General features: G+C 42.8%; 1 protein-coding gene across 2 annotated transcripts; it reads right to left on the reverse strand.

Annotated features, from left to right (window-relative positions):
• Nucleotides 1–29,152: 29,152 nt before the first annotated feature.
• On the reverse strand, nucleotides 29,153–46,416 carry DIO2 (iodothyronine deiodinase 2). 2 transcript variants are annotated; one of them, XM_073349329.1, is made up of 2 exons: nucleotides 45,658–46,416; nucleotides 29,153–35,001 (listed from the first exon to the last, which is right to left on the reverse strand). In XM_073349329.1, the coding sequence occupies exons 1-2, from the start codon at nucleotides 45,877–45,879 to the stop codon at nucleotides 34,417–34,419; spliced, it is 807 nt and encodes a 268-aa protein (XP_073205430.1). In that variant the 5' UTR covers nucleotides 45,880–46,416; the 3' UTR covers nucleotides 29,153–34,416. The 2 variants fall into 2 exon arrangements, with proteins under 2 accessions (XP_073205430.1, XP_073205431.1); XM_073349330.1 differs by having other exon boundaries at nucleotides 34,429–35,001.
• Nucleotides 46,417–72,089: the final 25,673 nt, after the last annotated feature.

The following is a 72,089-nucleotide window of genomic DNA, read 5'->3' on the forward strand; positions in this document are numbered from 1 at the left end:
GGACAATAACAGAAAATGTGGAAATGGCAGAAGTGCTAAATGACTTTTTTGTTTCAGTTTTCACCAAAAAGGTTAGTAGTGACTGGATGTCAAACATAGTGAATGCCAGTGAAAATGAGGTAAGATCAGAGGCTAAAATAGGGAAAGAACAAGTTAAAAATTACTTAGGTGAGTTAGAGGTCTTCAGATCACCAGGGCGTGATGAAATACATCTTAGAATACTCAAGGAACTGACTGAGCAGATATTTGAGACATTAGCAATTATATTTGAAAAGCCATGGCAGACAGGAGAGATTCCAGAAGACTGGAAAAGGGCAAATATAGAGCTCATCTATAAAAAGGGAAATAAGGACAACCCCGTCAATTACAGAGCAGTCAGCTTAGCTTCTGTACCCAGAAAGATAATGGAGCAAATCATTAAGCAATTAATCAATTTGCAAACACCTAGATGGGGGGGGGAGTGGTAGATGTGGTATATCTTGACTTTAGTAAGGCTTTTGATACTTCTCACATGACCTTCTCACAAACAAACTAGGGAAATACAACCTAGATGGAGCTACTATAAGGTGGGTGCACAACTGGTTGGAAAACCATTTCCAGAGAGTAGTTATCAGTCAAGCTGGAAGGGCATATTAAGTGGGGTTCTGCAGTGATCAGTTCTGGGTCCAGTTCTATTCAATATCTTCATCAATGATTTAGATAATGGCATAGAGAGCACACTTATAAAGTTTGCAGATGATACCAAGCTGGGGGAGGGAGGTTGCAAGTGCTTTGGCAGATAGGATTAAAATTCAAAATGATCTTGACAAACTAGAGAAATGGTCTGAAGTAAATAGGATGAAATTTGATAAAGAGAAATGCAAAGTACTCTACTTAGGAGTACTCTGCACAAATACAAAATGGGAAATGACTGCCTAGGAAGGAGTACTGTGGAAAGAGATCTGGGGGTCAGAGTGGATCACAAGCTAAATATGAGTCAACAGTGTAACACTGTTGCAAAAAAAGCAAACATCATTCTGGGCTGTATTAGCAGCAGCATTGTAAGCAAGACAAGTAGTAATTCTTCTGCTCTACTACATGCCGATTAGGCCTCAACTGGAGTATTGTGCCCAGTTCTGGGTGCCACATTTCAGGAAAGAGGTGGAGAAGTTGGAGAAAGGCCAGAGAAGAGCAACATAAATGATTAAAGGTCTAGAAAACATGTCCTATGAAAGAGGATTGAAAAAATTGGGTTTGTTTAGTCTGGAGAAGAGAAGACTGAGGGGGGGCATAATAATAGTTTTCAAGTACATAAAGGGTTGTTTCAAGGAGCAGGGAGAAAAATTGTTCTCCTTAACTCTGAGGATAGGACAAGAAGCAATGGGCTTACCATGCAGCAAGGGAGGTTTAGGTTGGACATTAGTTAAAACTTCCTAACTGTCAGGATCTGTGTTCCCTCTAAGCTGCGCGGTTGGGCGGCCACCCAGGAGTGATTCAAGTGCTGCGCATTTGATTAGCAGAGCCGCGCACATCTGGCAGCATGTGTTCAGGTGCCCCTTCCCCTGCTGCTTTACAGCCGAGTTGCTCCTGACCTCGGCCTTGGAGCCCCTGGCCAACTGTTCCCAGGACCCTTCTGTTGGCTGTGAAGAGCAGGGGAGGGCAGACAGGGCTCAGGAGCAGGAGAGCTGCTGTGGTCTGAGGTCTGAACGAGCCTTCTGGGTAGTGAGTGAGTGCCTTGAAGAGACAGCACACAGTCTCTCAGAGACTTTCCTAGCAGCCAGCACATGCCCAGTTGAGGCTATGTACCTTCCTTATAGAGCTCTTTGAAACCTAAGTGAGAAAGGGCTGGTCGTTCTATATTACGGTCATATGGCCATTTTGAGTCTGTCATAGTGCTTCCACTGCCAAGTGTCTCATCACATTGCACTAAGCTTTGATCTTTGAGTCCTTCCAATAGGAATGGGATAAGAAAATGGCAAAAGTCATTGCTGCTGTAAATGCCCAGGAAAAGCATTCATCCAAAGCAGAACAAATAGAAAAGTTTGCATTTTGTCTGATTAGCGTTTTTCCTCAAATCACATCCAGATTCCCAGGATATTAGCCTGAACTGAACTTCTGCCCAGGTAGTAAAGATCTTAACAGACACTTATACAAACTATGAAGCAGGAGAGGAAATCATGCTACTGTTGGGAAGGAACAGCTCACCTTCATCATAGGCCCACTAAAACAGTATCTGCTATGGGTCTTGGAAACCACTTGCTTTTCCCTGATAGGAGTTCACCTTTCCAGCTGCAGGCAGAGGGGCCAGCTTTACACATGGCTGGAACTCCTTGCTTTGTTTGAGTACACTAGAGTTTATTGACCGGGAATGTTACAAAGAAATCCAAGCACATTCAACCAGAATACTGGGAGATGGGGGAGGAGAGCTGATCTAAGCCAAGGTCTGGAATTGTCAATGGTGCAGTGGCCAAAGGGAATGTCCTTATCACATAAGGGTTAATCAATGCAATCAATGCATCAGCAGGACTTTGAAAAAAAAATCACTGTCTTCAAAACTGAACAATGTCTTTATGAAGATTTTATATAGTGCCCTTAATATGCAGTGAAGCAAATCTTGTGGCTATTGTAGCCAATGGAGCTTGGTCATTGACTTCAGGAGGATCAGGATCTTGCCCTGCATCACCACTCTTCACAGAGAGTGGGTTATCATAAACAAAAGAGAAAAGGGAAGTTATGATAGGAGATTTAATGTGATGATGATGAAGGTGATTATGATAGAGACACCTATGATTACAGGTACAGAGATAATAGGAGAGGAATAGGTGAATGTAAGGTCAGAGAGGAATAGGAAAGAAAGCCTATGGGGAAAATTTGAAAACCTACAGGGAGGCTTTCACTTTCATTGATGGATGGGAAGTCAGTGAAAGTGGCCAAGGATGCAGTGAGGGAGCAGTCAGGCCATAGCTAAATTCTGGATCTCCTGACCTTACATGTGTAGGAGTATGGGAAAAATCAAAAATGGGAGAATTGTAATAGACGCACTAGGAAATGATTATGATGATTTAAGTGGAGGGAAAGAGAAGGCAAGGTGGTGTTGGGACTGGATGACAGGGGAATTGATCACTTGATAATTGCTCTGTTTTATTCATTCCCTTTGAAGCCTCTGGCTTTGACCACAGTTGGAAGACAGGATACAGAGCTAGCTGGACCATTGGTCTGACCCAGTATGGCCAGTCTGGAGAGGGGAAATCTGGACAAATTTAGAGGCATATAGGTGCTGCAAAATTGATTAGAAGAGATGTCAGAGGATAAAGGAAATCTGAAGTCCATATTCTGGAAGCAAAGGTAAAGAGCATGATAGTGGAGTCAAGAGACCTGAGCACAGGTAAAGGAGGACATCAGTCTTTGAAGCAGCAGCAGGAAGTTCAGATGGAGAATAAGCAGCGGGCACAAACCAGCTCTTAGAGAGAAATAGCCTGTTTTCATGCAAATATTCCTACTAACAAAAAAATGGAAAGAAATAAACCCCATGTTTCAAGTTTTGTGGGAGGCATCAGTGGATCTTAAAATAAGAAAAAATTAACACCACATTTCCCTCAATTGGGCCTGCAGACCACAAAGATTTTACTGCCGTCTCTGGTTTTCTTTGAGTTTTTTGGTTTTTCCCACATCAAAGACAATGAAAGGAAAATTTTTATTTTGTGTGTTTGTGTGTGTGTGAGAAAGAGAATATGGATACACATGAGAAAGAGAAGACACATATGTGGAAGGGGGCAGAATGGGTGCTGGGAAGAAAGAAAATCCAGTCCACAATGAGACTGGGCAGTGAGAAACAGGTTATGAAATAGGATTACAACAAGATGAGGTTATTTTTGTGACAAACGGGAAGAGGGCCTAAAACATAGGACACATTGTAAATGCTACCATTGTATGGGACCGTAAAGATGTTGGTGGAGGGAACTCAAATAAATAGTGTGGTAATGAGTAGCGTCTGAGCCGGTTTCTGTGGTACGAAACACAGGAGTGGTGCCTGCCCTGTTACAGTCCTCCATTCAAACAGAACTACCCTTGGACAAAAAGAGTTAACTACCACCCAAAAGAACCATGCTGCCCAGCTGGACTGGTAACTTAGTGACCACCTGATGGGGTACTTTGATCACCTGATGAGGCTACTCAGGAGGTCACCTGACAAATGGGACTGGAGGTTATAACAGAAAGGGTCTCCCCTGGGCCATTTCAGACAGATGGAGAAGAGGCCAGAAGCAGAAGGCTGGCTGCAGCAGTGAGAGGAGACGCCGTGTTCAGGAGGAGAAGCCTTGTGCAGGAGAGCAGGGGGAGAGGACGCATCTTGGATGCCTTACAGAACTCTGGCCTAAGTGCAAAGAACACTCCAGAGTGGTGAGGAAGCAGAAGCAGAGAAATGTGTACCAGTGTGTTTGTGTTATTGTTTTGTCTAGATCTAGAGGTTTCTTGTGAAGTCTAAAGTAAAGGGTAATTATTAGAAACCTGTACAAAGCCTGTGTGTTATGGGCTTCAACTATCTTGTGTTTCATGGAAAGTCAACAGTAAACCCAGAGTGCCCACAAGATTGGAGCTCTGGGAAAAAATATGTGAAAGCACCTGTGGTGCTTTGGGAAGAGGGGTGAGCCCTTGTCCTGAGGGGCCTAAGGCAGTTGGATCATAAGGTCCCGCTTCTGTGAAGGGGTAACTGACACTCTGTGCCTAGGAAGGGGGCCAGAGAGGCCAAAGAAAGAGACAAGTACCAGAGCCTGTGCAGATCAAAAGTATAATGGTGCAGCATGTGGGGCCCAAATACAGTAGTCTGGGGGGTATCCCAGACAAGACGTTAGGGAAACCAGCAGCTTATTACAGCATTGCCATAATCTGGAATTACAAACTGTGACTCACCAGTACATATAATTTACCTGCTTTAAAAACCTCTCAATAACTCTCATTTCCTTTTCTTAACTAATAAACCTTTAGTTAGTTTACTATACAATTGGCTACCAGCGTTGTCTTTGGTGTAAGCTCTAGAGTACTAGTTGATCTGGGGTAAGTGACTTGTCTCTTGGGCCTGAGAGCAACCTGCTCTGGTGTAATTTTAGGTTTGGGTGACCTTTGATCACAAAGTCCCGTTTGTCTGGTTGGTAAGATAGACTGGAGAGTCTAATGGGACTGTCTGTGACTCCATGGTAAGACTGGTACAGTGCTCCAGGAGTTCACATTTATCAGTTAGGGTTGCCAACTTTCTACTCGCACAAAACTGAACACCCTTGCCCTGCCCCTCCTCTGAGGCCCACCCCTTCTCTGAGGTCCTGCCCCTGCTCATTTCATCCTCCCCTCCCTCTGTTGCTTGCTCTCCCCACCCTCACTCACTTGCTCATTTTCACCAGCTGGCTCGGGGCTGGGAGGGGTGAGGGCTCTGTTGGGGGTGGGGCCAGAAATGAGGAGTTCAGGGTGTGGGAGGGAGCTCCGGGCTAAGGCAGTGCATTGGGATGCAGGAGGGAGTGAGGGCTCTGGCTGGAGGTGCGGGCTCTGGAATGGGGCTGGGGATGAGGGGTTGGGGTGCAGGCGGGGGCTCTGGGCTGGGGGGTGGAGCCGAGGAGTTTGGAATATGGGAGGGGGGTCTGGGCTGAGGCAGAGGGTTGGGGTGCAGGAGGGGGATGCAGGCTCTGGGCAGGGGGTGAGGGTTCCAGGGTAGGGCCAGAAATGAGGGATTCAGGGTGCAGGAGGGGACTCTGGGCTGGGGCAGGGTTGGGGTGTTTGCGGGGGTGATGGCTCCAGCTGGGGGTGTGGGCTCTGGTGTGGGGTTGAGGGATTTGGGATGCAGGAGGATGCTCTGGGCTGGGACAGAGGGGTTCAGACAGCAGGATGGGGATCAGGGCTGGGGTGCAGGCTCCGGGAGGCACTTACCTCACACAGCTCCTGGAAGCAGCAGCATGTCCCCACTCTGGGTCCTACGTGGAAGTGTGGCCAGGCAGCTCTGGCGCTGCCCCGTCTGCAGGCGCCACCCCCACAGCTCCAATTGGCCATGGATCCCAATCAACAGGAGCTGGTATTTGGGGCGGGGCAGTGTGCAGAGCCCCCTAGTTGCCCCACATGTAGGAGCTGGAGGGAGGACATGCCACTGCTTCCGGGAGCCGCAGGGAGCCAGGACAGGTAGGGAGCCTGCCTTAGCCCTGGCCCCCATGGCACCGCTGACTGGACTTTTAACGGCCCGGTCAGCAGTGCCGACCAGAATCGCCAGGTCCCTTTTCGACAGGGTGTTCCAGTTGAAAACCAGACACCTGGCAACATTATTATCACTGGCTTGGAGCAATCTATTTATAGAACACACCACCAATTTGGGGTATCTGCCCAGTTTTCTAACAGTCTGCCCTGAGGTAGGCACTCACCATTCTGAGTCATTCCAGACAGCGTGACACTAGTATTCATTTAGTCCTTGGTCTTTCTCCTTAGACTACCTAGCAAGGACCATTTAGTGGCATTTGTGCTCTCAGTATTGGTGATATGAGCACCAGTTCAACTTAGAACTGGGGTGAGATCCACCAGCCCATTTCACACATCATACGCAATTGACCTGTGGTAATAACCTTCACTTGCCACAAATGTGCTATATCACTTAGAGATGAAGCCTTCAGTTATCCTACTTCCTGTCCCCTGAGTCATCCAGTTCCCCTCTTCTTACCACATAATTAATTTGTGAACCCAAAATAAATACACAAAAGTAGCATGTTGGAAAAAAATGATTTTCCATAAAAAAAGCTCTTGAACAGAGATGGGCCTGAGTCTCAAAAGCTTGTACCTGAATTTCCTCCCAAGTTCTAGAATCTTTGTTTGGGCTCATTTCTAATTTTAAGCTGCAGGATTCCTTACCATCAAAAGAGCTTCACAAAGTCATTTTGGGAAATGTGTCTAATGTCCTTTTCAACACATGCAGCCTGCTGATTCCAGGAACCTTGTCACCTAGGATTTACTCGATGTGCTGCTAGCAAATAACAATATGGAAGGGAGTAAATATAATATATATTCTTGATAATGGCCAAGCCCTGCCTGCCAGCTTTAATAACAGAAAAATGATTACACAAGTCTAGGAAATCTGCTGGCACTCAACAGCTGGAATGGACCCAGATTTACCTTCTGTCCTATGTTTGAAGCCAGAACTTTGAAGAAGACAACCAAAAATATCCCAGTGTTGATATTAACTGAGACCTCCTGAAATTCTATTACCCCCATTAGACTAAATACATAAAATCCAAACCTCCATCATTATAAAAGAGACAGCTGGATAAGTAGCCACACAGGAACACAAGGTGGGATGCTGGGCTTTGTAAATGCCTAATGACATACCAGGAACTTAACAACATGGCAGAGTAAGAAGTGGTGATGCCCCCTTGCTCCTTAGTCATACACAACTGAGACACAGGACCCTCAGACTGTAGCATAGGCACCGCTGGGTCTGACTGGCTCTCAGGCTACAAAGAAACATTGACTGAGGGAGAGAAGGGAGGATTTTAGGAAGGATTTATCCGTAGGGAACTAACCTGTGCTGATGGAATTCACCCATTATAGATTTGAGAAAGAAAGAGAACTGTCCATATAATGAACTACTGGCCTGCTTGCGGAATCATAGAATTTATATATGGAAATGACCTTTCCGGTCAGACAAGGCATCTTCCTATAATTCAGGATTGATCCCTAGAGTACCTGCAGATACGACAATGACAGAAATACCAGAGAGAGAGAAGAATAGATGGAGGATAGACAGACAGATACTACATTTCTAGCATCTTCTTCAATCTAATTTTGAATGTTCTAAGCAATGAGGATTACACCACTACACTTGAAATTTTATGAATATATCTTACTGTCAGGATAACTTCCTGACATTGTCTGAATTTTCATTTACTCATATTTACACCCCATCCACCACCCCAAATAATTCTGCCACTTAAGTATTTTCAAGTATTTGCTGACTGTTGTTCTTCCATTTGGGGATCTGTTAGATTTAGCTCCCTTAATCTTCCACCATAAATCACACCTAAGGTATCTGAACTCTCGTCTCTCCTTAAAGGTAAGTTCCCTAAAAGTGGTCTTGTCACAGAGCTGGTTTTGGGTGCGTGTGAAAAGCCTGCAGCCCTAGGTCCCCTTGGAATTGGGGGAACTACAGTTGTAAGGAACAATTTCAATTTATTTTTTAAAATAAGATCCTAGCCTTTTTTCTTGAGAAGATAGCCTTGAAAATATGACAAAACAAACTGGTCCTGAGCAACTCTGAAAAATCAGTCCTTTCATTTAAGTGCCTAAATAGAATTCACAAGGCCTAACTTTGGACGCTGACATTTGAAAGTAATGGCCTTAACTTCTCTGCCTTTGTTTCATAGAATCATGGACTCAAAGGGTTACAAGAGACCACAAGGGTCATCCAATCTAACACCCTGACAAGATGCAGGATGCGTAGTGTCTAAAGCATCCAAGACAGATGGCTACCCAGCCTCCTTTTGAAAACCTCCAGTGAAGGAGCTTCCACAACCTCCTTAGACTGTCTGTTCCATTGTCGTATTGCTCTTACAATTAGGAAGTTTTTCTTCAGATTTAATCTAAATCTGTTGTGCTGTAGGTTGAACCCATTTCCTCTTGTCCTGCCCTCTGTGGACAAAGAGAACAACTTTTCTCCATCTTTTTTCTGGCAGGCTTTCAAGACGGCTATCATGTCCCCCCCCTTAATCTCCTCTTTTCCAAATTAAACATACCAGTTCCTTCAGCGTGTCCTCACCTGGCCTGCATTCCATCCCTTTGATCATCTTTGTCTCTTGCCTCTGGATCCTTTCAAACTTCTCTACATACTTTCTATACATTGGTGACCAAAACTGGACACAGTACTCCCGCTGAGGCCTAAGAAGCGCCAAGTAGAGCAGTGTTATCACCTCCCGTGACTTGCACGCTATGCCTCTGTTAATGCAACCTAAATGGCATTTGGGTTTTTTGCAACAGCATCACATTGCTGACTCATGTTGAGGTTGTGATCCACTGCAACTCTCAGATTGTTAGTAGTGCTGCTGCCAAGCCAGTTATCCCCCATTCTGTTTTTGTGCATTTGGCTTTTCTTCCCTAAGTGTAGCACCTTACATTTGTCTTTGTTGAATTTCATTTTGTTGTCTGTAGTTCTCCAATTTATCAAGATTCCTTTGAATTTTATCTCTATCCTCCAAAGTGTTGGCAACCCCCAACTCTGCAAATTTGATCAGTATGCTCTCTATTCCTACATCCAAGTTATTAAGAAAGATGTTAAACACCAGACACAAAACAGATCCCTGTGGAACCCCATTTGAGACCTCCCTCCAATCTGACATCATTCCACTAATAGTTACTCTTTGTTTCCGGTTGTTTAACCAGTTATTTATCCAGTTAATAGTAGTTCTGCCAAGCCCTCATTTCTCCAGCTCACTTATCAGAATGTCATGGGGGATTGTTTCTCTATCTGTAGAATGGAAATAATAATTTTACTTCTCTGTTGCAAAGGGATGATGTGGTGATTAATTAGTTTCTGCTCAGCTCTTTATAAACATGAGTACTGGACCACAAGGGGAAGCCTGGACGTTCTAACCTGCTGTAACATTTATCAGGAGGAACATGTGGGCTCTCAAGAGTTAAGAAATCAAGTGGCATGTAGCAAATGCATCCTAATTTTTTGCATATCACAAATTTTTCTATTGAAGAGCATACTGGGAAGAGACACCAGGTGCTCCAGGCCTCTTCTGTTCCACAATTAGTAGCAAACCATGCATAGAGAACAATTACTTTGTCCCAGAGTGATTTGGCTCTCCAGGCTAAAGAGCCGGTAGACTGCCTGAGAACAGCTCCAATAATCAAACACACAGCTGGCTGTTCAGAGCTTGAAGGACTTGACTCCAGCCAAGAAACAGCATGTCCAGCCTTGAGCATGCAGAAGGACTTGGAGGAAAGTACTGGGGAAAGAGAGAAAAGGTGGGTATTATGTTACATGGCCATCTGCTCCAATTAGTTGAAATAATCAGCTCTAATAATTACTGTAAAGAGGCAGCTTTCTCTAGTGGTTCCAGAACTAGAAGTCAGGAGTCCTGACTTCAATTCCTAGCTCTGCCACTAATTCACTATTTAATCCTGGGTGGAGGGACCTAGCTACACTGTGCCTAGTTATTCCCATTTTGCAAAATGGGATTACTGTGCAATTTATCTGTTCTTTGTCACACTGATCTCCAGCTATCTGAAGACCTCTGAAAGTCTCTAAAGCCAAAAGATGAGCTATCTCCCAGAGTAAGCAGCTTATCATTTGGGATACTTATTGTCAGAGGTTATGGCAAAACCGTTTTGGTGTAATTGTGCTCACATTAGTGCTCCTACTCTATTCTCCTAGTAAGGACTTCCAAAGCTTTGTGTGCCAGTTACCAGGAAAGCTGTATCCCACCCTAAGAGTCTCACCGTTGCTATTGGCCGTGCCATTGTTCCTATGTGGCACAGTTGTCAATAATCCTAGTTATAGAGACAGGCATTCTCTGAGGTATCCCACATGCAGTCAACTTAAGACTGGGCCTGGGATCAAGAACCTTGAATATGAGTTTGAAGAGAGCTAACATAGGGTTTGGAGCATGGGAGGACCTTATCTGTGAGGACCTTTGTTGCTAAGTAGGGGAGTTCCTGCAGTAATAAACAGCTACAGTTCTTTCCAAGGCTGTCATGTTCACGCACATTGATGGGCCACTGGAGATAGTCAAGCCTGAAGACTCCACCATCCATTGATCACCGAGGCCAGATCAACAGTTTACAGCCTGCAATGGAAGTCTATAGGGAAGAAACGAGTCATGAAGCTTCTCCTTCCTATCTCTTTATAAATTCAGATTTGAAGTTCCTGCTCTTTTTAGTTTTCTTGATCTCATCAGGCAAGTTTGTGTTTATACGATCTGCCTTGTGTGACGTGTGATACCTAGTCATGCTGTGCCAGGAGCCTCAAGAGAAGGAACCATGCCTCAGGGATTCAGTTCGTTCCCTGCTGCCCTCTTGCAATGTTCTCCTGGTCCTTACCCACAACAAATCACCACTCTTCCTGCTTTCTCAGCAACACCAGCTAATGCTGCCGGAAGGGGAGCCAAAGCTCTGGCTACTCCCCACCCACTGGGTCAGGTACAAGTAGCAAGTGCACAGCACCAGTTTCTTCTTCTGCATCCAGACCTATGGTCCTAGGATAACATTCAGGAGTATGGATAATTCTTACTTCTCCTTATGCTTCTGTGTGGGCTGGCCCACAATCCAACCCATAGTTACTGAATAGCTGCCCATGACCTCAGGTAGGCTCACTATCACTAGAGTGATCACTTTAATCCCGATGCCAGGGTCTATGCTATCAGAAGCAGATGTAGACTCAGGTGCCTGATTCAGATCTCATGCAGCTTCAAATCAGGAGTAATTCCAGTGAAGTCAAGGGAGTTATCCTAATGCAAAGCCAGTGTAACCAAGAGGCAAACTGGACCCTGTGTGAATTTAGCATTTCATCTTCACGCTCTCTCTTTCCTTGCACAGACCAGGATGAGGTAGAATCCAAGCTGTGGAGATTGTGTGTGTTTTTGTGTTTTATTTTATTTTGTTCCTAGCTTACAGAGCAGAATGTTTCAGTCTTGTCCTGTTAGGATTTTCCTGGACACCTTTTGATTAGCAGCATTGTTGAGATTTTGCTGAACAAATCCCCATTATTTCTGAGACTTTCTGCCTGCCTCTAAAAAAGAATAATAGTCAGTCCAGTCACTAACAACATCCAGCCACCAATAATTCCTCCCTGCCTGAGTGTAAAGCAGACAATGTACAGTGTGCTGTTCCTCTGTGGCAAACAGCCCAATGTAATAAAACATAACCTTAAAGCACTGGGACTTGGGGATGAGTCATACAATCAAAGTAATACACATTGCTCTCTTTTACTTATTAAAACCATCAGAAGATGAAGGCAGATCAGATCCTGGTTATTAGAGGAGATTTCTCTCTGTTGAATAAATGTGAGTCACATCCTCCCCTCAGTAAAATCTAACCTCAAGGCAAGTGTCTCTGTCCTGAACAAGGCAATTAGAAATGAGTGAGGGCTCAACAGGAGGGGCATTTACTAAATAATGACCTCCCAGGAGAGGCAAAGTCTTAGCACGTTTGATAAGATCCCCATATATTCTGAGCTGCAGCTCTGGAAGTAATGAAGAGAGGGTTGGGAATATATTACATGTGAAAGGGCCAGATCCAAAGTCCATTGAGCTAAATGGGCTTTGGAGCAAGCTCAAAGAGAGGCAAGATACCCATGCCCACGTCACTGCACTTGCACAGGACTCTTGGGCAGGGTGGCCAGGGAAACCAAACACACACCAAACACCAATCCAGAGCCAGGAAGAGGCATTGTGGATGGAGGGCCCTGCTTGCATGCTGTGGTGACAGCCAGTGTAACACTCAGACCCTGGTTGTTGGTAGGCGGGATCGAGCCTGGGGCCTCTGGAGCTAAATACATGAGCCTCTACTGCATGAGCTAAAAGCCATGTGGCTGTTAACTAAGGCTGCAGAGAAGACTCATTAAACTCTCTCTAAGTGGTCTCAGGGCCCCCAGATGGGACAGAGCACCACACCCAGGAGGTGTGCGGGTTACACCAGCAAGGGGGAACTGGTCCAGCCATGCTGGATAGGAGCTGCTACAGCGTGAATGCAGGTGGACTTGCTCTCCAACACCACACCATGGGGCCTCCTACCAAAGTGTCCCCCCAGGAGCTCCCAACCAAAGGGTGGGGGGGCAAGGGGAGAGCAAGTTCCCATAGTGCACAGGGCCCCAAAATTCTTTAATCCAGCACGGGATCAGATCTAGCTTGCATATGTCTCCTCAAGCTGAAATTTACACCTCCAGGTCAGTGTAGGAGCACCCAGAAAGACTAAAGGATTTGCCCACGGTCACGTTAAGTCTGCGGCAGAGCAGGGAGTTGAACCCAGGCTTAGTTCCCATCTAGCACTTCCTTCCTTTCTGTAGTATTGTTGTTGTATCTAGAGCCAGGTGGAATGTTTCAGCTGAAACATTTTTCCACAAAAAAGAATATTTGTATCCACTAAAACATTTTGCAAATTTGTGTCAATTTCAGTGAATTGTTCTGGTTGAAACAAAAAAGAAAAAGACAATTCTGAAATGTCAGTGAAGGGTTTGGGGGCTAAATTTACAAGGCTAGTAAGGTGCCAAGCACAAAATCAAGCAAGAGGTGGTGCTCCTTTTTGTACCCAGTAGTTAGGGTACTTACCTAGAAGGGAGACAACTCAGGTTCAAATCCCCACTCTTGTGCAGAGACTTGAATGCCGTCTCCTTTCAAGTGATTGCCTTAACCACCAGGCTAGCAGATATTCTGAGTTAGGGACAGTTCTCAATCTCTCCTTTTAAAGCTGTTCCATGTTGTGTGAAATCCAAGGGTCTCCCCTCCCAGGTGTATACCCTATCCCCCATGCTCTAGAGTCATTCTTACATGCTCTTTCTGGAGTAAAGACATTTTTCTAACTTTTTCAATTTGCCAAAAACTCCAAAGAAATTTGGTGTCAGTTTGACCCAATTTTTCCACAACTACCAGTGAACAGAACAATCAGTTATTTGCCCTGCTGTAGTTGTATCTCAGTTCGGCCGGGGTCCCTTTTATCTTTGTCCCCAAAGTTTGGATGCAATCAGTGTTTGTGATTTTTGCCTCAATCTCTGTTTCATACAACAACAGGCGAAACTAAGAGTCGTCGTGATTTAGCAAAGATCTGCAGCAGCAGAAATACTGGGCGGGCAGAGGGACTTCAGGACGAAGGGTCTCTGATTTTTAAAAGCGCAAAACTTATATTTTGTTAAAACTTTGCCTTAACTTTGAGCTTCCTGCCTTGTATAACAGGACTTCACTGACATGAGGAGGGAGCGGGAATTGGGGACTATTAGTTCCCATGGAAATATGAGTTTTTCCCACACAAATATCACAGGATTTACTGCTGATGACATTGAATTGAGAACTCCCAGCTAGGCACATATAATGGAATTACACCAAGTTCTGGCCCTGCCACCTAGGAGTCCCAATATTTCATGTAAAAGTCCATGAAAGGAGAACAGGTTCAATGATACAGACTTCTGGAGCTCACCGAACACTAAAATACAGCTATCTCTGGGGTAGAACATGTCAGGTGTTTAGCAGCCCACATCAACACTACACAATGGTTTAGGATGGGCATAAAGAGCAATAGTATGTCCAAATGAAAATGCAGGTGGAATTTTGGGAGGCAGAGTGTAGCTATCCATAAGAATTTAGTAGGACCTCTACTCATGTGGATAGATGAAAGTGGTTCTCTAGTGACCACAAATCATCAGAGCCTCAGTTTTACAGCTGATCTGAAAGATGGTACCTCCTAGCACTAAGCTGGAGTATTAGTTCAATGGTAAGGGTATGACTTTACCGGAAAAAAAAATAAAAACAAAGGTGTTCTTAACTCAGTGAGAGCTAACTCAGATTAAAATAGCAATGAAGACACAGCAATTTTGTAATGCGAGTTAATGGTTTGAGTTAAAGTATATAAGGGTGCCTGGGTTTGCTCATAAGCTGCTAAGCTGAATTAAAAGCTGAGCTGCCATGTCTTCACTGCTGCTTTAACCCAAGTTAATGTGAGTAAAGAACACTTTTGTGTGTGTGTGTGTGTGTGTGCACGCGTGCATGTGTGCACAGTGAAGACATGCTCTAACTCAGTTCCATCTGGGATCACTGACGCCACTACTTAACGCAGGGGTCTGGGTTTTCTGGAGGTCTCCCGAACAAATACCAACTAGGTTTGATGCTGCTTAGCTAATGAAGACTGTCTTTGCTCAGTATAGTACAAGTGGTGGATTCTTTAGAACGCAAATGCAGATTTTACTAACAAAAATGATGAAGGGCACTTTGTGATGGGCTCCCCCCAGGGTGCCACCTGGAACTGGGGAGAGAGTTAGGCACCCTGGAATGGGATTCACAGAAGCCAGCAAGCTGAGCAATAAACCACGTAAGCTAGCGAAGAGGAAATACCGAAGCACTGCCCCTCAAAGGGAGTTAGGTGCCTAAGTCTGGACTGGAGGGAGGCACCCATCTCTGTTTGGCATTCCCAGCCATAAACCCTCTCCTGGAGTTAGGCACCTAAACCAGGGCAGCCCTTTCTCTCTCAAAAAACAAACAAAGAAAGAGGTGGGGGTGTTGTCCCTGTAGCCAAGGGGTTAGAGCATTTACCTCGGATGTAGGAAATCCAGGCTCAAATAACTCTTCTGTCAGGTGTCAGTCCCAGCTCAGACAGCCACATGCTAATACTGCTCAAGCGACCACACTATAAATAACAGGAAGGCTGGAGCAGCACAGCACCTGAGCACACACCCAGGGAACTAGGCAGGCTTGTATTCAGGTGGCTCGCTTGTGCTGCTGCCCTTGTAGCCATGGCCACCCTGCTACTTCTAGCACAGAAGCTCAAACAGAGCTCGCACATGTCTGTACAGCTGAGCTGGGAATTACACCACCCAGCAGCTGTGCCGACATACTTCTCTCTTCTGTCTAAGCAATGTTGCTTTGTATAAAATACTTAACTATTCATTACAGTAGGTCTCCCAGGGGAGTACCCTCACCACTGAGCTAGAGGCATTCGCACGCTCTCTCTCGCTGGCCCAATCACTATTTAAGTATGTCATGCAACGTGTAACAGCTTCAACAGAGATTGAGACCTTCAGAATACCATGGAGTCCAGTGGCTAGGGTACTCACTTAGGAGGTGGGAAAGCCTGGTTCATGTCCCTGCTCCACAGCAGGCAAGATGTGAACCTGTGGCTCCCACCCCCCTAACCACTGGGCCCAAAGCAGTGATACAAGGGGAACACCTCCGCTATTTTGTGCAGGGCCCAAAGCAGTGGGCACCCTCTGAAAATGTTTGCTGGATTGGGCCCCATAGTGAGACGGGTGGAGGAATGCCTCGCTTGAGGATTCAGGTGCTTACAAGCTTGGTGGCATCAAGACTTGGGCAGGTGTCCACACACCACAGGCAGAAATGTAAATGCTTGGGGACTTTACCTGTAGAAACAGGCACCAAGGGACCTTAGATGACTGCAGGGTTGGGTGGCAGTTGAGTGGGAGGTTTGAAGATCTAAATTTTGGCAGTAGGTACCTAAAGTGGCAGTTAGGCACTTAACTGTGCCTTTGTGGAACTAGCCCTTAAAGTGCATTTGCTGTACAATATCCCAAACACAATCACACTCCTCTTCTCTGGTTATACACCATGTCAGCTTTAACATTATCCTTTTTCATACAATTTAAACAAAAGATGGCCTCAAATCAAAATGCTAGATCCAATTCCCTCATTTAGGGATTTCCAAAACCCAAATCTGGATCCGAATTTAGCAAGTGGCTCCTGTCTTTATAAAGGGCCAAATCAAAACCCTAGATATGGACCCTCCTATATCTGGGGTGTTCAAAGCTATATTGTATTTTGTGTATTTATCCCATCACTCCTCTAACCCTTATGAGTTGTTAACTACACATGAAAGACTTTTTAATAGAAACAGGCAGTGTGGTCTAAGGCTTATAGAAAAGGGCTGGGAAACAGGAAGGTAATGAGGATTATGAGATTGGATGATGGCCTGGATAAATATGCGTGGGTTTGTTTGACTGTTTTTAAATTAATACCAAGGGAGTTCACATGGCTCAGAAAACTGGTAATGGGTGAAATAGAACCCTTTTTTTTCTTTTTTTTCCTGTTTTGGGGGTAGTTTTTTAAGACCTTAATTTGGCGGGACCTGACTATAATCTGAGACTAAACTAAACTCTCAAGGAAGTGGTGAAAGTCCTGTCACTTAAAATTGGACTGGAAAAAACCCTAGAGAATATACTGTAGAGAACAATCCCGCATCGGCCCACAGAGAGATGGACTAGAAGAGTTGATGGGGCCTTTCCCTCTATGATCATAGGAATACAGTATAAGAATTGCCTTGGACAAGAACTGATCAGTGATCTATTGAGTGTGGTTATCCTCCCTCGCTGATACAAAGCAATGCTTCCGAAGATTGTGAAAAATGCCTATGGTGCCTGGAAAGTTATCCAAAACTATCCTATGTCTGATACTATTTTTTCCTGAGCCCACCCTGCTGTTTAAGCCCCAAGGCCTGATAGCTCATGTAATTGTTTTCCTAGCTAGTGCACGTGCAGGAGCTATTCGTCTTCATAGAAGGGTCTAATGCATATTAACCACTTTTTTAAGAAGGCTTGAGAGGTGACCCAAGAGGTTAATTAAAGGCAATGAATTAAAAAAATAAGAGACACACCAAAAATCCAGTGCAGGACTCAGACAACATAAATAAGATGTAGGGAATGAGACATCCAATTATTTGTGATAGAGAAAGGGCTGCTGTGGTAGATACCTAGACGTCTCTGCTGAAACCGTCTCTCCACTTTCATCCTCTCTCAGGCTCAGTTCGCCTACGAAATATAAAACAACAAAACCCTGGAGAAGCCACTTTCAAGGAGACGACTAAGGTAATGACTGGGCACTGCAGATGGCATGCGGGCACTTTCTACCCTGAACAAGGCTCAGTAGTCTCAAAATCTCAGTCCCATTTAAAAATCCTCATACTGGTTTCCCAGAAAATAAAATCAGCACTAAAAGTTTTATCATTCACATAATAAAGCATTTAACGAATGTGAGCCAGTGTGCCTGACAGATCTTTTGTCATCACTCATATATCCCATGTTGCTCGTTGAGGTTGGATCATCAGGTTACATAGCTTGCCATATTTATAACCTTGGGAGCGAGGACATTAGGAAGTTATTGTGTCCTGCTTGTGAAACTTTCCTTTCAAATGAATAATAATCATTTAGGCTTTTTACAGTCCTTTCCATCTGAGGATCTCATCTCAACCCAACCTGCTTTACAAACATTAATGAATTCACAATACCCCTGTATAGGAGGTAAATATAATATTCTTTTTTTGGCCAAGAGTGGAATTTGCCCTGGTCTCTAGAGCTAATACCTTGAATCTTGCGGAAAATGCAAAGGGATTTTTAATTGTTCTAAGTGGTCAGGACCTCCATTTTATGTTGTGTGTAAAAGATAGCAACTTCTGCAGGACAGTGACCCTTGCACCAGGTGAGAGCATGGGCTCAGACTCAGCAGGATATGTGCTCCTATTTCATCTTTTCCTGAAGCTGCATTCGAGCAATGAGATATTTGGATAGTGAAGTGTGAACGAGAACACGACTACAGCATGAGTTTTGCAGAAATATGTTCACATCCTCTATGTCCTAGCTCCATTACAAAACCAAACTGTGTATCATATTACAAACAAACCTGGGAAAATAAAACAGAAGAAAATAGTGCTGTCATAAAAGGAAAAGGAAAAGGAAAAACATATCCCCACACTAAAAAGTCTATTAACATTTACCTGCCTTAGTAATCATTAATTGTAAAGACCAAACAAGGGATTTCTAATTCCATCTGCCTTGCAAACAATATAAGAAGAAAAATAATGTTTAAATCAGCACTTTCTGCCAGGAATGATATGAGGAAAACTAATTTAAGGAAAGAAGTCCAAGCTTTTCAGAAAGTGCCTTGATTCTTAAAAGTACAATAATGGCCCTTTTGGCTGCCAGAGATATTTAGCCTTTCTTGGTATGTAGGAAAACAAGGTGAATTGCAGGCCATAACCATGACATATTTTCCCTCTAAATGGCAACTGAAAAACTATTTTACATTCCATAAATGTTTGGGAGTTTTTTAGAGCTATCAATTAATTGCAGTTAACTCAAGTGATTAACACAAAACAAATTAACTAGATTAAAACAATAGTCACAATTAATCACCATTTTAATCACACTGTTAAACAATAATTGAATACCAATTTATAATTATTATGAATATTTTTGGATGTTTTTCTATCATTTCAAATATATTGATTTCAATTCCAACACAGAATACAAAGAGTACAGTGCTCACTTTATACCACAACAGTGCCATGCAAACGCTTGTTCTCACACTCAGGTGTTGTAAATAAGAAGCGGGGACCATTATCTCCTGTAAATATATAGACAAACTGGTTTGTCTCAACGATTGGCTGAACAAGAAGTAGGACTGAGTGGACTTGTAGGCTCTAAAGTTTTACATTTTTTTTATTGCTGTTATGTAAAAAAAACAAAGGATTCTACACTTGTAAGTTGCACTTTCATGACAAAGAGATTGCACTCCAGTATTTGTATCAGGTGAACTGAAAAATACTATTTCTTTTGTTTATCTTTTTTACAGTTAAAATATTTGTAATCAAAAATAATAATATAAAGTGAGCAGTGTACACTTTGCATTCTATGGTGTAATTGAAATCAATATATTTGAAAATGTAGAAAAACATCCAAAAATATATAATAAATTTAAATTGATATTTTATTATTGTTTAACAGTGCGATTAAAACTGTGATTAATAGCTATTTTTTTTAAAATCTAATGATTAATTGTGGTTTTTTTTCATCGTTTGACAGCCCTACTTGTTTTTTAATATGTATTAGCTATAGGTGTCAATAAGTGGATTTTAAGCAGCAGTTGAAGGAGGATAGTGCTTGGAATATGGGAATTTGGAGGCTGTTCTAAGTTTAGGTGATGGCATAAGAGAAAGTGTGAAGATCTAAATGGTTTAGGTCCTGGCTACATTAAGGAATGTCTGTCTCTGCTGGAGACACTGCTGAGAAACTGCACCCCAAGTCTTTGGCACCCCCTCCCTTCCATTTGTTAAACTTTTGAATACCTTATTTTTTATTGCATTTGTCGCCCATTTCATGTCCAGAACATTCTAGGAGGTTAGTGAAAAAGGAATCCATGTACAGAGTACCTGAAACATTTTACTCCAAACATTCTATTTTCCCTTTTGTCGATAACAACAAAAACAGCACCCCTAGCCTGGCGCGCCCCAAGCTCGGCACTCCAGGTGGTCACCTGGGTTCCCTGCCCCTAAATCCAACCCTGATAGCAACACAGTCCTCCAGTAAGCTGCAGCCTAGTCCTCATTAACAAATACTTGCATACAATTTCAAGCCCCAAACTTCAGCCATTCTTGCTGCAACCACCCTTTAAAAAAAAAAAAGCATAGCATGTGGTTAGATTTTAATTTTTTAAATAGGAAAATGTATTTTTTCCAGTTTCCACCAAACTCTGAAACAGCTGAATACAATTTCTTGAAATTTTCCACCAAATTTTTTTTTTAAAAAGCAACTTTGGGATGAGTCCAAGCCTAGAAGTTTTCAAAAAAAAAAAAAAAAAAAAAAAAGGGAAAATTTTGCGTAAGGTTATAACTATCTGAAAAGAGGACGCTGAATAGTGGAATGTGTTAACTGTAAAGTTCTGTATAGCCACTGCAATTAGGTTAACCACATTTAAAATGTGTTTTAGCACATAAATCCTTAAGCAACATTAATGACATGATGGAGTTGTTGGTAAATTTATATGGTGCCCTGAAGGAGCCACTGATTGTTGCATTCTATTATGACTCACGAACATCTCTGGTTCAGGCTGCCAGATTTATAAAAGAAAGCTGAGTAGTATGCTCTCGTATGACCTATTATTGAAACTCCAGTAGACTTATCCTTAGGGCACGCCAGACATTTTTTTTAACATCACTAAAATATGAAAAAGAAAGATAGTAAAATAAAACAGCATTTATTGTATTGAACTGTTTTTCTTTCATTCCCCTGCAATTGCTACAGTAACACACTTAAAATGGATCTTCCTAAATTTGTTTTGCAGCATTAGGTGCTCACTACATTTAAAATACACACATACACAAATAAATTAATACAACAGGCCTCCAGGCAGTAGACGAATACCTTCTTGTTAGCAATAAAGTTGCCAGAACTGCTTAACTTCACTTCAGAGTTCTATCGCGCACCTCCCTCACGAGCTGCCAGTCTGATGCTACAAGAAGTAAGCCCCCACCCTTTCCCCCGTAACAGCATGCGTAAATTTTAAAATCATGCTATTAATTTCCTGTCAATGTAAAAATGAGACCATAGCCACCCAAAGGCTCATCAAGTGTTGAAGCCTGTTTTTCCCCCTGTTGACAAGACGATCAGATTTAGGATATATTTAATTAAAGTCCTATCAGTGATTAAATAGATCATGAGTAACACTGGATGGTAGTCGAGACAATTAAAATATAGTTACTTGGCTTCCTATTTATCTGTCAAGTGGGCTGATTTATCTGGTGCCCGTAAGTGAACATCAGAAGCAATTTAATGGCACTTTAATAGAAGGAGGCTTGATAAAATACCAGCAGATGGTATTCTGGGTAATGATCCAGGCCATAATGATTTCAGTAATGACTTGTCTTATCTATTTACCTGGACTCAAACAAAGCACAAAAAAATAAAGCTCAAATAGTTCATCTGGATTAGATTGTTCTGGAGTTATAAATGTTTAAATCACTGAAACAGCCTGTTCACCTCTGTAGGGGGAGAGAATGTGAAATTGATTAAAACATTTGAAACATAAAACTAAAAACATCCTCCTCTGCAGCCTGGCAGACAGTTGAAACTTACCTTGTCCTGCTCCCTGATTTCTGCTGGTTTTGCTCTGAAATGTCCCCTACAAGTGAACATCTGTGGCGCAAGCAAAGGAGAGCTTACTCCATGGATGTGCCCTGGACCACAGCCCTCTTCTCAGGTATCTCAAGAGTTTGTGATCTCCCTCTACAAACAAAGGAGAAAGGAAGAGAGAAACAGTTTACAGTCTCTAAGGACCATCTTGTGCCCTCAGTACGTCTATCAACTTCCCATTGACATGGGCCATGTTGTAGTCCTTGTGGTGCATGGTTTCCCTTTCATTTATTTGCCTTGGCAACTCTCATCTTGGAAACGTAGCCAGCCATCTGCAATGAGTACCTGGGGAAGCACTCCCTTGATCTTTTTACAGCAAAACAATTACTGGAAGCTTTATATGTAATTTCAAAAACTGATAGTCCAATGGAAGTTATCATCTGACAGCTGTTTATCATGGATAGGTGTCCACATCCTGGAGACCACTATCATAATTGACACTAAATGCAGCAGGCTGACAAAAGACTGAACAAGGGCAGTCTCCTGACCAAAGACTGAACAAGTCTCCTCCATCCCTAGGTGAAATGGTTTCTTTCAGATCAGGATTAATGCTTATTGCTGAGACAGTGAGTAGGGGGTGGGTGGGAAGATTGTACTTCCCCTGCCATATCTTCCACATGGCTAAACAAAGCAATTCAGTCTTTAAGGCTGTCAATCAGCACCTTTCCCAACACCAGATTCACATATAATAAATGAAAGGGTTCATCCCAATCTGTTCAACAGGCTATGCTTGCTTGAGACCAGTTTATATAAACATACATCAGAGATGGTCTGGGGTACTGAATACTGCCTCAGCACGTGGGGTGGACTAAATGAACTCATGAGATCCCTATCATTTCTATAATTCTGATTCTCTAGCTGGACAGTTCTCCAGTACTATGGTATGATATAGTAGGTCTGTATCATTATATGATGGAGTTTCCATTAAAGACACTAAGGAAACTTCAGCTGATGCAATCTGCTGCTCTTTGCATCATATAATGATACCACTATATTGTCTAGTGCTACTGGAGGACCTTATACCTAGAAAAAGAGGTGCTGCTGGTAAGCAGGAGAAACATCTGAAGAGCAGGGCTGACTACTGTTGATGTGCCCCTACGACTGAGGTAATGTGCCCAACCTTTGTCAGAGAGGTTTCTCATATGGAGATACTTCTGGATCCCCAGTTACTCCTAGATTCTCAGGCATTATCAATGGCTAATACACTCTTTTCCACTTGAATTTAGACTGACAAGTGTGAATTGTTTTTCGGTTGTGAATCTTGCCTCCACCATCCAGGCCTTCATGACGCAAGTCGTGTTTTCGTCCATCCTCCCCGTGGAAGGAAAAGGCCTGGGTACAGACCGTCGAATCGTGGAAGTCAACGAATGGCTACGCAGGTGGTGTCGGAGAGAAGGCTTTGGATTCTTTGACCATGGGATGGTGTTCCAAGAAGGAGTGCTAGGCAGAGACGGGCTCCACCTAACGAAGAGAGGGAAGAGCATCTTCACAAGCAGGCTGGCTAACCTAGTGAGGAGGGCTTTAAACTAGGTTCACTGGGGAAAGGAGACCAAAGCCCTGAGGTAAGTGGGGATGTGGGATACAGGGAGGAAGCATGAGCATGAGAACGTGAAAGGGGAGGGCTCCTGCCTCATATTAAGAAAGCAGGACAAACAGCAAGTTATCTCAAGTGCCTATGCACAAATGCAAGAAGCCTGGGAAACACGCAGGGAGAACTGGAAGTCCTGGCACAGTCAAGGAATTATGATGTGATTGGAATAACAGAGACTTGGTGGGATAACTCACATGACTGGAGTACCGTCATGGATGGATATAAACAGTTCAGGAAGGACAGGCAGGGCAGAAAAGGTGGGGGAGTTGCATTGTATGTAAGAGAGCAGTATGACTGCTCAGAGCTCCGGTATGAAACTGCAGAAAAACCTGAGTGTCTCTGAATTAAGTTTAGAAGCGTGAGCAACAAGGGTGATGTCATGGTGGGAGTCTGCTATAGACCACCAGACCAGGGGGATGAGGTGGACGAGGCTTTCTTCTGGCAACTAATGGAAGTCACTAGATCGCAGGCCCTGGTTCTCATGGGAGACTTCAATCACCCTGATATCTGCTGGGAGAGCAATACAGCTGTGCACAGACAATCCAGGAAGTTTTTGGAAAGTGTAGGGGACAATTTCCTGGTGCAAGTGCTGGAGGAATCAACTAGTGGCAGAGCTCTTCTTGACTTGCTGCTCACAAACTGTGAAGAATTAGTAGGGGAAGCAAAAGTGGATGGGAACCTCGGAGGCAGTGACCATGAGATGGTCGAATTCAGGATCCTGACACAAGGAAGAAAGGAGAGCAGCAGAATACGGACCCCGGACTTCAGAAAAGCAGACTTTGACTATCTCAGGGAACTGATGGGCAGGATCCCGTGGGAGAATAACATGAGGGGGAAAGGAGTCCAGGAGTCCAGCTGGCTGTATTTTAAAGAATCCTTATTGAGGTTACAGGGACAAACCATTCCGATGTGTAGAAAGAATAGTAAATATGGCAGGAGACCCAGCTTGGCTTAACAGTGAAATCCTTGCTGATCTTAAACACAAAAAAGAAGGTTACAAGAAGTGGAAGATGGGACAAATGACCAGGGAAGAGTATAAAAATATTGCTCGGGCATGCAGGAGTGAAATCAGGAAGGCCAAATCACACCTGGAGTTGCAGCTAGCAAGAGATGTCAAGAGTAACAAGAAGGGTTTCTTCAGGATTGTTAGCAACAAGATGTGGAAAAAGCTAATGTACTCAATGCTTTTTTGCCTCTGTCTTCACGAACAAGGTCAGCTCCCAGACTGCTGCACTGGGCAGCACAGCATGGGGAGGAGGTGACCAGCCCTCTGTGAAGAAAGAAGTGGTTCAGGACTATTTAGAAAAGCTGAACGAGAACAAGTCCATGGGGCCGGATGCGCTGCATCCGAGAGTGCTAAAGGAGTTGGCGGATGTGATTGCAGAGCCATTGGCCATTATCTTTGAAAACTCATGGTGATCGGGGGAGGTCCCGGATGACTGGAAAAAGGCTAATGTAGTGCCCATCTTTAAAAAAGGGAAGAAGGAGGATCCTGGGAACTACAGGCCAGTCAGCCTCACCTCAGTCCCTGGAAAAATCATGGAGCAGGTCCTCAAGGAATCAATTCTGAAGCACTTAGAGGAGAGGAAAGTGATCAGGAACAGTCAGCATGGATTCCCCAAGGGCAAGTCATGCCTGACTAATCTAATTGCCTTCTATGACGAGATAACTGGCTCTGTGGATGAGGGGAAAGCGGTGGACGTGTTTTTCCTTGACTTTAGCAAAGTTTTTGACATGGTCTGCCCCAGTATTCTTGCCAACAAGTTAAAGAAGTATGGATGATAAGGTGGGTGATGGAATAAGGTGGATAGAAAGCTGGCTAGATTGTTGGGCTCAACGGGTAGTGATCAATGGCTCCATGTCTAGTTGGCAGCCGGTATCAAGTGGAGTGCCTCAAGCGTCGGTCCTCGGACCGGTTTTGTTCAATATCTTCATAAATGATCTGGAGGATGGCGTGGATTGCATCCTCAGAAAGTTTGCAAACGACACTAAACTGGGAGGAGAGGTAGATACGCTGTAGGGTAGGGATAGGATACAGAGGGCCCTAGACAAATTAGAGGATTGGGCCAAAAGAAAACTGATGAGGTTCAACAAGGACAAGTGCAGAGTCCTGCACTTAGGACGGAAGAATCCCATGCACCGCTACAGACTAGGAACTGAATGGCTAGGCGGCAGTTCTGCAGAAAAGGACCTAGGGGTTACAGTGGACGAGAAGCTGGATATAAGTCAACAGTGTGCCCTTGTTGCCAAGAAGGCCAATGGCATTTTGGGATGTATATGTAGGGGTATTGCCAGCAGATCGAGGGATGTGATCTTTCCCTCTATTCGACATTGGTGAGGCCTCATCTGGAGTACTGTGTCCAGTTTTGGGCCCCACACTACAAGAAGGATGTGGAAAAATTGGAAAGAGTCCAGCAGAAGGCAACAAAAATGATTAGGGGACTGGAACACATGACTTATGAGGAGCGGCTGAGGGAACTGGGATTGTTTAGTCTGTGGAAGAGAAGAATGAGGGGGGATTTGATAGCCGCTTTCAACTACCTGAAAGGGGGTTCCAAAGAGGATGGATCTAGACTGTTCTCAGTGGTAGCAGATGACAGAATGAGGAGTAATGGTCTCAAGTTGCAGTGGGGGTGGTTTTGGTTGGATAGTAGGAAAAACTTTTTCACTTAGAGGGTGGTAAAGTATTGGAATGTGTTATCTAGGGCGGTGGTGGAATCTCCTTCCTTAGAGGTTTTTAAGGTCAGGCTTGACAAAGCCCTGGCTGGGATGATTTAATTGGGGATCGGTCCTGCTTTGAGCAGGGGGTTGGACTAGATGACCTCCTGAGGTCCCTTCCAACCCTGATATTCTATGACCTCCACATTTTGTGGTATTGCAATTCATTCTACCTGGGGATTTCCTTAAGGACACTAGGGACGCTTCAGTTGATGCAAATCAGCTGTCATTTGCATCATATAATCAGCCACAGGAATCTTTTCTCAGGAGGCAAGTGCTTTTCATTTACAAACATATTCTACTGATTTCTGGTCTGCATCTCCAGTGAATCTCTGAATGAACCTCAAAGATTTTCTCTTGAGATATCTGACCACTTCTGACCCACAGTGCATCTGCATTTCAGTGCTGGATTCCTCCCAGACAACACCCTCTATTCTGTGCTAAATTAGACTGGTTTTGACAAACAGCTGCTAGGGCAGGGACAGATTAACTCTGGTGCCCTGGGATGAGACTAAAAATGCATCTCGTCTTCCCCCTGCAGTCTACAGGAAGTTAGAAACACACCTATGCCTTGGTGGGCTGTATAGGACATTGGAGCTTAACTCAACAGACAATCACACATCATAGTATATGTGAAAATGGACCCAGCGCTCAAGTTATCAAACAATTTCCAGTGGGGCCTACAGCAAAATGAACAAGAATAAATAAAGGACACATGGAATGACTTACGCATATTACTTTTTCTTTTTAGTTTTCCCCTAGCTACAGACCACGGGTAAATACACCACTAGCTTGGAGACTGAGCTGAAATCATTATGTTTACAACCTAAAATAGATTATGTGTTTTTTTTTGTTTTTCAAATTAAATGATGTGATAAGCACCTTTCAGGAGTTGGGGACTTGAACACTAGGTGTTCTCAGAATGTCTTGCTGCACATTAGTCTCTTTAAAATATATGTAAGCCATTGGGTCATTAATGTGACTGGCGAATTAGCAACAGACAGGCAAAATGTAGTGAGTCCATTAATGCATTGAACCATGGAGGAGATACTGACTTTAGCTAAAATTGATCACTTGTCTGTGATCAAAGTCTTTAGCCAGCAATTAGGTCCTTTGTTTGACGTTTATACTTGGGGAAGATTTATTATGCCAGAAGAATTTTTCTAGTCTTGGTCAAAAAAAAAAATTAAAAAATTGTTCTTGAGCACTGGTCAATCCACCGAGATACTGCTCTGGAAATATTTGGGTTTATAAAGAGGCTTTACTCTAATTGTGTGGTGTAGAACTCTTTTCTCTTGTCCGTAGTGGATAATGTCCCTCCCAGAAAACAAAACTATTGTTCAAAAGATCCCTGCAAATATGTGCAAGAATAAGTTGTTTTAAAATAAATAAAAGTATATGTTAGTCGATACGTACAAGGAGCCTGTTTCTCCTCTGATGTATGTTGGTTTTACCCCAGTAAAAGGCCATTTACTTCTGCAGAGCTGCACCTGTCTTACACTAGTGTGAGATGAATCAGACCTTTTAAGGCATTTCTACTATTATTGTGTTTGTTACTCTTATGTCCCAGGCTTGAAGAGAAGCACCTTAAATCAAAGCACTGAGACTTGATAATGAGAGTAGGTAAACTATGGGCTTTCTCAATAATGCTCACAATGGGAGCTCTGTGAATAAGCATGCCAAGTCCTCTCCTAATGTTTACAGGATTGTTTTAAAAAACCTGGGGTGGATTTTCTAGGAATAGTTTCTTCTTTGGTTGTTCCAAAGCCATGGTCAGGATATTAGAGTGGATGTCCTCAGGAATCATAGAATCATAGAATATCAGGGTTGGAAAGGACCTCAGAAGGTCATCTAGTCCAACCCCCTGCTCAAAGCAGGACCAATCCCCAATTAAATCATCCCAGCCAAGGCTTTGTCAAGCCTGACCTTAAAAACTTCTAAGGAAGGAGATTCTACCACCTCCCTAGGCAACGCATTCCAGTGTTTCACCACCCTCCTAGTGAAAAAGTTTTTCCTAATATCCAACCTAAACCTCCCCCACTGCAACTTGAGACCATTACTCCTTATCCTGTCCTCTTCTACCACTGAGAATAGTCTAGAACCATCCTCTCTGGAACCACCTCTCAGGTAGTTGAAAGCAGCTATCAAATCCCCCCTCATTCTTCTCTTCTGCAGACTAAACAATCCCAGTTCCCTCAGCCTCTCCTCATAAGTCATGTGTTCCAGACCCCTAATCATTTTTGTTGCCCTTCGCTGGACTCTCTCCAATTTATCCACATCCTTCTTGTAGTGTGGGGCCCAAAACTGGACACAGTACTCCAGATGAGGCCTCACCAATGTCGAAGGACAGTGCAGTTAGGTAGGATTAACATTTCAGAGTAGCAGCCGTGTTAGTCTGTATTCGCAAAAAGAAAAGGAGTACTTGTGGCACCTTAGAGACGAACCAATTTATTTATTTATTGTAGCTCACAAAAGCTTATGCTCAAATAAATTGGTTCGTCTCTAAGGTGCCACTAGTACTTCTTTTCTTTTTGTAGGATTTACATTGTTACTACTTTTCTTTTTCAGTAACTTGTTTTGTCCTTTTTCATTCTAGGTGTATTTTCACATTTGGTTTTGGGTACAGTGACTGAGATTTTCAAAACTTGCTGTAACATGTTAACATGTAGTTGGAAAAAGCTAAAAATCAAATATATCCCCAAGTAATGTTGGTCCCGATCCTGTAAGGTGCTGAGCAATCTCATTTTAAGCCGTTCTGTTCATGGGATAACTTCTCAATCAAGCACTGAGTTTTGCTCACTCATTTTGGTGTGCAGTAGATTTTTGCTCTTTAATGCTACCCTTTGAAAATATAGCTGCATGTATACATACTGGATGCATATTACATTGCACACACAAATGCAAGATGCATATGAAAATTTTCACATGCAATGTAGTGTTTTGTGTGCTTTCCTCAAGCTCATATTTTTGGAAATGTTGCTTGTACTGTGCATATTAAACATCATCCTAGGTGTTTTCAAATTGCTCTGTCTTATCTTTCTCAGAAAAAGCTCTAGTCAGAGATTAAACAAAGAAAAACACAGATCCTGACATTTATGTTTTGTCCATATAGGTCGAGATCTAACCATTGCAGGACAGGCCGTTCTATCAAAAAAACAATCATTCATACTTTCACTGACCTGTAGCACTCTATATTTAAAAATAAAAAAAGACCAAAGAAGACAGAATATTTTTGCCTTTAGATTTTATTAAAATACAAGAAAAAAAAAACAAATCTAAAAAGCACACATTCCACAGAGCACCAATATTATAACACATTTTTGCTGGTTCTCCTATGAAGTATATTTCTGACATCTAAACAATGATGCACACACAAACACGTCTCTACCCACAGCACTCAAATGAATGGACATCAAGCAGACCCTCCAAACAGAGACAGCAAAACGCAGAAAGAAATACCAGTGTGATAGCATCTGAACGCCAACGGAGTTAGTTACTCTTTTGTTAGCGGTCTTCATGAGCACACTAGCATCCCTACCTTGCCTTCATCCCCCATCTGTACAGCCCAGAATTCAGGCCTGTAGTTTGCTGCATATGGGTCGTGCATTGATATGGTGTAGAGTCGAACAAAACTGGCCATTATTCCCTACCTGATACCTCTTTTATTGCTTTGGTTATAGTACTGAATGTGTTAAAAATCTTAATCCTACACCCAACAACATATAAAGATCTCACACACACCACTGAGACATTTTTAAGAAGCTTCGTGGATTTCTCCATCTAGTCAACCTTCAGAAGAATAATCGCCTTTAGCCTTTCGAAGTCCTTAGCACAGCTGTTCAGTGACATACATTTTGCCATGCATTTTTCCTTTTTAAATGTGCCGGGCCTGATCCTCCACTGCCTTTCACCTTGTGTCATCATTTACACAAGTACAAAGGAGGAGCAAAAAGCTATAATTCTGGTGGTGTCACTTACACTTATTTTGCAATGATACAAGGCAAACGTCTGTTGAGAATCAGGTCCAAAGTGACTCTGCAGGCATGCTAGGATATTTTTAAAAACAATTAACAATCCCCAGCTACTGTCAAGAGATAGCACTGAATTCCCTATTCTGTGCAGTGACTTTCTGGAATATTTTCAGGCACCAGCCTCTTCTGTGAATTCTATTCAACTTCAGAATATAAAATTTGCCATACTGGAATAAACAATAGTTATTCTGGTCCAGCAGATGCCTTGTTTAAAGGTACAGACAAAGGCAAACCCAACCTCACAATGCACCTGGCCAATTATGCATAATTATGCCAATTATCCCAAGTTAGTAACAAAATTCCTTCCTGACTCTACCTAGCAATCAGTTTACAGCCTAATGACTTTTAATTTTTTTTAATCCTGCTAACATAACTTCAGAAGTTAATCTTACCCATATGTGTCTATTTGTATCATTAATGGTGACATTATTTCATCAATTTTTAAACCTTTTCTAAAAGTTGTGCCCTTTTATATCACCAAAAAATTAAAGGAATTGTATTCAATGTTTCTATTAATCACTTATAAAAGAGAAAACACCTTCTTCTCTTAAGCTAATTTATTTTCTATTGAAAATATCCCCCTCTGCTTTTTGGCCATATGTCTTCTGGAGGGATCAAACCAATTTACAAAATGTATCCCTGTAATGATAACCACAGAGGTTGCCAGCATCTTTGCATTTTGGCCAGGGTCAGAAATTCATGTTGCCAAGAAAGAAAGTTCTGATCCTTGAGGATTGTCTATTTACAGAAGCCAGTTTTATAATCCCCTTGCTGTGCAATGAAAACCCATCTATGAATAACAAGATACTGCACATGAGAGAGTGACAAAATAGTAGAAATCCAAAAAGGAGAAAAAAAGCTATGCGAAATTACGGTGACTTTAGCTATGCAAAGGAGTATTAGAGTTATTAATTCAGACTCCTTCTTGTGATTTTAAGATATGTTTCAACAGTCATATTAGACACTTGGGTTGGCATTTCACAGACAGACAACATAGACAATGCTAAAAGCCCCAGATTGAAGAAAAAGAAAGAAAGAAAGAAAGAAAGAAAGAAAGAAAGAAAGAAAGAAAGAAAGAAAGAAAGAAAGAAAGAAAGAAAGAAAAGTTTAAGCTTTACAAGGCACATCGGGTTATAGCCTGAAGCAGTTATGGAATGATATCTGAAGAATGGGATAGAAAATAACATTGAAAATATTACATTATTATATATACCCACTGCATGTCTTCATCTGGAATACTATTTTCAGCTCTGGTCACCCTACCTGAAAAAGGTATAGTTAAGCAAAAACAGAAGGAGTCCAGAAATGGGAGGAAATGATAAGAGATATGGACCCATATGAGGGAATTGAAAGATTAGGCTTGTTTTGTTTAGAAAGGACACAAATAAGACTTGCATCAAAAGTATACAAAATAATAAATGGCACACAGAAGGAAAATTGGGTGCCCCTATTTACTCTGTCTCATAATACAAGATCAAGGGGAAATTCAATTAAATTGAAAGGCAACAAATTTGATAAAAGGATTTAAAGCAAAATAAAACACAGGATGTATTTTGATCATCCGGTTCACTGCCACAAGACATAATTGAGCTCAAATTCTTCATAGAATTCCCAAAAAGGACCGGGCATATATATGGATAATGAGGACATCTGCAGTCACACTCGAAAGGATGACAGGTTTCAGAATGGTAGCCATGTTAGTCTGTATCAGCAAAAAGAATGAGTAGTCCTTGTGGCACCTTAGAGACTAACACATGTATTTGGATGCCACAAGGACTCCTCTTTTTTTTTTTTTCTTTTTTTTTTTTACTAGGAAGGATAAAACTTATAAGGGCACAAGCCAATCATTAACTGTCTGTGGTTACGAACAAGTAACTCCTGTGGACAGGTTACTTCAGAATGGTCCAGCATAGGGATTCTTGCACCTTCTTTTAAAGCATCTGGACGCTATTGGAGATAGGATACTGCACTAGATGAACTAGTTATCTGATCCAGTAGGAAATTCCTATGTTTCTGTGTTCATAGGTTTAAGGTGGCTCTCCCACACAGTCATACAAATGTGTAGCAATCTACCGTAATAATTGGTAAGTCATGACCACTTCACTGAATGGTCTGAAAAGTCAGGCTTCGATACCAGAAGGTGGACATTGGAGGAGATGAATATTCAGCCTACATTTTCCATTATTCGTTTTTTTCTTCTTACCTCTTACTAAATACCCTTGGCCCACCCTAAAGACGACAACGGTGTATGTCATCTTCCCTTTTTCCCCCCCTCATCACAAATTACTTAGAGCAGTTATGAAATCTTGAAATACAGGAGTACCATGCTCTTCCGTCCACCCAGCTGAACTTGGCTCTCTGAAGTCCATTCCCCGCCAGTTTCTCTGGGATGCATTACCAAGGTTTGTGTATGCATCCGGGGGGAGGCATGAACCTGGATGCATAAGAAATCACACTCACACAGCTGTCAAAATGTCATGTCTGTGCTTCAAAGAGCCAGATTTTTAAAAAAATGCCATGTGAATTAGCTGAATTGACTCACACCAAAACAAAAGGAAATATGCCATGTGTGATTAAAGGGACACTGTAAAATAGAAATTTCTCTTTTTTTTTTTTTTTTCAGTTCATCCCTGTGTCTGTACTAACATCTCAGATGATTGGCAGGGTAAGAGATTTAATATTCTTCTTTAATTTTCCCCACTTTATGCTGTTTGCTTGTTTTGCATTTCTCTCAGCTTGGACTGTGAAACTAGGCTGGTCAGGTTCACTCTTGTAATTAGTCAGTTTCACTTCCCAATTTTCATGTACTAGCACAATGGAAGCATGTCCATTTGTGTTAGGTTTTGTAAAATCCTTTAATTTTTTACAAAACCTCAACATATTTAAGGCCTAGACTAAGTTGACAGTGTCTCTTTAAATATACTTCGGAATATTCCCCTCAGCCATTCTTGAGAAACCCAGCCATTTGTTACAATTGTTCTTGATAATTCACTCAGTTCATCCTTAACCTCTTCAGAGAAATAAGGTGGTGACTGTGAGACCAGCGTGGTGGGTTTTTTTTTTTCCCCCGAAAGGCTTCTGAGAAGAAGAATGAAACATGAACAAAATGCTATCCTGCCCAACAGAATTGCAGTTACTGAGGCTAAAGACTGTTTAACTTTCCAATGAACTAATATGGCTGTAAACTAAATGCAGGCATTTAGGATAGCAAAAATCAACTTGAGCACTTTAACAGGGTAATCAACTGGACAGGTTTCAATTCCAATGAGGTAAACTGGTGTGTAAGTCCCCCCTGCTCAAAAATATGCCTGCTATGTCAAAAGAAATAAATTACTTTTACTAAAATAAACACAAAATAACCCCTAATTCTCTCTCTCTGCTGTTTCTGTTTAAGAAAGAAAAAGAAGAAAGCACTGATAAATACATTTTTTCAGTTCCACATATTGAAGGCTGGCATCAGCTGAACTCTTCTTTCTTGCCCTGGGCATGAACTATGCGTGTGTATATGTGTGTGTGTGTGTTCGTGACAAACCATCCCACTTTCTGAATTTTCAAAGGCAAAAGTTATAGTTTTATTACACAATCTCTGTTTCTTTCTCCCTCACTCCTTTGATCTTAGGATCTTGCAGCCTCTTTCCTCTGTATCCTTCTTCTCCCCCCCCACCCATCACCTCTTTCCTTCACTCTCTCTCTCACAGTGGTGACCAATGTGCAGCCTGAGAGCCAAATGCAGCCTATGGAGTTTTATGGTGTGGCCTGCTGCCAATATAATTGTTAACATACAGAGGCCTAAGAGTGTGTGTATGTGTGTGTGTACTGTACACACACACAATTGAGAGAAGCTACCTGTAGAGAGTACCAAGAACCACATACAATGTTTCATCTTGTACTGAGCAGGCAGTTTGCACTGCATGGTGGATCTTGCACTCTCTGCTGGGTCATACCTCTGTATCAAAACAGGAAGGCAGCCATAATCCACTCCATTTTTTGCAAATTAATTGAAGGTCTCAGGCTGCTGGCAAGCTTCCTACACAGGCCTCAATGGAAAAATGAGATGGTCCCTGATCAAATACATGAGGTTGCCTCTCCGCAAAATCGCCTTCCAGGAAGCAATGCTTTCTTCTCAACCTAAAGTCAACATGTTGTGAAAAGGGTGGGAGAGAAATCTCATCCCACCACCTTTCATGCACTTTTCACAGTATGAAAAGCACTTTTCACAGCACTTTTCACAGTGGCCTTTTCTGTCCTGTTAACAAGGCAGGAGTAGGGTTGTCTCACACAATTCTCTTTTTATGTGCTGGGTTTATTTATTTATTTTTTTCCTAGCTTGCATTCATTTGACCTTATTATTGAACCTGTTCTCCTGCAACAGGCCCAAAAAGACCTATTGTAAAACTGTGTGTTTTTTTCCCTTTTATATCACTTTAAAGGGACAAGGCTCTTGACACACTTCGCTCATCTTAGGCTGGATTTCATCTCTTGCTGAAGTTTTGCTCCAGCCAAAGCCGGACTTCCTGGAGGTTGTAGAAAAAGGGGCCCTTGCCCCCCAGGTAGGCAATTTTCTGTCTCTGCACAATGCACACTCGCTCGAAGGAGACCCCATAGGCCACATTGGCATTATTGTCCATGCAGTCAGCTACCACTTGGCACTGGGGTGGCAAGGAAAACCGTTCCAGAAGCTGGTGAGCAGCAGCACATCGGTCTTCCTGGTTCCTGTGTTTCCTCACCTCAAACGAGGAGGAAGAGATCCCAGGGGCGGCCCAGCCATCCGATGGGTGAGCCTCATCAATGTAGACCAACAGGAAATCAGCCACACCTGAGAACTCCTCCACCAGCTTGCCGAAGGCCGACAGCTGGCTCGTGAATGGGGGTCAGGTGGCTGAACCAAAGTTAACCACCAGCGGGCGCTCTGAATTGACAAAATCCAGAAGGTGGCACTTGGTTCCATATTTCCCGCCAACACTTTTCCTTCTGATACTGCTGCTGCTGCAGCCATTAGCTATGTGGATCACATTGGAGTTTGGGGCTTCTCCTCCCAATTTCACCTGATGGCAAAACAAATAAAGACATGACGAGTTACTGTGACTTGCTTCCACAGTGTCTTTCATGTTCGCTCTCACTAAACAAACACAGTCAGCTGTTCAGACAACACAGTGTACTCCCTACACAGAAAATGCTGCAAAGATCCTGGTTTTAAGCAAATGATCTGTATAAGACCAGTGTCTTCTCCCATTGCTGTGTTTCTCCTGAAGCAGCATGAGGAGAGAAGAGAGTGTCTAGTGTCTGAAGGAGGTGGATGGTAGTTAGGTGTTCATGGCCTTATCGCTAGATCTGACTCTGACTCACTGTGTGATTGTGGGAAAGTCCTTGCACACATCAGTGCCTCAGTTTTCCCATCTATAAAATGGAGGTAATATGTATGTATCACACAAGGGTGTTGTGAAGATTGACTAAAGACTAAAAGGTGCTCTGAAAGATGTTATGGAATTACAAAGTACTATACTATACTATAAAAGACAATTAATAAGTCCAGGCACTGCAACTCCTGCACATCTCTCCTTGGCATCAAGCTCTATAACAACACCGTAATTGTCTTTTTATTTCCCTGCCAATGTTTCTCTCTTCTCATCTCCTGCCTATCTCATGATGTTCAGAAATAAATACTGTTTTGATTGAATTCATATAGGGCCAAATCCTGAGGTCCTAATCCAGACTGTATTCAGAAAATACACTCTTACTGAAGCTAGCGGGAGTTTCAATTGAGTAAGAACTCTAAGGACTTCTGAATTTGGCCCACAGAGGTCATCACAGATTTTACTACCAAGCGTTGCCTCCTGAAAAGCCAGAACCAGTAAGAACCAGAGTTGAAAGCAGAATGCTCAGCTGATGTGGGGAAAAATCTTCTCCATTACAGCTAAAATCCAGCAATGAGCACATTGTAGGTACAGGGATGTCCACCTCTTCACCTGAAACCTAACTGTCCCTCATAATTATATGATCATTCATGGTTCAGTTCCACTTTCTCAAAGGGTAATTGACACTGAACCTGTTCTTCCTTTCCCCTAAAAAGAAAAGGAGTATTAGTAGCACCTTAGAGACTAACCAATTTATTTGAGCATAAGCTTTCGTGAGCTACAGCTCACTTCATCGGATGCATTCAGTGGAAAATACAGTGAGGAGATTTATATACACACAGAACATGAAAAAATGGGTGTTATCATACACACTGTAAGGAGAGTGATCACTTAAGATGAGCTATTACCAGCAGGAGAGCGGAGGGGAGAAAACCTTTTGTAATGATAATCAAGGTGGACCATTGACTCTCTCTTCAAGCCAACAGATTTTATGGGAATTTTTACTGTTGTATTTAATGCTACTGGAACATATAGCTAATTAAAGAAGTTCCCAACGTGCCTGTGAGGTAGATGGGCCTCATTTTGCCCAAATTTTTCCAGTTTTACTTTGGAAAAATATTATGAATGAACATTTTTTGACCAGCTTTATACTCATCAATACATTTGAGGAAAACCACAATCTGCTTATGAATATTATGTGGGCGGAAAAAGAGGCTATATTCACTGAGTAAATTCCTCTTTCCCAACTCTGCATTCAGCTCTACCAAATGCCACTTTCAATGTATAGATTCCTAAAGCCTGGAGGGAAAAATCAAAATTGTTTCAATTGGACATTAGTATAATAGTGCCCTTCAATTATTACTTCACATTGGTGCCAAGGGTGTTAGCATGTGTGACTGTTCTCCAACAATGCAAGGGTGTTCTCTGTGCCTCCCACAGGAAGAGTATTCCTTGCAAACCAAAAAGATGAGGTTTAGAGACAAAATAAAAACTGGTTCCATGACACCCTGTAGACTAAAAAGCAGCCAAGATATTCCCCGGTGTGGCTAACCTCATTTTATTTCCCACAGCCACAAGAAAGTCTAACGGCAATGGGGTACCTATCATGTTAATTTTTGCTTCAAGGAGAGCTTGTGTTTGCCGCTTTGTCTTTAATGAGACATCCTTGCCAAGCAGGCATTCACAAGGCATTTTCTCCTCCTGCAGAGGAGTAATTAGGTCGGTGCCTCATTCCATGCCAATGTTAGCCACTCCAAAAACCCAACCCTGCCCAGTCATTAATGCTTAAACACAAGCAGCAACATCTCCGCTAATTGGTCTTGATGAAGTTCTGACGTTCCCAAAGGGCCTCTTCATTTCACCAAACTCAGGAACGGGATTGACACAGGATGACAATATCATCCTCACTGATCATCTGCATTGTGGGACTTTTCTGTTCTCTTTGTTGTCATTATTTATTACAGAAAGGAAAAAAATAGCTATTGGAAAAAAATTGACGCAATGAAAATGCCTATCAAAAAAGCCACATAATAGTCAGCCGAACTGCTTTTGAAATCTTACACAAAAGCTGGCAAAAGATATGTTCTAAGAAACAAACCAGCAGAACTTCTCTCACATGCAATAACTCTGGCTCCAGCATTCATATAATCACGCACTTCTGTGCTGACTATTTAGTCAGTCAACGCTGGCCTTATGGGTCCCAAGCTGAGGTGGATGATCCTGCTTTCAGAGGACAGCAAGCTAGCCCATGAACGGTGAGCCCCCCCCCATCTCCACAAGCAAAGGGATCTCCCCACCTCAAAGCAATAACGTGCACTCATTTGACTGCTCTGATACGGGGCATCTTGTTCTGGAGTGTTGTGCGCAGTGGAAAGGGGGAGCAACACTAGTGCTGCTTTAGCATGTCGACTGCAAAATGAAGGGGAAGGGGAGGAAAAGAAAGACCTATTCATAAACCACAAGCTGGAAACAGAACATACTACCAACTTTGTTGTACATTTTACGCACGGCCTGGGAAAAGCCCCATAGACAAAACATCATCTCCTCATTTATTTTCTTTTTGCTTTGCTTTTTAACAGATCTAACGTATCCCTCTTGGGATCCTGCGCACTGAAAAATTGCTTTTGTGCCCCACATCAGGGATTTTCGAACCACTGGCCAGGCTCATCAGGCTACATCAGCTCCCTAAAGAATATAGGTGTTGCCAGATAATTAATTAGTCATTTAAATATGGACACGCTGTATTAGGAATTGGAGCCCAGTTACTGGCTATGGACAGAACCCCCTGAGCTCTTAACTCCATTTCAAGTTCTTCTCTTTGCTTTGATTCTATTCAGTAAAATGCTGCCCCAGAAGAGCCTGTCATTTCTCAGAGCCTCATCCAGATGTTTGTCAGGCTCTGGCAGCAGGGTTATTCAGTATTAGTATTATTTGCTTTTTTACAAGACCCAAAGTTGTGTAGGAATCCCACACTGCATATAAATCACCTAAGGTCCCTTCCTGGAAGAGTATACATTAATGTCCACTGTTCATTCACCACAGGGAAGAGGGCATTTGCTTTTAGAACAGTGTGTACAAGATGGGGAGAACAGGGGACGCTGGATTTCATCAGTGCTCTTGCTCTTTATTTAGGTTCAGGTCTGTGAGGCTGAGAGAGGAATGGGGGAGAAGAAGAATTAAAATGACAGTCCTAATAAAAATCATTGGCCAAACCCTCCCCTCCTTACTCACTTAGGGACAAACTATGACTGGCCCATATATGAGAATACACTGCAGGGGGAATCACATAAGGAGTCCTCGCTTCCCACATAAGGACCTGGCAGAATTCCACTTCTACTCCCTCTATATTCCCCTAGGGGCACATAATGCTCCAAAGACAGGTGAGAGTAAACCATGGGGAAGCAGGACCATGGAGTGTAGTGGCCTTGTGAGTCAAACACGGCTCTGCACCACCCCTAATTTTGGGCTGTATGTACAAGATGTGACTGAGGTCTTCATTATTATTATTTGTTAACAATATTGTCCAGGTAAAGGGGCATTTGGGGAAGAGTTGGCAGCCCGACTTCCCGATTCTGGAGTTCAAGCCCAAGCCCTGTAGAGTTTGGGTTCCCAATACTGAGGGGAAGGTTTAGTTATTATTAGTAGTAGTAGTAGTTTTAAGTTTCTTTTATCATCATTTGTGCTTGAAAATTTCAGTGAAAATAATTTTGCTAATGTTACATTTTGTAAAATCAGTGCTATTAATACAGGTTTGGGGGGACAAATATTTTTAAACACTACACAATGCTTACATTTGGGACCTAAAACTATTTGACAATTCCTTTTTAGTACAGGGCTTATTTCATAAGTTCCTCTTATTGCCATAAAATTCAAAGAAAGACACTTCCTTACTCTCCAGGTCAAAATAAACAAAGATGATGAGTAAATAAGGGTTCGGGCTAAGAGGTCTTTGCTCTACTGTCTGAAAAGCCTCCCAAAGTAGCATTGTAACCCAGTGCTTTGCTGAAAAGCTGACCAATAGGAAATGGGGCACTTGCTCTTTATACTACCTTTGCAAATATTGCACTGCAATGTTGCAGAACACCATTGAGCAATCCATGTTGTCAGAAGCTGTCATACCCTTCCAGATGTTGAGCTGCATGCTGGTGCTTCTAGGAATGAGTACACCTATTACATGGGAAGAGGGCCATGGGTTTGATGGTATGTCTGATGATTTAACTGAGCTTCCATCAGAGCTCATAGCACTGGTTTAATCTACTATTAAATCAAGAGATGGGCCCGTCCCCTGAAGATTGGATCCAGATCCAAACTTTCTCTAAATTCTGGAGTCTTTATGTGAGAGCTTGCTTTTGGTTCAACCCTTTTTAGAGACAGGAAAGAACTGCACACATAAACTTAGCTATCAATCCATCAATCAAACTATTTATATCATTCTGATCACTGTAGTATTGGGGAGAGAGAGAGAGAGAATGTCTTCTGACATTCCAAATAATATAGCTGCTTCAATCAAATTCCATTTAAAACACAATCCAAATATAGAATTATCCCTCAAAATTACACTGGTGCGGAGGTGCAGAATAGGCAATATTCAATCTTGGACAAGTGACAGGTTTAAGACCCTACTTCCTGCTACCCTTTGAGGACTAGAAATGAAAACTATAAATCACTGGACAGTGAGCTTCATAGCTTTCTAATGGAATACCCATTCTTAACTTTGCAATGGAATTTTTCCATTGTCCTCTTGTTATAAACTATTATTGCATGCAGCAGCAGAAACTTGAGGCAGCCTTTTGGTTAGGACATTATCACCAGGGAGGATCTAGTAGCAAAAATAAAAGACTTTAACATCCTCAGTGGGCAAACAATAGATACTTTGATTTATTTGTTTAGCAAATGTACAGCATTCTCTTACACTGGAACATTTTACATAAGATCTCATTTCCCTCCTCCCTCCACCCTCTCCCCCCAGAAAAATAGGAACAACTGAGTAATTCTCTGATGTTTGTTTGTTTGTTTATTTTCTCATGCACATTTTATCTGTGATTAGAATATTTCTTACAACTTCCTGAGTTCTGGTTTCTGATTTGAACATCTGCCAGATTAATTGTTGATAGTGACTACGCTGTTCCCGCTTGACGATTTATATAACACCCTCCTTATTCTCCTCCAACGAGGAAGCAGGGCCACGGGGTGTAATAGCCTTATGAGTCAAACATGGCTCTACACCACCCCTAATTATGGACTGCACGTACAAGATGTGTTGCAAAGAGAGGTTCTTTAGAATAAGGCTAACTATTATAATGGGAGTTAACAGAGCTAGCAGACTAGGCTTCATCTCAGAGAAAGCTGAGGGTGCTTTTTATTATTTGGACACTGCTTTCTACTCTTAACTGTTCTGTAGTGTTGCTGTGTGCTGTTTACAAACAGCTGTGTTCCCCCATAGAAACGGTGAGTGAAATGATTACTAGGAAAACATGTATATCTCTCTGCATGCATACACAGAGAGAAAGAGAGAGTTTGGGGGATATTTATATTGCTTCTGAATTAATTATATAGGTCATCCATATGAGTGACAATAAAGCATTTATTTCACATCACATCAAGTATACTCTATGTGCCTCATATTTTACAGAAATGCAGAAAGCCTGTTATAGAAGGATTGAAAAATGTTATTGGAACAATATTTAACTCTTCTGTTGGTAAGGGCATATGCCTTAGCATCATGATGAATTCAGCTGTTTAGAGTCCACAAAAGGAGATTAAAATGTTAACTAACATATTTAAAACACTTTTAAAATAACCTAAAATAGCTTTCTTATACATAAAAGGTTTACAGTTTTGAGGTCCAACATTTGGGATCTTCCAGAACTAGAAGCAAGTCCCATCAGAAAGATAGGAATAACAAGTACAAATCTGGGTGTAATGTACTATGTCAGGGGGGGCAAACTTCTTGGCCCGAGGGCCACATCTGGGGATGGAAATTGTATAGCGGGCCATGAATGCTTACAAAATTGGAGGTTGGAGTGTGGGGGGTGAGTAAAGGCTCCAGCTGGGGGTGCAGGCTCTTGGGTGGGACAAGAAATGAGGAGTTCAGGGTGTGGGAGGGGGCTCTGGGCTGGGGCAGGGGGTTGGGGTATGGTGTGGGAGGGGGCTCCGGCTGGGGGTATGGGTTTTGGGGTGGAACTGGGGATGAAGGGTTGGGGGTACAGGAGGGTGCTCCGGGCTGGGGCCAAGGGGTTCAGAGGGCAGGAGGGGGATCAGGGCAGGGTTCAAGATCCAGGTGGCACTTACTTGAAGCAGCTCCCAGAAGCAGCAGCATGTTCCCCCTCCGGCTCCTACACAGAGGCACAGCCAGGTGGCTCAGTGCACTGCCCCATCCGCAGGCGCTGCCCCTGCAGCCAGTGGGAGCTGCGGGGGTGGCACTTGGGGCAGGGGCAGCATGCAGAGCTCCTGGCTGCCCCTATGCATAGGAGCCAGAGTGGGGACATGCCACTGCTTCCGGGAGCCACGCGGAGCCATGGCACACATGGAGCGGAGCAAGCCCCCAGCTGGAGCACTGGAGCAGCGCAAGCCCCAGAGCCCACTCCCCAGCAGGAGAGTGCTGGATTAAAACATATGAAGGGCCGGATGCAGCCCCCGGGCCGTAGTTTGCCCACCCCTGTACTATGTGCTTGTCTACATGGCGATTGACCAGAATAGCTCCCCGTGCAGGCACTGTTCTGAAATAAAAGTCACTTTATTCTGCAATCATTAGTGCACTTCCAAGCCAGAGTAATTATTCTGGAATAAAATCATTTTTGTTCTGGAATAGTATCCACACATGGAATTATTCCAGAATAGCTATTACGGACTAGTTTATTTCACAATATCCATGCTAGTCAATTTTCCCCTGTAAATTCTTTTTAAAAATTTCAAAGGTAACTAATTTGTTTGGAGAGGTAGTGTGTCTAGTGGCTAGAGTACTGGGTTGGGAGACAGGAGACCTGAGTTCTAGTCTCAACTCCACCAGTGGCCTGCTGGGTGACCTTGAGCAAGTTACTTCACCTCTTTCTGACTCAGTTTCCCCCTTTGTAAAATAATACCTTTGTAAAGTGCTTTGAAATTTACGGATGAAGAACAGCACTACATTACAGCTAGGTAGTATTATTACTAGACTGGGTGCTGGGACTGGGTGCTCTTGGTTTCATTCCAGGTTCTTCCACTGTCTTTTTGTGTGGCTTTGGTCTACTTCAACTAGCTGTGCCTCAGTTTTCCCATCTGTAAAATGGGGTTTACATACCTCACAGAGAGTTTGTGCGTTTACTTACTATTCGTAAAATGCTCTGAGATGCTCATTTGACACGCGCTATGTAACTGCAAAGTATTATTACTAGTGAAGAAGGCCCTTATTCAGAAAGGCAGTTAAGCACATGCCAAATGTTAGGCATATATTTAAATCTGATTGACATCTACCCCCTCTGCCCAGCTGGATTTGGGAATACAGCAGTTAAGTGGTTCTGACATGTAAAATCCGTTTCAGGACTTGGAAAACTATACATTTGTGGAGAGTTCCTGGTGAACACTCTTTAGGTTCATGCATTTCGCTGTTTTGCATTGTTTGTTCACATTTATGCCACAGAGCTGCAGACGTTTGGTCTCCTGTGGACTTTATCAGAGCAAATTAGCTTTCAATTTAACTAGCTTTTTTTCTCCCTTCCCCTGCAGAAGTGGCAGGAGACTCCCAGAGATTCATATGCAAGCAATTTACAACCTACTCCTCTTCCATTCTTAATACTGACCTTCAATGTATCGTGTCTCCTCTAAAACTTGGCTCTCATACTCACCTCTGCCTCTACAACAGTCAGGAATCTTCAGTGTTCTTTGGGCCTCATCACTGAAGTCAACAGGAATCTTTCCAATGATATCTATCGTTACTCAATCAGGTGCTTTGTGAAGGCACTGTGAGCCTTTCCTTAAGAGTCACTGCTGTGAAGGAATCCCCACCCCACACCCGCTGCCCCCTTTTGAGACGGGGGGGGGCGGGGTAAAATACTGGCCCTATTGAAGTCAATATGAATTTTGCCATTGACTTCACTGGGACCAGGATATCGCCCTACATGATATGCTTGACATGTTCTAGGCAGTTTAAAGGTAAAATAAAAGGCTTTTTATTACCTTCTAAGCCCTGAAGTTAAGATTTGAGTCTCTTTGCTAACACCAGTGAAGAGCTACCCACTCCTTCAGGTGTCAGTGATGCCATCAGTAGAAGATGAGGAAACACTGAATCATGAACTCAGCTCTTGGCAGGAATGGAAAGACGGAAGCAATTTAATGGCTTTCTTTTAAAGTGCATTATGCATCATTTGAACGTTGATGTAACTTACTACAGAAGTTAAAGAGTTTTCATATATATAAGGCTTTTTGGAGACTTTTAAAACATTTCCATTCACCTTCAGGAAGCTAGTGAAAGTGTGAGCCTTCTCCCAATGTGAGGCACAATGTTCAGAGCCCAGGCCTAGGAGCTGGGAATACATGAGTGCTAATCACAGCTCGGCTACTGGTTTCCTCTGTACTCATGATCAAGTCGCATGTTCATCTTTCTGTCTCACTTCCCCAAGCAGCAAAATGGGAATAATGACGTTTAGCAGCCTACTTCACAAGGGCACGGAGACATTTATTTAGTTAATATCTGAAGTGTTTTGGAGATTAAAGTGTGATAGAAGTTATTAGAATTCTTATATTTTACAAATATTTGATTTGTATTGTGGTGAGTTAAGGAGTTGATTGCGGTTGAGATAGCTAAAATAATTTGTATGTTTTATATATAGAAAATTATGTACATGAGTTTCAGGACATGCAATTGGTGCTATATATCAAACTAAATCAGTAACTAAGCACCACTGTCAGCAGCTCCCGACAGCTCTACTTAAGAGTAAATATATAATGCTATTGTAGGGGGAGGAGAAGTAACACAACAAGAAATATTTTCAGCAGATATATAGCTATGGTTCAGACAGGATACAAGAGATAATTAACCTAAGTCCATCAAATGGGTTTCTGTTTTTAAATAATCTTAATAAAACAGCACATTCCAATAAACTGATCACAAGGCTGCGAGACAGCAACTTCTGGTTTCTAATCCCAGCTTTGCTTCGTAGACCTTGTCTAAATTAATACTTAGTTCACAGCAAGTCATGGTGTGAATTTACTCTGCACTAGCCTGATGCAAGCTAAGTGTCCACCTGAACACTCCTGCCACACACTAAAATTTCCCTAGTGCACTTTGGTCTATCCCTCTTTGAAATGGAAGCAGATTACAGAGCACTGGGGAACTTTTAGTACATGGTAGCTGGGTCCACATGGATTCTTGGTGCTAAGTAGGCTAGTGCAGGGTATATTCACGCCCCAGTTTGCTGCAAACAAGGCATTTGCATAGACAAGCCCTTACCTGCTGGATAATCTGGAGCAAAATCCTTAATGTCTCAGTGCCTCAGTTTCCCAATCTATCAAGTGGGGATACAGTTACTTTCAGGGGTTTTATCCAGACTCATTAGTTAATGTTTGTGTGGAACTTGGAAAGAGCATGTGTTGTGTAACTGCTATTAGCATTATTAACCAAAATCACCAGCGGACCAAATTCAGTGATGAATCCTGGTCACGTGCCACTTGAGGCACATTGTGCATGTGGCTAAGAAGAAGACCAGGCAACTGTCCCTCAGCTGGTTACAGGTTTATTTTTAAGCTTTGTCATGTCCTGTTTTCACCACTTTCATAAGAGAAAAGGGACTCTCTTTTTAAAAACCTACTCACACTGTCACTGTGCCCTCCTTCCCAATACAAAAATTAACAGATGAGCTGAATAAAAGTGATGATACAATGATATAGGGTTATGTTTAATCCTTTGCTATCTTGGGCATTCAGATCACCTTGAGATGTTATTTAAAGACCTAATTTTGTATAACTTCTGAAGATATTGCACTGGTTAAATGGTTGACAAAAGTATTTAATAATGTTCAGCGCTTATATAATATGTTTCATCCAACACCCTCAAAGCACTTTACAAAGATAAGTACCATTATCCTCCCGGTACAGCTAGAAAAAGGGAGGCAGGGAAAAGTTAAATGACTTGGCCCTAAATTGCACAGGGAGACAGTGGCAGAGGAGGACACAGAACCAAGGTCTGTTAAATCCCAGTCCCCTGCCCTCCTGAAGAACAGCTGTTTTCCACTCCCCCTAATGCCAAACCAAACTCTAGCTTTGGCAGGGCACAAAGGGGAAACATCGTGCAGAGCGCACAGCTCCCCCCCGCCCCCCGGAACGGGGGTGCCTTTTCTTACCTCCTCTCCGTCCCCCTTCCCACCTACCCACCTGTTTGTAGGCATCCAGAAGGAAGCTATTCCAGACGCAGCGGAGCCCCTCCGAGGTCAGCATTCTTCGCCACTCGCCACGCGCCGCTTTAGACCGACTCAGCAGCAGCACCATGTGCTTCAAGAGGATCACAGAGTCGTAGAGTGCAAGAAAGAGGCAATTGGAGAAAAAAACCGGCAAGATCTGAAGCGCGATCAGCAAATCCACGCTTAACAGACCCATCTTCCCTGCTGCTGCTCCCCAACGGGTTCCCTTCAGCTCCCTTGTTTGCCCTGAACACTCATTTAAAAAATAAGATAAAATAAAATCAAAGGCATTTTTTAAAAACTCATCAGCCCCCTCCACCTCCCGCCTCTTTCTCTCAGCGGCCGCAGGGATGATTAAATATACTCAAGCTGGTCAAAACCATAACTCAGCGTGAAATTCATTCAGTTCTGAGCTGCTTTTCCTTTTTCAGAGACTAAAATGTTTCCCTTATGCAATAGCCCTTTTGAGCCCGTTAAAGACAGAGACAGCTGTGCTTCCACTTCCCTGCAGTTATACAATTTAAGCAGAGATCGTTCACTTTCCTCTCCTGTCCCATTGTTTCTCAGCTATTTAAGCACTAAGCAGACCTCTAATTTCTGTGTCACCGGTGTTACCAGGTGCAACGCTACTTTTTTTTTTTTTAAGGTCTTTGTACACAAACTTTCTGTTCCTCTCTCCGTGTGCCCCTGTCTCCCTCCTCTCTCTCGCTATCTGTCTGTGGTGCAAAGTGCTTTCCCTCTGGAGTCCTAGCCTGCTTCCCTGAAGCCTTTTATACATTCCCTGGCTAATTGCTGCAATACAGAAATGAAACCCTAATCTTGGTAAAGATCTTGACGTCAATGTAAAAGAGGGCTTTACTTTGGCCAGGGCTGCTGTGAATAGAAAAGTGAAATTCTCAAAACTTTTTTTTTTAAGAGAAGAGAAAAGAGAGAGAGAGGGAGGGAGGGTGGAACTTTGCTTTGTTGTTGAAAAGGAGAGGAGGGAAATCGCAATATGCTGCTGGCTGCTCTTAAGAAACGCTTTCAAACTTTGGAAAAAGTATTTTCATATGACATGGAAGATAATCCAGCTACACAGGCTTCTGCTGTTGTTTTCTCTTGAGTTTCTCCCCCCCCCCCCTCCCCCGCCTTGCCCTTTTGTCTTTTCCAGGAAGGTGTGTGAGTTGATGCATCCCTAGAAAGGGGATATTTCTGTATATTTCCCTTCCACTCCCATTGAGTACAATGTGTATGGTGTTTTAAATATCTTTTGTTGTCTTCTCGGTATTTAAGGAAACATAAGAAAACACCCAGGACTGACTTCATCTGCTAGTGTGTAAGATAGAGAGAGAGAGAGAATATGCTTTCCGATGAGTTTTGTTGAAGTTGAAGTTCCTGACTGAAAAGATAATGGGCCAGATCCACAGCTGGTGTAAATCAGCATAGAGCCATTGACTTAAAATGGGGGCACATTTACATCAGCTAAGGATTTGGCCCAATGTCAATAACTCTTTTTTTAGTTCAAAGTCTCTCAGAGAACTCATTATCTCTTGGAAGATCCATGTGTGGCTTGAAAGCGAAAATCCCACCTTGGAGCCCCATATTGAAGAAAATGATTTTTTTTCTTTGCACTGTTAATTTTCTTTTAACTTTTCTTTTAAAATCAGTGGGTACCTCTGAGCTATTTTTAACAGGGTTCAAACCTCCCATGGGAAATATTTCCTGTATTTTATATTCACTTTTACATTTTTTGTTTTTGAGTTAATTTATCTGTTTATTAGGGTGCTTGTATAAGCCCCCATCACCACACATCTCAGGGATCAAAGTTATCGGTTGAATGGCACACCTCGCTCCTCTGTTTACCCACTGATCAGACATATAGGCAGCAGCAGTGAAACCTTCCTTCACACCATCTCGCCAATGTGTTGCAACCATCCCAGGAACAACTTTCAGACCCCTTTGGGGGAAAAGAATATGTATATTTGGCACAAATTCTGCCCTTAGGCACAGGTGCAGGACCCACAGAAGTCACTAGGACCCCCCTCCCCCACATGCACAACAGTGACTTTCTGTGTTTCCATTTCAAATGCTGAAATGACCTGGGGCTAAGCTCAGTTTTTCCTTCAAATGAAATCAGTTGTAAAGTCAAAATGCTGTTGGTGACATCACTCTGTTGCCATAGAAATGTTTGCAGTGTCACTGATTCAGCTGTATAACTCCAACTTGCAAAAACAAGTTATTAACAAGCATTTCTATATCTCCAAATGTGTACAAGTCAGCATGTTCTTGTGATGTGAGCTCAATGCTAGGCACAAGGGTCTCCTGAGTACTAATCCTGGCTCTCACACTTACTCACTATGTGGCCGTGGGCAGGGATACCTAATCTCTCGATTGCAGGCCTTTTAAAAACAGCCATCATGCATTATCTCACCAGTAGATATACCATCCAAAATTACATTATTCTGTTTGTGAAGGACCCCATTGTCTATACCCTTTCTTTATTCTGCCAAATAGGGTGACCAGATGTCCCGATTTTAAAGGGACAGTCCCGATATTTGGGGCTTTGTCTTATACAGGTGCCTATTACCCCCCCAGCCCCTCTCCCAATTTCTCACACTTGCTGTCTGGTCACTCTACTGCCAAATGATATTAAAAGAGAGTTTGGGGCATGGGGAGTTCCAAATCAACCGTCAATCATCATTATTGGGAAGGGTTTGCATACAAGTCAGTCTGGCTGGGGCTTTTCCTGTTCTCTGGCAGTAAGGAAATCCATAGCCAGGGACCTGCACTGAGAACATCCTGAATCCTGTGATCACTCAGCCATACCCTCACCTACCCACTGAGTGCAATTGCATCAGTGATTTACAGATGGAGAGGATGTCTGTAACACAGTTAGACTCTAGCTCCTTAAGGACCTGTAAAGTGGAGCTGGAGCTGAATGGGGAGCCAATCGAACATGACATGAAATGTTTTTGTTGATCTTTCTTGCTAGAAGGTGGATTAAGGGAGTTTGTACTAGCTGGTGCTTCCAGGTGGCCATGACATTCGCCCCAGGTAGTGGGTGTTGCAAAACTCTAACCAGGAGGTGACAAATGTGTGAATCACTGTGGCCACCTGTTCTGAAGAGTTTTTGACTAGATGGAGATGATAGAAGGCGCTTCTTGAGACTGTGGCTATCTGTGTTCTCAGGAGCAGTGATGAGACAGACAGAACTCAGAGACTGCACATCACCTTGACAGTCTGAGGATAAATGCTCTCGGTAGATAATTAGGTTAATATCCCCATCTGCTTCCCTAAGTATCTCCCTCTTCTTACCATCAGCTCTGTGTTCCCTGGGCTGAGCCTGAGTCATCTGCCATTCACCCATGTCCTTATTTCTCTCAGGCACTGCAATATCTGGGGGTTAGCACTGCCTGTATCTACTGACAGGTTTCAGAGTAGCAGCCGTGTTAGTCTGTATCCACAAAAAGAAAAGGAGTATTTGTGGTACCTTAGAGACTAACAAATCTATGCTCAAATAAATTTGTTAGTCTCTAAGGTACCACAAGTACTCCTTTTCTTGTATCTACCGAGAAACAGATGTGGAAATGGTTATCTTCAGCATCACATTAGTAATATGGATCTGTGGCATCTCACTACCTCCCCTAGAGGTCTCCCATCAAGTTGAAAAGAAGAGGAGGAAAGACAGCCTTGCAGACCGCAGCATGCAAGAACTCTTTGGGAAAAGGACTAACTGCCTTTTTGAATCTCTTGGATTTGACTCTCTGGGGGGGGAAAGGTGGCCACTGATTGAAGTGCTAGCTTAGGACTTGGGAGACCTAAGTTCAATTCCCCTGCTTTGCCACAGACTTCCTACATGACCTTAGGCAAGTCATCTAGCCTCTCTGTGCTTAAGTTCCTCCATCTGTAAAATGGGGATAACAGTACTTCCCAACCTCACAGGGTTGTTGTGAGGTGTTCAGATACCACAGTAAGGGGAAAGATAAAAATGCCACAGTGAGATTTGTCTAAGAGAAATGAGTAGAGCCAACATAGTGCTGCACCTTCCACTCCTACTGGATCTTATATGTGGATAAACAGTATCAGCATACATGTCTGTGCTCTGTTAATTGCCATAGGAAGATCACACATTAAAACCATCTCTATGCCATGTCCTGGTTTGAACCCCACTAGCAAGACCACTAGGGTACTGACATTCATTAAGTTCTGAAGTTTATTCCCCACCATTCTCTTGATAACTTTGCCCAGGCACAAGAGGTTGAAGATGGAGTGATTGCTGCTGAGATAGTTGACCTCAAATGCATGTTTCTTTGAGAGCCAGCTGGATTATTATTCACTGCAGGGCAGCTGGCAGATCACTTTCTCTGATAGAGGCATTGATGTTCTAGGTCCATACTGGCTTTCTTCAGCTTAAAAGGACAAGGGTCTGCTTTACATGTCCAGAACCCTTCACTGCTTTCAGGGCCTTGACTTGTGAGACAGGGATGAACTATCTATCTAGATTTTTTTTTCACAGTGACTCCCATCACCATAGTATCTGGTCACCTATATGGAAGAGCCTTGAATTCCATCAAGAAACTTGATTGCTGTACATTGCTCTGACTTGGTTTCCTCAGGCCCTAGCAGGACCATTTGAAAATTAGTTTATCTTTTCCACACAGCAGGACAAGAACTCCTCACAGCAAGAGATACCCAGCTCTACTGCTATGGTTTTGCTCGTGGGAGGTGTGCTTTGAGTTTCTGCAGAGTGGCCAGGCCAGGGGGATCTTCACACTACCGGTATGCCACACAACACTGCTTCACTGTGCTCTGGCTGCAGCAATACAGAGGGAAGTTTGGGGGTTGGGGGCTGGCCAGTGGGCCCACAAACTCCCAGGATCTTCTGACCTTAACCCCCATGTGGTCCCCAGTACTACTACAGCCTGGGAGCTTGATGTATCCTTCCTGGAGAGGCAATGCAGCGAGATTGGCAGGGGGAGGGATTTGCCTAGCTTCCCTTCTGCCTTCCCTGCCTCTGTGCAAAACCTCCTTACTAAAGTTTTACACAAGTACAGGAATTTGGTCTCTTGGTATGTCCCAGTTTTTCTTTGCAACTGAGAGAAAACCTCTTAGCTCCTTATCACCAATCCTCTTGCTTCAAGGATTATCAAGATGCTGACTGATTATCTGTCTCCTAATTCTGGTTGGGGGAAGCAACAGATTTTCTGGGAAAAGCGATTTTTTTTAAAAAATGTATTTAAAAAGGCAAAATACAGAGATTTTGGCACCAGTGAAAAGTGCTGACTTGACAGCCCCAGCACTGGACTCCTTTATTTATGCACACAGAGTACAGGCAGCAAGAATGCAAGCTTCCAACACACAACCTTGCCTGGTTGCCTCCAGCATCGCCTGGAGGAAAATCAGCTAGGGCTGTGAGGGAAGTACAGTCTCAATGGCCCAATCAGTCCTTGGACTCTCTGAGGAGACAACTGGGGCTGATTTTATGATGCAGACACTTTGTCCAATAGGAACTTGGAAAATACATCAGAAGAGAAAAAGACCAATACTAAGGATGCCTGTGGACAGAGGGAATAAAAAGTTATACAATATGGCAAGTGAGTCCCCAAATCCTCATCCCTAGAGCCAGGCCTGCCAGAAATCAGGAGGGATTTTACAATCCAGCTCTCAAATTGATTTAAAGAGTGGTAGGTAATGAATGAATGATGATATAGAAGAGCAATGGGCTTCCCTTAGAGATGTCTGCTTGGAAGCAGCCACAATTTCACTTGGATCAAGGAAAGAAAACTGTGGACGTAGCCATGGAATGGAATGTGACTGAGGAAAAAAAAGCTGTAAAAAAACCAAAAGAGGCAAGTGCAGGTCTCACAGAATCATAGAGTTCAGCGCCAGAAAGGACCACCAGATGATCTAGTCTGACCTCCTGTATATTACAGGCTACCAGCACCACCTAGCCCCTCCACTAAACCCTACAACTGAAATTAAACCAAAGTATTACAGCCCTCAAGCGACATGACAAGAATACAAGCTGTGATAGTGTATGTAGAGAAAGGCAAAGAAGTAAAGGAGTTATGTCAGCAAGATAAGAGAGAATGGCTTGACAAAAAAGCAAGAGAAGCCAAACATGCATCAGTCAAAGGTGACTCTAAGAAAATGTTGCAGATGCATAAGTGTAACCCCTTTGGAGTGCGTGCTCCTGAAGTAACACACTGAGGCTCTAGGGGAGTCACCCCTGCTCTACAGCTGTAATGGTGGCAGAGGCTCAGGAATCTGTTTCCTAGGTTGCTGTTTCCTAAGTTCCTAGAGTCTAGGGGAGGGAGATAGAATCAGCTAGCTACACTATGTGGGACCACTCATGAGCCAAGACTGAGAGAAAAGGGGCTGACTTTACTTTCAGTTGACTGTGTTAAGAGTATAGCAGGGAAAGCTACACAGCCAGGAAGGACCTTTCTACCCTCCACATTCCTATCCGAGGGAAGACTTTGAGCCTTTTGGGGATTTCTGGGATGCTGAATAGTGTCATCACAGCAGAGACCAGAAACCCAGGAGGCTGAGGAAAGAGTCAGGGTTAGGCTACCAAGAGCTAGTCTAACTGCACATCTGAATCCAGACTAGAGAGCCACAAGGACAATCATACTATCCTTGGTGTGGATACTTTGTAAGAACACTCTGGTTTGTTTATTTTGATATTGTGTTTTCAGCTGGCCACTGATTTCAGTGCTGTACCCACCAAAGACTGAGCCAATACTCACTATCTGTTTAGATGGGTGCTGGGAAGAAGCAGGGTAGTATGCACTGTCTGTAAATGTTGGAAAGGGTAGAGTTTATTTATTGTTAATTTTGTCTTTTATTATTGTGATCCCTTTTCCATTGTTCCCTATTCTGAGTTCCCCAGTTACCTAATAAAACCCCAGTTACTGTTTTATTTCTCTGGGTATTGTGACAGCTATTTTTATTGATTGATTGATTGATTGCTTTGACTGACACTCTTCTGTATGAGATTGGGTGTTGAATATTTTCCCAATGGATAGGTTCTTTGTGTTCTCTGAATTAGGAGGCATTTACTTGGCTGGAGGCACCAGGTACCCTTATAGGTGAATCCAGGGCCTATAACCCTGAGGAGAAAAAGGAAAAAGCAGCCGCTGTGCCTTAGGGCTGGGTTACATATGCAATTGCCATCCTGGTTGCGGAGTCACAGTGGTATTGTAAAAACGAAAGATGAAAGATCGTTAAAAACAGAAGTAGAACAAAAGAAATGATGGTGAGGACATTTTAATGAAGAACTCAGCCAAGAAGAGCCGACAATTCAAATCAATGGATGTGAAGTAGATAAGGATCGAACCTTTCACTGCTAGAAATTTCAGAAACAGAAGTAGAGAAAGCAATCAAGCAGCTAAAAATCAGCAAAGTGCTTGGTCAAGATAAGATCACTGCTGAAATGCTTAAAGCTGGTGAGGATGGGGTAGTACATGTACTGTGTTTATTGTTTGGGAGAAAGAACTCTGTTCAGAGGATAGGAACAAAGGTGTGATCTGAAAATTACCAAAGAAAGGGAACCAATTGGTGTGAGATAACTGGCAAGGAATAACATTACTTTCAGTACGTAGGAAAGTGTTCTGCAGTATAAACTATTGAACTGAATCAAATTGGTCAAAAATGAAAAACTGCATAATGAGCAAGCAAGCTTTAGACCGAAAAGATCTTGTGTAGGTCACATCTTTATCCTCAGACAATTTGTTGAGAAAGGGCTCACATACCAGAGGAGATTAGTCTTGAACTTCATAGATTTCACCAAAGCTTTCAACTGCGTTCACAAAGAGTCACTATGGAAGATCTTGCAATAATATGGGTCTCCTAGAAAGATAGTATTATTGGTCAAGATGCTGTATGAAGGTTCAAAATGCTATGGAAAGACAGAAAGTTGAAAGACCAGTTGGTTTGATATCATCACCTCTTCTTTTTTGCGTCATCATATATTATAGCTCAATCAAAAAAAAATGACAGGTTTCAGAGTAACAGCCGTGTTAGTCTGTATTCGCAAAAAGAAAAGGAGTACTTGTGGCACCTTAGAGACTAACCAATTTATTTGAGCATAAGCTTTCGTGAGCTACAGCTCACATCATCGGATGCATACTGTGGAAACTGCAGAAGACATTATATACACAGAGACCATGAAACAATACCTCCTCCCACCCCACTCTCCTGCTGGTAATAGCTTATCTAAAGTGTATGATAGTCAAGTTGGGCCATTTCCAGCACAAATCCAGGTTTTCTCACCCTCCGCCCCGCCCCCCCACACACACAAACTCACTCTCCTGCTGGTAATAGCCCATCCAAAGTGACCACTCTCTTTACAATGTGTATGATAATCAAGGTGGGCCATTTCCAGCACAAATCCAAGTTTTACCACAACGTCTGGGGGTGGGGGAGTAGGAAAAAACAAGGGGAAATAGGCTACCTTGCCTAATGACTTAGCCACTCCCAGTCTCTATTTAAGCCTAAATTAATAGTATCCAATTTGTAAATGAATTCCAATTCAGCAGTTTCTCGCTGGAGTCTGGATTTGAAGTTTTTTTGTTTTAAGATAGAGACCTTCATGTCTGTAATCGCGTGACCAGAGAGATTGAAGTGTTCTCCGACTGGTTTATGACTGTTATAATTCTTGACATCTGATTTGTGTCCATTTATTCTTTTACGTAGAGACTGTCCAGTTTGACCAAGGTACATGGCAGAGGGGCATTGCTGGCACATGATGGCATATATCACATTGGTGGATGTGCAGGTGAACGAGCCTCTGATAGCGTGGCTGATGTTATTAGGCCCTTTGATGGTGTCCCCTGAATAGATATGTGGGCACAGTTGGCAACGGGCTTTGTTGCAAGGATAGGTTCCTGGGTTAGTGGTTCTGTTGTGTGGTATGTGGTTGTTGGTGAGTATTTGCTTCAGGTTGGGGGGCTGTCTGTAGGCAAGGACTGGCCTGTCTCCCAAGATTTGTGAGAGTGTTGGGTCATCCTTCAGGATAGAGCACAATGCCATCCACAGCCTCAGAAACAACTCTGACATCATAATCAAAAAGGCTGACAAAGGAGGTGCTGTCGTCATCATGAATAGGTCAGAATATGAACAAGAGGCTGCTCGGCAGCTCTCCAGCACCACTTTCTACAAGCCATTACCCTATGATCCCACTGAGAGTTACCAAAAGCAACTACAGCATTTGCTCAAGAAACTTCCTGAAAAAGCACAATATCAAATCCGCACACACACACCCCGGAACCCCGACCTGGGATATTCTATCTACTACCTAAGATCCATAAACCTGGAAATCCTGGGCGCCCCATCATCTCAGGCATTGGCACCCTGACAGAAGGATTGTCTGGCTATGTAGACTCCCTCCTCAGGCCCTATGCTACCAGCACTCCAAGCTACCTTCGAAACACCACTGACTTCCTGAGGAAACTACAATCCATCGGTGATCTTCCTGATAACACCATCCTGGCCACTATGGATGTAGAAGCCCTCTACACCAACATTCCACAGAAAGATGGACTACAAGCCGTCAAGAACACTATCCCCGATAATGTCACGGCTAACCTGGTGGCTGAACTTTATGACTTTGTCCTTACCCATAACTATTTTACATTTGGGGACAATGTATACCTTCAGATCAGTGGCACTGCTATGGGTACCTGCATGGCCCCACAGTATGCCAACATTTTTATGGCTGACTTAGAACAACGCTTCCTCAGCTCTCGTCCCCTAACGCCCCTACTCTACTTGCGCTATATTGATGACATCTTCATCATCTGGACCCATGGAAAAGAAGCCCTAGAGGGGAATTCCACCATGATTTCAACAATTTCCATCCCACCATCAACCTCAGCCTGGTCCAGTCCACACAAGAGATCCACTTCCTGGACACTACAGTGCTAATAAACAATGGTCACATAAACACCACCCTATACCGGAAACCTACTGACCGCTATTCCTACCTACACGCCTCCAGCTTTCACCCTGACCACACCACATGATCCATCGTCTACAGCCAAGCTCTGCGATACAACCGCATTTGCTCCAACCCCTCAGACAGAGACAAACACCTGCAAGATCTCTATCAAGCATTCTTACAACTACAATACCCACCTGCGGAAGTGAAGAAACAGATTGATAGAGCCAGAAGAGTTCCCAGACATCACCTACTACAGGACAGGCCTAACAAAGAAAATAATAGAACGCCACGAGCCGTCACCTTCAGCCCCCAACTAAAACCCCTCCAACGCATTATTAAGGATCTACAACCTATCCTGAAGGATGACCCAACACTCTCACAAATCTTGGGAGACAGACCAGTCCTTGCCTACAGACAGCCCCCCAACCTGAAGCAAATACTCACCAACAACCACATACCACACAACAGAACCACTAACCCAGGAACCTATCCTTGCAACAAAGCCCGTTGCCAACTGTGCCCACATATCTATTCAGGGGACACCATCACAGGGCCTAATAACATCAGCCACACTATCAGAGGCTCGTTCACCTGCACATCCACCAATGTGATATATGCCATCATGTGCCAGCAATGCCGCTCTGCCATGTACATTAGTCAAACTGGACAGTCCCTACGTAAAAGAATAAATGGACACAAATCAGATGTCAAGAATAATAACATTCATAAACCAGTCGGAGAACACTTCAATCTCTCTGGTCACGCGATTACAGACATGAAGGTCTCTATCTTAAAACAAAAAACTTCAAATCCAGACTTCAGTGAGAAACTGCTGAATTGGAATTCATTTGCAAATTGGATACTATTAATTTAGGCTTAAATAGAGACTGGGAGTGGCTAAGTCATTAGGCAAGGTAGCCTATTTCCCCTTGTTTTTTCCTACTCCCCCACCCCCAGACATTCTGGTAAAACTTGGATTTGTGCTGGAAATGGCCCACCTTGATTATCATACACATTGTAAAGAGAGTGGTCACTTTGGATGGGCTATTACCATCAGGAGAGTGAGTTTGTCTGGGGGGGGGGGGCGCGGAGAGTGAGAAAACCTGGATTTGTGCTGGAAATGGCCCAACTTGATTATCATACACATTGTAAGGAGAGTGATCACTTTAGATAAGCTATTACCAGCAGGAGAGTGGGGTGGAAGGAGGTATTGTTTCATGGTCTCTGCGTATATAATGTCTTCTGCAGTTTCCACAGTATGCATCCGATGATGTGAGCTGTAGCTCACGAAAGTTTATGCTCAAATAAATTGGTTAGTCTCTAAGGTGCCACAAGTCCTCCTTTTCTTTTTTCAAAAGAAAATGAAAGTTATGATAGTTGTACAGAGGAGTTAGCAATGATGGCGTGTATGCGATTGACAGTGAATTGACAGAATGGTTAACAATGTTTGTATATCTTGGAAACGCAATCAGTGCTGATGGCCAATGCCATAAGGAAGTGAATGCAAGAACTCAGAAGGCAAGTGGAGCTTATGAGATTGGTAAATATTTGGAAAAATAAGGAAATTCACACAAGAAGATAAAGTTATACAGTGTAATTGTAATACCAACATGTTTCTGAAATGCCCACAACATGAAACTTTACACATTCCATCAGAGATAATGATGCAGAATACTTGGTGACTGCCTGTGGGAAGAGTAACTAACGCTGATGTGCAGATTACAGAGACAATGATTCGAGAAGAAAGGCTAAAGTGGTTTAAACATGTATGGACGTAAAAAAAACCTGTGTTCCTACAGAAGCCTTTGACTGGATGCCGGTGGGTGGAAGACAGAACTGAGGAGGACAACAGATTACATATAAAAAAACATGACTACAATGGAGCAAGAAACGTGGCATTAGACAGATGGAGGTGGAAAGGTTGGGTTCCCTCATGTGTTACACTGCATGGGAGCGTCTTGTCTAATGTATTTGCCTGCCATTACAGCTAAAACACGGTGGAGATGGCAGTGTGTGGGAGCTGGGATCAGCGGCATATTAATGCCTAGGCCAATAAGGCCTAGGCCTAGGGCGGCAAATTTGCAGGGGCGGCAAATTTATAATAGCAGCCAGAGGCTGCTTCCCCCAGTGCCGGTTTGTGCCCTCTGCCCCCAGCCCCACCCCATCTCCACCCCTTCCCCGCTCCCATTCCACACCCCCTGCCTGCCCCTATTGGTCCCCTTCCCCAAATCCCCACCCCAGCCCCGCCTCCTCTCCTGAGCACGCCGTGTTCCCCCCCTTCTCCCTCTCCTTCACGAAGCTGTTTTGCGCACAAGCACTGGCAGGGATGGGGGAGAAGCAGGAACCAGCGGCACACTCAGGGGAGGAGGCGGAGGCGGAGTCAGAGCGGAGGTGAGCTGGGGGGCGGCAATTATTTCTGGGCCTGGGGGCGGCAAAATCATTAATTCACCACTGGCTGGAATTGTTGCTTCCTTCACAAAACCTGTTCTGTGCACTTCAGAGCTGTATATCTGGCACCTTTCATGAGCCCTACATTCACTGTATGAAAATAAAGCCAGGTAGTTGACATGTGCATGTGTGGAGGGGAGACAGTAAATAAAGTTGAGTGAACAAACCTGATGATAAAACATACCTGGGTGAGTCAGATCTGAGTTTGAACAATACTAATTACCCTGCCCAACCCAATAGAAAAGGCAGTCTCTTCTACAAAAAACAGAGACTTTTTTTATAATTATATTAAGGACAATGGGAAAATCCCTTCAGAGGAAAACAAAGCCAAACCTTCTGAATACATGGCAAGAGAGGGTGAAAGAACTCTACAGGTTTGGTTCATAGGCATGGCAACAAGACACCCCTTCCTGCATGGAGGTTCTGATTCTAGCTACCCAAACCTCCAAGGGGAACTGGGATGTGATCTTAGACCTTCAGATCATATGACTGTCCCTGTGATACAATTGGCTCTTGCCATCCTCCCTGTGCCACCACTGCGGAAAGTAAACATCAAACCATCCTGCACTCAAACTGCTACATAAGACTTCTTTTCCCACACTGTCAGAGTTCAGAATCTCTAAGTTGCCCTTCCTGATGTCCTTAACCCAATTCATTCTCAGGCAAACTCCTACTGGCTTCAGTGAGCATTTTGATTGGGTAAGGACTGAATAAAATCTGTGTAACTATCCTAAACCCTAGAATACAACTTTATTTTGTCTCAATTCAGGCTTTTAGGCAATCACTCTAATCCACAACTATCTCTACTTAGAAGATGGAGTCCCCATTTCCCCTGAAAAATATTGGCCTTTTTCCCCCTCAGAGCATCCCTTCTGAAAGCTCTCCTAATCCAGTGTATTTCAATGGAGTTAAAAGGGTGTGTGTCCTGGTATGTCTACTCAGGTGTTCCTGTTTGTAAATTCAGATACTGGTAGTTGTGCGTGACCCAAGCTTTTGATTGCCCCCCGCCCCCATCCTGAATCATTTTTAAGCTCCACCCTGTGTAATTTGCAGAAATGCTGAAGTGCCACAAGAAAGGCTCTTTTTATTGTATTTCTGGTTCAGCCAGAAGCAGGGAGTTCCAGCAAATCCTGTTCCCTGGAGATCTCCAGCTCTCTTTTCTCAAACCAAGAAGCTGAGCTAGTTCAGATAAACATTGTGATTGACCTCACTGACAACCCAGGCTGAAGGTCCTTGGTGACAAAACATCCAGCAGGATGAAAGCAGACAGCAGTGCCAACCGACCACAGTCCCTGCTTATGGGGGCTTGGAGTCAGCCAGTGCAGCCTAGAAAGGCTGGCTTGCCTTGACAGGGAATGGGGCAAGGGTGCCTGGGAGACATGCTGATTCAGCACATTTCCCAGGTAGCTTCCACAAGCCGAGGTCCTATGGGGTCCTCCTACATCAGGAAGGCAACTTAAAGCTACTCCCATCCAGCTGTGGTATCGCAACCTGCCTTCTCCCACTGGTGAATCACTTCTCCAGAGCAGCTGCTCCCTCCCGCCCCTGCGGAGCAAGAGGTTGGAAACTGCATACACAAACTCACTCATCCATGGGTCTGAATCAAAGCCTTGGAAATTGGGAGTGTTGAAGCTTAAGCCTTTAGAAAGCCTCCCGTTTCTATTAATTATTTTATCTTTGTTCCACTGAAATGTTCCTACTAGGAGTCAGTTATAGAAGCATACCGCAAAATGTCCTACCGGATCAAAGTTGGGGTGCTGAGATCAGGGTTTTTGTTCAATTCATCATAAAGATTGGGGAGATTTAAAACATTGAGATAAAGATCTGGTCTCAATTTTTGAAAATCCCTGAAGTTTTTGGGCTGTTCAGCCTGGGGATTTGATTCAGACCCATCTGTATTACAGTATATGCATTATAGTATTGCCTAAATGACTTAGCAGAGATTGGGGTCATTATGCTATGCACTGTACGTATAGTAAGAGACAGACCCTGTCCTTACAATCAATATAGAAAAGACAGGTACAGAATGGGAGGAAGAAAGTGTTATCACCATTTTACCACAGTCACACAGGAGCTAAAAATTGAACACCAATCTCCAGAGTCCTAATCCAGTGCCTTAGCCAGAAAATCATCTCTGCTATCCTTACCAGCCCAAAGAAGCATACTGCTCAAGATACAGAGCAAAATGGCAGGCCAGGCCCTGGGACCTTACTCACCTGACTCCATCAGGTGCTTTGGCTGAGTAAATATAAAAATGGCCATACTGGGTCAGACCAAAGGTCGATCTAGCTCAGTATCCTGTCTTCCGACAGTGGCCAATGCCCCCGAAGGAATGAACAGAACAGGTAATCATCAAGTGATCCATCCTCTGTCAAGATTAAGGAAAACTGAGGAAGAGTTTTAGGATCTGTGTGGGATTGAGGCTGAGGGAAGGAAAGGAAAGAATAAAGCAAGGGACAGAGAAAAAGACAGGTTAACTAACCAACCATGAAAAACACATTGGAAAGTTTTGTGTTGCAGTGAAATTTAAAACAATAGGTTCAGGGTTTTGTGGTTTGGTTTTTTATTTTATGCTCAGTAGTTTAAAGTTGCATGAATCTCTGTAAAGGGGCTTGTCATGGCACCTTCCTGACCTTATGAGACGAAGACTATCCAAGCAGATAGCCTCCTTTTGGGAAAGGTAAAGTCATTATAGACAATGAAAGCAGCTTGTTTAGAGCTTCAGTTTGGCAGGTCCTATCAATAACTGCAATGAGCAGGGGTCTGAGACTATTTATTTTGATTTTCTGCTGGTAAGGTCTGAACAACACATTAATTTGAAATCTCTCTGTCCAGCTCGATTTATGAACTTCCTCAAAAGAAACAAGCAGCAGCTTAGCAAGATGAGTATCATATCCTTCTCATAAGGGAGGTCATCAAAGGGAAGGGAAGAAGTGTGTTCTAATGACTGGAGGAGGAGGCTGAGGGTCAGGTCTCCTGGGTTCTTTTCCAAGTTTTGCCACTGATTCACTGTGACCTCAGGCAAGTCACTTGAACTCTTTGTGCCTCAGCTTCCCCATCTATAACACTATTGACCTGTATTGTATCTCACTGAGGTCTTGTGATGTGTAATTAATTAAGGTTTGTAAAGTGCTTTTTTTAACATCTACAGGTGGAAGACACTAATTAAGAACCAAGTATTAGTTACAGTAGTAATAATAATAATAATACAGCAATGACACAAATTAGTGCCACTCTAGTTGTAAGATTTAATTATGGAATATCTTGTGCTACTTACTGTGAGCTAACTAGGCAGCAAGCCATTATTTCCCAGTACCCAAGATACCACAAATCCAAGGTTTTATGGGATTTGGTTTATGCAGTCTCATTACAGGTAAAAAGAAGAACCCTTGTCCTTTCTATGTACAAGGTTAGTATGTGAATTAACACTGAGTTCATTTAAGAAATTAAAAAAAAATAGGCCATATACAATCTGTAGCTGTGCATCCCTTATTAAAAACAAACAAAAACTCCCTCCCTTGCCCCAAGAAATACAGTGTACTGCTGTAGAGGCAGCCCTGTTGCTGTGTAACTTATAGCCCTGGTCACACAAAGTTCCTCCTGTAATTATCAAGAGAGAAGCTAATAAGGGCCTGGCAAATGTTTTAGCAAGATATTTAAGCACATGCCCTAACTTTAAGCATCAGAGTAGTCCCTGGCTGAATTGGGGCAAACCAGAGGACCTAAAATGTATAGATTTTCAAATGCAGTTGTGAACACACAGGCCCAGAAGTCGATTTCCTATGTCTCTGTCAGATGAATGGCCTGATCCTGCAAATATTTATGCACAGGAGTAACTTCAATGGGACAACTCACATCAGTAAAATTATTCATGTGTGTAACTGTTTTCCGAATAGGGCTCTTTGAATGTAAGCTCCTCGGAGCCAGGACTACTGGCTTGCTTAATCACTATCCTGCATCTAGTGCAGTCATTCCCACCAGCACAAAATGGGTATAAACTGCTATCACTCCAGTTTGGAAATATCTTATACTCACTGTGTACTGGTACTGTATAGTGTCTGTACAAGATGCAGGACAATGATGAATCAGGTCTCACAGCTGTCTCTATGGGCCCAATCCTGCAAATACAGGTGGCAGGGTTGACAGGAGTACATTTCCTAATGGGAGTCAGTGTGGGCAGGAGTGGGTCCTATCTTTAGCAATCATCCCAAAGTTGGTGCTCAGTAAATAATAAATTATCCTCATCATCTTCTTCCTTTTTGCTTTGTTCAAGTACTAAAGCGCTCAATGTTAGATCATATCCAGCTTTATGAGAGACATAAAACAATAATGAGCTTAATAGTAACAGCAAATAATAATAAAATAACAATAATAAATAAAATTTCACACTTATATCTCTGTACATCTTGAAAGCACTGTAAAATCACTAAATAATTCATCCTAATTAAAGAGACCTTAAAGAAATTAAAAGGTCCCTTGAAGTTAGCGGGAGTTTTGCTCTTTACTTCAATGGAGCAGGATCTGGCCTAAAAGCATTAATGTTTGGAAAAGTGTAAGGACCCAGTCCTGCACCCTTGACTCAGACGAATAGTTCTTAAGCAAGTATGTAACCATAACAAAGTCAATGGAGCTACCTGTATGAGTAAGGGTTGTAAATGAGGCCCTATGCTTGCATCTTTTTTCCTTTTCATTCAACTCTTTATCCTTCAATACTGATCCCTTTAATTCATCTGGGCTCATCATGCTCAATTAAATGGCAAGAATTCCCATTGACGTCATCAGCTTAATTTTAGATGTTAGTTTTGGTGCATGTAGCTATGACATTGGGATTTTCTATGCAGTGCACCTTTAAATTTCTAAGAACATCGCTTGTCTACAGAGACAGGAACATTTTGTTTCCAATTTGCTGAAGCCTGTTACAAAAGAGACTAAGGGCTTGTCTAGATGACAAGTTAGTATATGGCAAGCTGGAGTGTAAATCATAGAAGTATAGAACTGGAAGGGACCTCCAGTCCCCTGCACTCAAGGCAGGACTACATAATAACTAGACCATTTGTCAAGGTTCCTCCCCCACTCTGAACTCTAGGGTACAGATGTGGGGACCTGCATGAAAAACCTCCTAAGCTTATCTTTACCAGCTTAGGTCAAAACTTCCCCAAGGTACAAAATATTCCACCCGTTGTCCTTGGACTGGCCGCTACCACCACCAAACTAATACTGGTTACTGGGGAAGAGCTGTTTGGACGCGTCTTTCCCCCCAAAATACTTCCCAAAACCTTGCACCCCACTTCCTGGACAAGGTTTGGTAAAAAGCCTCACCAATTTGCCTAGGTGACTACAGACCCAGACCCTTGGATCTTAAGAACAATGAACAATCCTCCCAACACTTGCACCCCCCCCTTTCCTGGGAAATGTTGGATAAAAAGCCTCACCAATTTGCATAGGTGACCACAGACCCAAACCCTTGGATCTGAGAACAATGAAAAAGCATTCAGTTTTCTTACAAGAAGACTTTTAATAAAAATAGAAGTAAATAGAAATAAAGAAATCCCCCCTGTAAAATCAGGATGGTAGATATCTTACAGGGTAATTAGATTCAAAAACATAGAGAACCCCTCTAGGCAAAACCTTAAGTTACAAAAAAGATACACAGACAGAAATAGTTATTCTATTCAGCACAATTCTTTTCTCAGCCATTTAAAGAAATCATAATCTAACATGTACCTAGCTAGATTACTTACTAAAAGTTCTAAGACTCCATTCCTGGTCTATCCCCGACAAAGACAGACTATAGACAGACACACAGATCCTTTGTTTCTCTCCCTCCTCCCAGCTTTTGAAAGTATCTTGTCTCCTTATTGGTCATTTTGGTCAGGTGCCAGTGAGGTTACCTTTAGCTTCTTAACCCTTTACAGGTGAGAGGAGCTTTCCCCTGGCCAGGAGGGATTTCAAAGGGGTTTACCCTTCCCTTTATATTTATGACACCATTCCTGGCAGGTGTTTGTCTAACCTGTTCTTAAAAACCTCCAATGATGGATATTCCACAATCTCCCTGGGCAATTTGTTCCAGTGCTTAACCACTCTAACAGTTAGTGCACTGTAGGAAAAACTTCCTAACATGTCATGCACTAACTGGCTGTGTGGAACCTAATAGTGTGCTTTGACCTACTCCCATTCAATTGTGGTCACTCATGGAGGCTTTACTTATGTTCTTTTGGGCAAAGAGTTTGTCTTCTTATTTGCCTGTAAAGGGCCATGCATATCTCTAAAAGTCACACATTTGCTCTTGCTGCTGCACTTCAGTCATGCTAGCTGACATGTCAGGGCTGGAGGCAGTGAGCAAGATTTCCACTTCAGTTCCTCCTCACTAGAGAGAGACTACTCCTGGGGCTTCTGAGCAGATAGCCAAGCATTCTTCCTCTCTCTCCACATACCCCTTTACACTTTTTCGCCTGCTGATTCCCTCTTTGCTACTGTAACTCTCAGGGCAGGACTTGGAGTGGAACTGGTGGCCAGTACTGCTACTTCCTGGCTCTGAGCAGAAGCTCTTTTCTCTCTGTGGTGTGAGGGAAGATGACAGAAGCAGAAGGATTACAGAAAAATTTAGCGAGAAAAGACTGAAGGAGAGAAATGAGGAGGGTGAGATTGGGCCATTGTGGGAAGGGAGCAGCGAAAAGTCCAGGAGGAAGTCAAAGAAAGAGATAAGGGTGAATCAGTAATAGATGGGAGAAAGATTATGACTGAGAGAGGAAAAGGTAGCAAAGAAAACACTGCAGGGATAAAAGGAGGGGAGAGGAGATGTTCTTATACCTAATATGCAGGACAGAAATCAGGATGCCTGGGTTCCATTCCCAGCTCTGCTACTGATCTGCTGGCTGACTTTACCCAACTTCTATGTGCCTCAGTTTCCCCACCCATACAATAGAGATAGTGATAATACTAACTTACATCAGAAGTACATTAAAGCACCTTAAGATGCTGGGATGTAAGTATTAGCATTAATTTATTATCATCAGATGCAGGGGAAAGATGGACCAAATCAAAAGAAGCTTGTCCACTTCAAGCATTCTTACAACTACAATACCCACCTGCTGAAGTGAAGAAACAGATTGACAGAGCCAGAAGAGTACCCAGAAGTTACCTACTACAGGACAGGCCCAACAAAGAAAATTACAGAAAGCCACTAGCCATCACCTTCAGCCCCCAACTAAAACCTCTCCAACGCATCATCAAAGATCTACAACCTATCCTGAAGGATGACCCATCACTCTCACAGATCGTGGGAGACAGGCCAGTCCTCGCTTACAGACAGCCCCCCAACCTGAAGCAAATACTCACCAGCAACCACACACCACACAACAGAACCACTAACCCAGGAACCTATCCTTGCAACAAAGCCCATTGCCAACTCTGTCCACATATCTATTCAGGGGACACTATCATAAGGCCTAATCACATCAGCCACACTATCAGAGGCTTGTTCACCTGCACATCTACCAATGTGATATATGCCATCATGTGCCAGCAATGCCCCTCTGCCATGTACATTGGTCAAACTGGACAGTCTCTACGTAAAAGAGTAAATGGACACAAATCAGACATCAAGAATTATAACATTCAAAAACCAGTCAGAGAACACTTCAATCTCTTTGGTCACTCAATTACAGACCTAAAAGTGGCAATTCTTCAACAACAAAAACTTCAAAAGCAGACTCCAACCAGAGACTGCTGAATTGGAATTAATTTGCAAACTGGATACAATTAACTTAGGCTTGAATAAAAACTTGGAGTGGATGGGTCATTACACAAAGTAAAACTATTTCCCCATGTTTATTCCCCCCCACCCCCACTGTTCCTCAGATGTTCTTGTCAACTGCTGGAAATGGCCTACCTTGATTATCACTACAAAAGGTTCCCCCCCCTTGCTGGTAATAGCTTACCTTACCTGATCACTCTCATTACAGTGTGTATGGTAACACCCATTGTTTCATGTTCTCTATGTATATAAATCTCCCCACTGTATTTTCCACTGAATGCATCCGATGAAGTGAGCTGTAGCTCACGAAAGCTTATGCTCAAATAAATTTGTTAGTCTATAAAGTGCCACAAGTACTCCTTTTCTTTTTGTCCACTTCACACTCTCACATCTGCAAAAATGTCTCTTAAGGAGCTACTTAAATTTGACAGCTACGTCTACTGTATGTTATTGCATATAATTTACAATATCTTGTATATAATCACTTACTCTCGGCCTTTTGGCTAAGGTCAAGTGTGGTATGGGTTTAACATCTGATTTCTTCTAAGGTGGTCTTGTGGTCAAGGCTGGGATCAGCTCCTTTCTCTGTCACAGATTTCATGTGTGACCTTGAGCAAGACAAGAGAATACCTCTGGGTAGATGAAACTGACCCCTGTGCAGAGGGAAAGCTCACAGCCTATGCATCACTTAAGTCCAGCCTGTGCTGGTCCACTGCATTGAATTCTGCCTTAGTTCACCATCACTAAAATGAGGATGATAACACTGATCTACGTCACATGGTGTTGGGGGAATAAATCATTCATATTTATGAGGCGCTCAAATATTACAGTGATGGGGGCCATAAAGTAGAGAGATAAATTGGGCCATGGGTAAGTTACAGCTGTCTCAGGCCATCTCATCCCAAGCTATTCTGAGCAATGTAGAATGTTTTGCCAGTGCTAAAATCACGTGTCCCTGTCAGCCACCAACAAGAAATAGCAAGACTTCACTGTGGGTGCTACTTCCGAGAAGCAATGATACAGCAGCAGGTTTCCACAGGTCATACCAAACCACAAGGACAGGTGTGCATTAAGTTGACTCCACTCATGTATATTAATAAGTACAAAAGCAGGGACTGTTGCTGTATTATACATTATCACTTTTTTCATTAACTTGAGTAGCCTGAACTGGCAAGCTGATTAGTCACTCATGAGAAATAAGGGGCGGCCTTGCAGTGGAAGGTAACTATTTACCTTGCAGGTGAACTGAAACACTCCTTTACTGTTAAGACCTGAGTTCAGAGTCCCCTTGTCTTTCTTCAGGCAGCAGTTGCTGAGAGCACTCACAACAAATGCTATACAAGCATTGTTGCTCCCTCTCTCTTTTCTGAACTTTAGGTATCCAGGAGAGCAAAAACTGTAGTCAGGAAAACACAGAACCTTGAACTCAGGTCTCAGCAGATCAGTAAAAAAGAGGAACTGATGTTTAGATATTTCATGTGAATTTTGCACAGTGATTATCTTCATGATTAGAGATCTTGAATGAACAGTTTTATTTATTTATTCTAAAAAACATTTCAGTTCACCTGTAGGAACAATCAAATTAACCACTGCTTCATAAAATCCATTTCCCTTTGTCTATGCCCTTCACAGTGGGGCTGCCTACATGTACCCATCAGAGCATCTAAAATGCTAGATAGTGACTTGAACTTCTCTCCATGACAACAGTAAAGGATGAGGACAAAGTGAGTGACTTGCAGGTTTTTTAATAGCTGGGAAATTTAAATAAATAATGTTGAACCAATGTCATGCAAGATACAAGTATATGCAAATAACATGCTTTTAGCTACAAGTGTGTTACTTGGTGTTGCAATGTCTGACTCACAGAAGTTTGCCTGCACAGACAAAGACCTAGTAGATCATTCAGTCCATCTCCATGCCAATGTAGGACCGTTCCCTACAGGTTTCATCGGATGCAGTGAGCTGTAGCTCATGAAAGCTCATGCTCAAATAAATTGGTTAGTCTCTAAGGTGACACAAGTACTCCTTTTCTTTTTGTTCCCTACAGGTTTGTCTCATGGTTTGTCTAGACTAGTAAAAGTTCCATGAGATGGATCTTCTATCACTTCTGTTGGGGAAATGAGTCCACAGATCTCACTGTTAGGAAGGTTTTCAGTCTAGATGCTTTCTTTCCTAATTTCATCCCATTGATACTAGTTACATCCCATATCCAATCCTAAATAATTCCCCTCCATCATGTTTATGCTATTCAAACATCTATGAACTGTTCCATCCCCATTTCATCCTTTCTTAGGGAATCAATACATATTGGGCCAAATTAATCCCTGGTATAATTCCGGTGAGTTCAGTAGCGTGACACGATGGATGAGTTTGGGCTGCCCTGCTCCACTGATGCCAAAAGAATTCCTCAAGGGAAGGACTTGAGGACTTCAGTATCTCAGTCAGAGGATATGAGTCTGTTACAGGAGTGGGTGGGTGAGGCTCTGTGGCCTGTGATGTGCAGGAGGTCAGACTAGATGATCATGATGGTCCCCTTCTGCCCTTAAAGTCTTTGAGTCTATGAGACTTCACAGGTGTGCTAGACCCAGATGGGGATCCCTGCAGTGGTGTGCACACACATCTCCTATCAAAGAAGGGACAAGTGTTTTGTTTGCTTGAGGTAAAAAGTCCTTTATATGAAAGTAACACACAAGTGGGAAATAAAAACGAGACAAACTGGTTTTTTAAAAGGAGACCATTTTTCCAGAGGCTAGAGCAAAAACCAGAAACCAGGAAAATGCTGGGTTCCTAAGGTGGGCTGAGTGACTGGCTCACTCTGTGGCTCTGATCAAGCCACTGATCTTCATGAATACCATTAACTTTAAAATTAGCTTAACTTCAAAAGCAGGTGAGAAGCAGTTACTCCAACTTAAACAGAGGCAACAGCTGAGTTCACTGGAGTCTGGATTTTAAATCTCATCACCTGAGGAACTGACTCCAGTTTGATGGTCTGTCTTTGATGCCCCTCTGGGAATGGTTAAAGGGAATCCCACCCCTGAAAGTTAAGCGTCTTTGAAATATTTTCTTTTACTCTATATTCCAAGGGAATTTATAGTGTGGGACAGAACAAGGTCCCTGCCCAAAGGAGTTTACAACCTAAGGGCCTGATCCTGCAGTGTATACCACTAGTGCAGACCTTATATATGCAGGCCTATGCAGAGGTGTAAGGGTTCATGACAGAAGATCCCATTTCAAGATCACAGTGGAACCTTGTATACATTGTGTTCTGTGCAGTGCTCAATACACTCACTGCACAACAGGGAATAACAATTACCAATAAGAACATATGGCCAGAGCTTCAGCCCCTAATGGAGTAGAATCATGTCTAGCTCTTCAAGGTCATTCAGCTCTGACAGATAGATAGATAGCAATCTGAAACCCCATTGCAAAAATAAGAAAAATTAAGCTTGTGGAGTATGGTGACGAAATGATTAGGAGGAGTTCAAACCTTCAGTTGGATTATAAAACAAGTGTGCATGCTTGTCATCATCTAGCAATCTTGAGAATGAGCAATTAAAACAAAACTGTGTGTACTTTTGTTTCATTTTGAGATAGACACATGAGAATCGGAGCTCAAAATGCAGGCCTGGGCATTAAAAAAAATCTATCGATGCTAGAGCTCAGCATTTCCAATCCAACCAGGTGTCTTCCTGGTACCTAACCTTTTTGCATCATAAAATGAAGCACAGAGATTTAGATGGGTTGAGAGTTTTCTTTTCCTGTTTTTAATAAGTTGATATAATTTCAAGACAAGATGAAGCAGTGAGAAAGAGCTGAAGTACTTTACCTAGCATCACAAAGCCTGGAAACTATGCCAACCACAATACCTTTCAACACTATTCCATATCCCATTGTGAGAAATGAAAAATTAAAAAGCCTCTTTGGCAAAAGTGAATGAGGCACCAAGGATAAACTGAATTTTTAAAAAGGCATCATGGAGAAATAATGTGAAGCTGATGCCATCTGCTCAGAAAGAACGGGCATGCAGAGGCTGATAGAAAACATTTGATGTAATTGCTGTCAATAGGCACCGTCTGTTTTCTTGCATTGTGCAGGAACGCTGGCTTTACTATGAATGCACAGGCTTCTGCTGTGGGCTGACCAGCCAGATGCTGCAAATCGGAAAGCCTATAGGTGTTCAATATATATTTTACTACTTAATTTTTTTTAAAAAAGCATATAGGACCATGTTCATAGGATGACTCTAAGTTTGGTTTCAGACTCTGAACAATAGAGTTTCATATGCAAGGAGGCACGATTAGCTGCATATTTTAAGTGGATTTGGAAGTCTTCATGTTGATGCAGTGGAGGAGGGTAAAATGGATGAGAACAAATGATTACAGAATACATTTATTAGCTATAAGAGATGCAGCACAGTGTAGTTACAATAAGTACCAGGAGACCTGAGTTCTAATCCCATCCTTGATCTTTACTCCCTGTATTGCCTCTGCCAAGTCACTCAGCCTCTTTGTGTCTCAGTTTCCCCATCTGTACAATGAGGGAAATAATATACACCTTGCAGGCAGATTTTTGCATCCATATCTAAGTACTACTATATGTGCAGGAGCCTTTGCCTACTGTAGGGAAATATTCCATCACTGCTAACACCAATGTGTGTACAGCACCCTACACCATGGAGTCCAGATTTTGATTAGGGGCTTTGTGTGCTACTCCAATACATGTAATAAGCTGTACATAAAATAATAACAACAATAGACCTTTGTGGGTTAACTATCGTTTCCACAGCTTGAATTCATTTGCATTTTAATTGAATTTAATTCTTTAGGTTCAATAGAAGGGAGGCTTACGAGACAGTTTGACTGGCAGGTAAAATAATTACATTGTGAGATTAAAAGCATTTTGAAATTTTTGTTGTTGTTAATTTTATACGCCATGTTCTGCTGGCTCCATATATTTTTTGTCTGATGCTGAAATCTATTTGATGTGAACAATAACAGTAATTTTAATGGATATTGTTAATTCCTTGTTTTTGGTATAATAGATAAAAGTCTTTTTAATTAAATCACTTCCATGCACGCTGATCAGTGGCAGGAAGGTTAAGAGAATTTTTGCAGTGGAGTGAACAGGGACAGAAAAATACAGCAAAAGAAATAACATGCTTCAGGGCACCATCCCTTCCCTGCATAGGGGCTTCATGCTGACTTCTTGTGATTACACAAACATAGCCTTCCAAGTCCCAAATTATAAACAATTATTATGATGTACTGTTGTTTCAAGTGCCCAAGATGTGACACAAGTAAGGGTGAGATTTTTTTAAAAATTGTATATAATATAGTATTATTTATAGTTTTTTTCAATGGTTCCTGCCACTGTAGTATTGGAGCCTCACAGATAGCAATTAATTTAACCTCACAGCACCGGTATGAGGTAAGGAAGTGTCATTATCCCCATATTACAATTAGGGAAATGTAGGCACAGAGGGCCGAATCCTGGTTATGCACACAAAATTGCCATTGACTTCAATGGAACCATGATTTGGCCCAGGGAGCGTGAGTTATTGTCTCAAGGGCATAAAGAAGGTCTGGGGCAGAGCCAGGAATTAAACCCAGATCTCCTAAGTTCCACAAGACTTAACCACAAGATTATCTACAGGTAAAAAACACAGAGGAGAAGAAAGGTAGGACTAAGGTACAGAAGGAGCCAAATGTAAGTCAGAGCCAATACAAAGAACACAAGGAAAAAATATACCCAGAAAGCTAAAGATGACATAGGATTCATTCTTTAACATGAATAAGATTTCCTGTAAAGTCAGTTTTGTCATTCTGTAGACCCAAGGTGAATTATTTATGCAAACAAACATAAAAAGATCCTAGGGGAGAGATCCTTAGCTGTTGTAAACTATCATAGCACTATATGATTTCAATGGAGCTACGACAATTCATATCAGCTGAGGATCAGCGCTGAAATGTGTGCGTGTGTTTTGTGCCCAGATATAAAGAGAAAACTATGTACTTTCCACAATTAAGTATTTCATTTTAGATTAAAGAAAAAAAACCACAAATGTACAAATATTAAATCTCCCTGAGAGAGAAATCTCTGTTCTCCATCTCTGACAGAGTGGATGATAATCTTTTGGTGATAGAAACTGACTGTACTGGGACTTAGGGAATCTGGATGTAATTCCTGGCTCTGCCACAGACACACTTTGTGACCATGGACAAGTCACACATAGATTCATAGATACTAAGGTCAGAAGGGACCATTATGATCATCTAGTCTG

The sequence above is a fragment of the Lepidochelys kempii genome, chromosome 6, assembly GCF_965140265.1.
Source record: "Lepidochelys kempii isolate rLepKem1 chromosome 6, rLepKem1.hap2, whole genome shotgun sequence".
Classification (NCBI taxonomy): Eukaryota; Metazoa; Chordata; order Testudines; family Cheloniidae; genus Lepidochelys; species Lepidochelys kempii.